Genomic DNA, 67,643 nt, shown 5'->3' on the forward strand with positions numbered 1-67,643 from the left:
AGTGAAAGTGTAGTAATTCTGGGTCCACAGAATTTTTCTGTATACCGGCTTGGTGGTTCTTGTTTACAAATAACAGGAAACCTTATTAAAACTAACTCAAGTCAAAATTTTAGAGTGTATAACTGAAAATTCCAGAGGGAGGGCTGGCATGACTTGATCAGGGAGCAGGCCGTATTTATCAGCATTCCTCTTGGTTTGTGGTCCTCCATGGTGTTAGCTTTGTCCTCAGGCAGGCTTTTCTGGTGGTGGCAAAATGACCTCACCTTCCAGGCCCCGAATGTGCTTTCTCCACTGTCCGAAGCAAAACCCAAATCTTTTCTTCCCTCAACTACTAAACCAAAATTCCTGTGTTTCACTTTGATTGGACCCCACTGAGCCAATCGCTGTGGCCCAGGGATTATCTTAAGCCTATCTGGTCCTAGCCTCAGGAGCTGTACATAGGAGAGATCCCTCCAACCCTCACAGCTGCTCATTGTAGGGAGAAGGATACAATGGGAGCCCACTCCAGTGGGCTCATATTCCCAAACCAGTATTTCTTGTTGCAACAATCTTCAAGGAATGTAAATGCCCTGGAAAACATCCCTTCTGAGACCTGAGACTTTTGTCTGAAACCCGCAGGGGTGGATGTGTTTTCCATGCCTGAGGGCCCCTCCTACAAGAGTTCCATTGTTGGCTGTTGGAAAACACACAGCTGTGCCCCTCCCACCCCACCCCCTTCCAGGAAGGGAACCGGCTTTCAGAATTAGTCATGCTGTCAGCATCCCACACAACAACCCCATTGAATCCAAAGGGCAGCCCTACAGGGTGAGTATTATTCTTATCCCCATTGTATAAATGGGGAAACTGAGGCCCAGGGAAGAAGACTTGGTAGCCCAAGGTCCCACAGTGAGAAAGAGGTGGAGCTAGGATTTGAACCTAGGTTTTCTGCCTCTGAGATCCTTCCCATTCCACTTGTGGGTTTGGGTGCCCCCAAAGTGTGACCCACTTAAGGAAAGGGGAGGGGGGTAACTGATTCTTCTGTTATGGGGCCTGGGACATAGTAACTCGCAAGAATGGTTTTCATTCATTCACACAACACATATTTCCTGAGCACCTACTATGTGCCAGACTTTGTGCTGGGGACACAGGGGACTGTGTTCCATTGGACAGCCAAGGAAGGTCCCTCCCTCCCAGAGCTGACATTACAGGACGTGGGAAGGAGAATAAATATAACCAGTAAGCATATAATCACACAGCATGTCAGGAGGTGATATATGCTAGCGCTACAGAAAAAAGTAGAGAACGGGGTGGGGCGAGGTGGTTCCAGACTGAAGATGTGGTTTTTTGTTTTTCTTAAATTTAATTTATTTTATTCTTAGCTGCATTGGGTCTTTGCTGCTGCACGCAGGCTTCCCTCTAGTTGCGGCGAACGGGGGCCACCCCCACCCCCCGTTGTGGTGTGTGGGCTTCTCACTGTGGTGGCCTCTCCTGTTGCAGAGCATGGGCTCTCGGCACACAGGCTCAGTAGTTGCAGCTCACGGGCTTAGTTGCTCTGCAGCACGTGGGATCCTCCCAGACCAGGACTTGAACCCGTGTCCCCTGCATTGGCAGGCAGATTCCCAACCACTGCGCCACCAGGGAAGCCCCTGAAGATGTGGTTTTAAATCAAGTAGCCAAGGAAAGCCTCATCAAGAAGGTGCTATTTGAGCAAAAGTCCTGAAAAAAAGAAGATGAGGGAGGGACCCATGTGACATCTGTGAGAAGGGTGATCTCGGTAGAGGGAACGGCAAGTGCAAAGGTCCTGGGGCTGGAAAGGCACCTAGTGGGTTGGAGGAACAGCAGGGGGGCCAGTGTGTCTACAGCTGAGTAAGTGAGTGAGTGAGGTGTTGATGGGGAGGAGAAGTGATGGGGGACCAGGTAGGGGAGTGATTTACAGGTTGCCGGTCATGGTGAGGACCTTGGCTTTTACCAGGAGTGAGATGCAGCCAGAGGAGGGCCCTGATCTGACTCAGGGGTTCACAGGCTCCCTCTGGCTGTGTGTGGGAAGCTGACTGTAAGGGGTGGGATGGGAGCAGAGAGACCAGGGAGGAGGCTGCGTGATGGTCCAGGAGGGAGAGGATGGAGGCTGGGCCAGGGTGGGGGCAGCGGCAGGGAAGGAGTGGTTGGTTCTGGCAATATTCTCTGGTGTCTCATTCCCTCTTCTGACCAGCTGTCTGTTCTTGGGACCCACAAAATTATGCGGGGCCCTTGATCCTACACACTCACGGGGTGTGGAGCCAGACAACCTGCCTTGGAATCCCAACTTTAACCCTTAAATAACTGTGTGTCTTGTGGGGAGGTGACTGAGCTCCTCTGTGCCACCGTTTCCTCCACTGGGAGAACAATGCCTGCCTAGCAAGTGGTAAGTCCCACAGCCCCACATGCTGCAGGATTGTTAGTTGACAATAGAGAGAGGCAGTTAGCAATAGCAGGTAATGACTCAGGGATGTACAGGGGTGTGCAGTTGGCTCTCAGCAATGCTTTCTTGGACGCCAAGGTGCAGGGGGAAGGGAGATGGGAGACTGAGATGTCAGGGGCCCTGGCTGCCTGAGGGCTGCCTGGTCAGTGCCTCTGCACGGCAGTGGTTGCCAACCGAGCTCTTAGAACTGCAGACTCATCTCCCTGCCTCTGCAGCCAAGCAGGAGCCTGCCAGCCCTAGCATCAGCCTCAGAGCCTCAGGGTGCCCCCACCAGGCCAGGGCTAGGCAGCCAGAAGTGGGTAAGGCACCCACGGCTAGCGGGAGGGGCAGAGTGGGTACCAAGGGGTCAGGGACTGATCCGAGAGAAGGAAAAGGAAGACTCTGTGTGTGTGTGGGAAGAACACAGGCTTTTATCTAAAAGGGAAAAAATGAATGTATATATTTATTTATAAATAATATTTAATTATTGTATAGTATATACATAAATACATGATATCCAAAGTTCAATTAAATTCTGTTTATTTAACATTTAGGTTACCCAATTCTGAATTTATTTTTCCTCTGTTGTTTTTGATCTTGTGTTTTATTATTTTTGTGTAAATGTTAATTTAAAAAATGTTATTGATTCGCCCCAACTTTTATTTTGATTTTTTTTAACTACAGAAAAGTTACATAAACAGTACGATGAACCCAAATACCCTTCACGGAGGTTCACCAATTCTTAATAGTTTGCCTCATTTGCTTTACCTCTCTATGTCTCTACCTATATTCATAATTTTTTCTGAGTCCTTGCATCTCAGAAGTGTTCTCCTGCCCCTTCTATGTGCAGGGATTTTACAAGGCTTGGTCTTTTCTGATGCTAGTTGCCAAAGACTTTCAGGAGGGAGTCTCAAAATATCACCAGGTTTTTCTGTAATCACGCCTTTTCCCCTGACCTCGGGCAGACTCGGGATGACAGTCCTGGGGATTTTTCCTGCCTGAACCGCTCCATGATACATCCCCCAGGGATGAGTCCCTCAGGATGTGTGTGTCCAGGGTCTGTGCTGTAATGGTGGCCACATAGGCAGAGGGTGGGTCTCGGATGGGAGGTGACAGGAGCAGGCCTGGGGCCAGAGCAACTGTGGGTCTCCCTCTGCCTCCCTCCCTCCCTTGAAACTTCCTATCAGGGGAAGATGGGGCCTGGGTCACCCCGGGGAGACAGACCTGCCCCTCCAACAACTAATGCCAAGGGGGAATGTGGCCCAGTTAGGCCAGATCTTCCACGAGAAGCTGAACATACAGCTTGTTATGTTGAAATATCCCGAGTTTAAATGTTGGCAACTGTGAATTTTTGCAACACTCTCTGAACTCAAGCAAACATGTACAATCGTTGGGTTGGCCTGGGGGCCGCCAGTTTGAGATCCTTGTCTCCGGGACTGAGACAGGCTGGGAGGAGGCTACAGGGCTCCCCATCATACCCCCAAATCCTCTCTCTTGCTTCCCTATAATTCCAACTCACACTCAGGACTCCTAGCCATCAGCCCAAGCCCCCATCCCCAGTGATGAGGAAACTGGTCCAGGACTGTCAGCAAATGTGGTCCCCCTTGCCCACCTGCCCCCATTAGCAGCTCTGCCCTCACCACCCCCACCTCACTCCTGCAAGGCCTCTGTGATGGTGAGTGGGGGCATAAGAGCTCCTTTCTCTTATTATTTAAGAAATACTTCAGGAGCACCATTACATTACTGCCAAGTGTTGTTCTATATATAATTCAGATGAAAATTTGGGGGAGGACCTGACATGATAATCAAAAAAGCAAAGAGGAGTTTCCTGGAATATGCTTTGAAGATAGATAAGTCAGAAGGGAACAGAAAGGGAGACGGTGGATGTGATTTTAAATAGGGTGATCAGGGAAGGCCACGTCTTCAGCCAGGACTTGAAGAAGGTAAGGGAATGAGCCCTTCCGTACTGACATGTGGGAGAAGAATCCCAGACAGAGGGAACAGCTGTTGCAAAGGCCCTGAGGCAGAAACATGCCTGGAGGGGAGGAGGGGTAGTGGGGGGCGGGGAACCTGAACCTCCCCCCTGCCCCACCCCTAGCTTTCCTAGTCCCTAAGATGGAGACTCACACAGGTGGCCATAGGGCCAGATCCAACCTTGGACACATCTCATCTGGTCCACAAAGTGTTAGGAAATTAAAAGTCAGTTACCAACATTTAAAAATCAGGAGATTTCATCATAAAAATCAACCTTTCCAGCTTCTCTTGGTGGGTGATGACATTGAGCGGTACAGCGTGTGGATCTCAAGGGGCCTGTCAACCTTAAGTCGCCTTGTGTGGCACCTCATGTGGCACCTGGAAGCCAGGCAGACAGCGACATGCCCACAGCCACACCCCCAAAGTGTCAAGACAGGACCTGCCAGCTCCCTCTTTTTTCCCACAGGTGCTGAATTCTGAGGCCACAGGGAGCGGCCCCACAGAGCCGCAGGCGGCCTCATTTGTCTGCCCATGGGCATCTCTGTCCCCGTCTTGCCCAGGAAGCAGGAGCTTGGAGCATCACTGTGATCACACCTTCCCAGCCCCCCAGCCCAGCCTCTCAGCCTCTACCTAGGAAGGTGAGGCCCCAGCCCCACCAGGACCCCTCTCATGGGTCGGGGTGCTTCCAGCTCCCACACCCCAGGCTGCCCCATTTAAGGCCTATGAATTTGCCAGGATCCTGAAGAAATACAGCCTTAAGAGAAGAGCAATAAAATGACTGAGCCCTGACTAGCAAAAGCAAATGGCAAAAGCCCAATTAATAAAACTTTGAACTGGTGACTACAAAACACCCCACAGCCTTGATTTTGTACTTGAATTCGGCATTCCTGAAAACTTGGTGATGTTCGGAAACTATCTGTAGGTTTGGTTTTTCTCATTTCGCAAGAATTCCCAGGATACTGAGAAATCACAGCTAATCTCCACGTCAGCAAATGATTTCGGGCTTCCCTGGTGGCGCAGTGATTAAGAATCCGCCTGCCAGTGCAGGGAACGCGGGTTCGAGCCCTGGTCCAGGAAGATCCCACATGCCGCGGAGCAGCTAAGGCCGTGCGCCACAACTACTGAGGCTGTGTTCTAGAGTCCGCAAGCCACAACTGCTGAGCCCGTGAGCCACAACTACTGAAGCCCGCACGCCTAGAGCCCATGCTCCGCAACAAGAGAAGACACCATAATGAGAAGCCCGTGCACCGCAACGAAAATTAGCCCCCGCTCGCCGCAACTAGAGAAAGCCTGCGTGCAGCAACAAAAACTCAACGCAGCCATAAATTAATTAATTAATTAAAAAAAAACCCAAAACAAAAAACAGATAAAAAACTCTAAATGATTTCAAAAGCAAAATGAAGGGGAAACATTCCAAAAGGCTTTATTATCTATATAACATGATAATATATAACACATATATTTGTATATAAACATAAACACACAACACATAGACATATATAAATAAGTGGACACATGTTGAATATGACTGAAGTCAAGCGGGCCTAGAAGACTCATCCCAAAAGAGATTCAACCCCCAATAGGATGCAAGCGGCTGCATGCACTCCACTCCCTGCAGACCTTCCCCAGGGTCTCAGGGTTCACACCTGTCCCCATCCACACGGGAGTCTCAAGTCCTGCCCTAAGCCCCAGCCCCTGCCCAACACCCACTTGGATGGGGCACATTCTGTTCCACCCTGGGTTAGGTATAGGCTTATAAACATCCAAACGCAAGACCATATGATTAAAACTTCAGGGAATGAAGTTTGCAAAAGGCTCTAATTGGTGGTGCCCCCAGGCTGAAACCAGCCCTTAGATTTGTTTCGTTTGACCTGCATAATTTTTTAAAAATCTGAGCCTTTTTTTGTGTTTTGGTCGCACCATGCGGCTTATGGGATCTTAATTCCCAGCCAGGTATTGAACCTCGGCCACAGCAGTAAAAGTGCCGAGTCCTAAACACTGGACCACCAGGGTATTATTCCCTGAGCCAACTTTTAATACTGGGAACTCTACATAAAGGTTCAGGTTCCTGACATCTTTTGAAAGTATAGAAGCAATTGGCTAGAACTGTGTAGAGGTTATCCTTGAAATTCTTTTAATTAAACTTTTTTTCAAAGTAGTACACTTGCAGGATTTAAAATTCAGAAGGTAGAAGAAGGTGCATGAGCTTAAGTGGGTCTCCCTTCCCAGCCATCTCCCAGCCTCTCGGTCTTCCTCTTCAGAAGCAGCCATGGATGCCAATCTCCAAAGATATTTCATTCATTTATAAGTATGTGAATATACGTTATTTTCCCCCTTACAAATGGTAGCATGTGTCTCTACATCTTGCTTTTTTTCCCATAGCAAGATGTCTGGGAGGTACTTCTGTATCTGTCCACATGAGCTTGAGCCAGTGATTTTTGTGGCTGCCCTTTATTCATTTAAATTTATTTTATTTTATTTTTATTTTTGGCTGCACTGGGTCTTCGTTGCTGTGTGCAGGCTTTCTCTAGTTGCAGAGAGCGGGGGCTACTCTTCGTTGCGGTGCGTGGGCTTCTTATTGTGGTGGCTTCTTTTGTTGCAGAGCACGGGCTCTAGGTGCACGGGCTTCAGTAGTTGTGGCATGCAGGCTCAGTAGTTGCAGCTCGCGGGCTCTAGAGCTGAGGCTCAGTAGTTGTGGCGTATGGGCTTAGTTGCTCGGCGGCATGTGAGATCTTGCTGGACCAGGGCTCGAACCCGAGTCCCCTGCATTGGCAGGCGGATTCTTAACCACTGCGCCACCAGGGAAGTCCTGGTGGCTGCCCTATAGACAGGACAATAGTTCTGTTTGCCCAGCTGCCACCGTACCTTATAGTCTCATGCCTGTCCTGCTTCACTCATTCATGATTCTTGCCTGGCCCCACTGGCACCTGAGTGTGCAGACTCCGGCACAGGTGAGGGGTGGAGCATCCCTCCTAGCCACCGAGCACTCACCCCTTCTCTGTCTCGGATGCATGCAGTTCCTGGACTTCCCAGCAGAGGGAGACACCACCCCACCCCCAAGACCACCAGAAGGGTCTTCAAAGGAACATTGCAATCTTGAAATGTCTGGGCAAGAGATGTTATCTGACCGGACACAAAGACCCCCTTAGCTGGACTGGGATCCGCCCCCACCATGCCTCCCCTTCTCTGTTTCTATCTCCCTCTGAACCTCCTGCTTCGACTGAACCCCACCCTGACTGAGCCCCACTCTTTGCAGGGACTGGCCCCTCCTTGGTGGGAGTTGTAGGGAGACCCTGTCCTAGTCTAGGGCCTGGGATTGAGAAATTGCCCAAGGGGCCCACATAAAGAAAGCGTGTAGCTGGGCGGGCGTTCCTTGCCCCACCCTTCCCCCTCCCTGCTGAGAAGTGGGGAGGGGTCCTTTCTCCCTGCCCCCAGCAGAGCCTTGACCTCAAAACCCCCTCTCCTTGTCCTGCACTCCACACTCCCCATGGTACCCTCTCCCTGGCCTGGCTCCTGCACCCTCCTCCCCACCCCCGCAGTGGTGTTGGGGGTCGCCTGGAGTCCAGCTGGTGGCCAGTGCAGAGCCACCCTAGGAAGGCCCTGCCCCTCCCCGTGACCCCAATCCTCCGCCAGCCACTCAAAGGCGCCTTGTTCTCCATCCAGCCCCCAGACAAAAGTCCCTCTGTCTAAAAAGGCGGAATTGGGGGGAGGGGGCACCCCAACGGGGAACAAGTGGGGACCTGCACAGACCCCAGCTGGAAGGAATGCCATGAGGAGGAGGGACAAGAGAGGGAGGAGGGAGGGGAAGGGAGCCCTGCACAGTGCAATGGCCTTATCCGGGGTGAGAGGCAGCCCCCGTCCCAACACCCACTGCGGAGACATCTGGCTCCCAGCACCGTTGGGAAGAACCCAGGCTGGGAAGGTCTGCCTGGTGCTGGGAACCAGGTCCCAGTCTCCCTAGGCCATGATGGGCACGACGGGGGAGAGGTCATGGTCTACGGCCCAACAGCTCACCGCCCCCTCACACACCCCCTCCCCCCACCCCGTGCATCCCGTCCCCACCTCATGACCTTGGTCCTATCAGCATCTTCTGCTGACCCTCAAACGGTGTCAACGGCAACAAGCAGCCCGGAGGAGGAGGACTTTAGATCTCCCGCAATGGCCACCCATCCCCCCTCCAAGGACAGCACACAATCTAAGTAAAAGAGATTAGGTTATTACAAACAAAGCACGGCCTTCCCCCCACCGCCCCGCCAGGCAGAAGCTCTGCCGTTAAAGACCTGAGCCCCTCCTCCTTCCAGGTCCTTTTCTGAGGGGCAGGTGACTGGAGAAAGCCACCTCCCTGGATGTGAGGGGCAGAGTTCCAGCCCTCATCGTATTCTCCTTCTGCCTCGCCTAAGGCTGCTGTGTGTGACCATAGAGACCCCAGGGAGCTCCCTGCCACTAGTGGTTGGGGGTTGGAACTGTCTCTTTAAGAGCAGGTGTGAGGTGAGAGAGCCCCTGAGCTTTAGGGAGTCAGACTAGTTCTCTACCTGCCCAGGTTTGCTTAGGGCGTGGAGGCTGCGGATAAAGGCAGGACCCAGGCTAAGCAGTCCCGCTCTCTCCCGGAACCTGAACCTCCGCGCAGCCTGTGGAGCACGCAGGTGAGGGGCTGGGGCCCCCTCCCTCCAACCTCTCCTTGGCTTTGCCCCTCCCTCCACTGCTCTCTGCTAAAGACCCCTAGAACCTTCCCTCTTCAAGGTCCTTTGCTGGGGGAGCAGATTAGAGAAAGCCCCCTCCCCATCATTCACCACACAGGAGGCCAGGTGAGCCAGCTGGGGCGAGGGTAAGGCCCACAGATGGGACTGGGGTGTCTGTTAGACTGGTGGGTCTGGGTAGATCGGGGGTTCTGAGTAGAGCAGAAGTATCTGGATCGGGAGGATCAGACTGGCTGGATGGGTGGATGACTAGGTGGGCTCAGGGTGTCCGCATACTGGGAATGTGTGGGTCCTGGAGACCTCTAGGGGAAGGGGCTGGCGGCTTCCCGGGGAAGCTGTAACATGGGGAGGTGGCGCGGAGACTTCAGGGACACGAGGGAGTCATTTTGCTCAGGCCTGAAGGGCCTGGCCACCATCATGGAGAAACAGAACAATAGTAGGGGGTGGACGGCGGAAAGTCCTCACACCAGCACTGGGATCTCTGGGGCCAGGAAAGAGCAGAGAGGGGTGGGCGCAGCCTCCGTCTGCAGGCTGCCTTTCTCTCCAAGGCTTCACGCCGACTGCAGTCAGTTCTGGAGCTGCCCTGGGGCCTCTTCCAATAACAGCCTGAACAGGGCAGGAGAGAGCAGATGCCCGGATGCCAGCTCCCAGCAGCCCACACCATGGGACAGTAGGGTGGAAATGTCGTGCAGGGGCTGGGGTACGGCTGAGATCACCCATCAGTGCCCCTTGTGCTGGGGATGCTGGGAGATGCCTGGGGAGGGGCTGTATGGGGGTGAATGGAGCCCTCACCGGCCAGGGAGGCTTGGAGGCTCCCATGGAAAGAGGCTTAAGCGCTGAGACTGAGTCGCAGGTGACAGTATAGAGCATTAAGCTGAATTCGCAGGGGTGACAGGGTTGCGACAGCAACGTGAGCTAATCATAGTGCCAACTTCATCAAGCTGTGAAGATTACACGTATGAACAAGCGCAAAGAGCTGAGAGCAGTGTCTGGTGTGGGGTAAACGTTCAATCAGCACCTGCTCTTATTACTAGTATTAGTGTGATCGTGGGGTGACAAAGCCTCACGTGTTCGCTTTAGACTACAGGTGGTCCTTCTACAGACCTGTGCTGGGAGCCACTAGGCTGTCCTGCTCACATACACATTCCAACTCTCCCCGCACCACCCCAAATTTGGGGGGGGGGCCGTCTTAAACGCCTTAGTAATGTTCCCCAAAGCTACAGGCCCTTTTCCTGCCTGAATGCTCAAAGAAATGAATGCTCAAATTAAAACTGTGAGTCTGGTATATGGGATGAACTGGGAAGCTAAGAAGGTTCCCAGGAAAGAAATTCAGGGAGGGGGTTACATAGAGGCCAGAGAGAGAGAGACACGGGACGGGACGTGCTCTCCAGCTGCGGACAAGGAGACAGAGCAGGCAATGTCAATGGGCTTTTTACCAGGCTTAGGGAGGGTATGTGTTTTGCCGTCTGTGAAATGGGGTGTATAACCAATGGCCTCCGGGATTCTTGGGGGATTACATGAGTGAAAACCCAGCAAGGTCATTTGGCGGTGCCCAGCACAGGGTGGATCTAAGTGTTAGCTCTTGCTATCAAGATTGGGACAATGTATGCTGTGGCAGTGGGGCAGGGGCGGGAGAGGGGACAGGGGGACGCACAGGGGGACTGATACTGGACCAAGAAGGGGGTGGCGGAGTGTTCTTTGTGCCACGCAGGCCTACCTGGGGAAAGAGGAGTTGTTTGCTGCCAGAGGAGCTTGGTAGGGGTAGAGGCAGGACCAAGGACTGGGTGGGATGGGCAGGGGTGGGGCAGAAGCAGGACGGTGGGGTGCGAGGAGGGAGGGGCGGAGGGTGGGGCAGAAGATGAGGCTGGGGCTGCCCTCCCCCTCCCCCTCCCCCCTCCCCCATCCTCTCTGAGTTCTCTCCTCCCCACATCCTGCCCAGAGCAACAAGAGGAGCCAGCTCAGTCCCCAGCCCTGGCCCAGCCCAAGTTCTGCGAAGTCTGGGCAGGGCGGGCAGGCTCCGAGCTGTCTATGGGAGACACTCCCAGGAACAAGGCCTCCTGCCCTCTGGCTCCCAACACCCCATTTCTCAAAACACCCCAAGGCCCTGAGAGAGTCCTGAGTTAGGAACAGCCTCCGCAGAGCCAGGTCTGGTTTAAATCCCGCTTCCTGGCAAGGTGACCTTGAGCACCCACTTTCACCTCTGGAGCCTCAGTTTCCACATCTGTAAGATGGGGATAACAGCTGGCGGCACCTTCCTCATTTGGTTGCCAGGGCAATTCACTTAAAGCCTCAAGTCCACGTCCAGTGAGTTATTATTGCTGCTCCCCCTGTAGGCCTTCGTTCTCACCCAGCCCCCACTGCACTTTCCGGCTCCTTCTTATCTCTCAGCCCAGCAGAGTTTCAAGGCCAGGCTTTCTGCCCTGGGGTGAGCTGTGTTCCCTGGATAAGGAGCACAGTAGCAGGGGATTGGGAACCAGAGGCATCCCGGTGGCCCTGCTAAAGCTGGACCTCCCCCCTAGATCCCTCCAGGCCAGCTCTCCGACATGCAAGAGGTGGCCCTGAGCCTGCTCGTCCTCCTGGCAGGTGAGTGCCCGTTCCTGGACTGCCTTTCCCCTGACCCCCTCAGCTGGGTGGTGACCACGCTTGTGTGTGGCTCTCTCGTGCTTTCTGCCTCCCCTGTGGGGTGGTGAGTCTCAGGACAGCATCTCCTGGAAGGTGGCAAGTGCCACACTGGTGATTTCAAGGAACACATAAAGGAGGACCTCTTACAGCAGAGGTTCACACAGCTCGTCATGCATGGTCTTGATGTCTCCTTGGTGATATCGAGAAGGCTCAGCTCTGGGCTACTGTGTCTTTAACACTTCTTAACACTTGATTACGAGAGGTAAGAGTTTCAAGGTTATGTGGCAAGTTACCAAAGCCCCTTGTGCCTCAGTTTCCCCATCTGGACAATAGTAGCACCTACTTATAGAGTCACTGTGAGGATTAAACGAGTTACTATTTGCAAAGCACTTAGAAGAGTGCCTGGGACAGAGTAAGCACCATGTGTTTGTGCTTTAAATATAATTTAAAAATATGAACCTCCCTTTAACAAAGAAAGAACAGAGCTTAGGCCCAGAGCTAAGGCAGCCCACTGCTTCTAGCCAGAATTCAAACCTAGTCCTTTGCTTTCATTGTACCTGTTGTTTTTTTTTTTTTTTTTTGCGGTACGCGGGCCTCTCACTGTTGTGGCCTCTCCCGTTGCGGAGCACAGGCTCCGGGCGCGGAGGCTCGGCGGCCATGGCTCACGGGCTCAGCCGCTCTGCGGCATGTGGGATCTTCCCGGACCGGGGCACGAACCCGTGTCCCCTGCATCGGCAGGCGGACTCTCAACCACTGCGCCACAGGGAAGCCCTCATTGTATCTGTTTTTATCAGTTACATTGGGCAAGACTGCCATTCCATTCAGGGTAGTGATGTAAAGTTGCATTTTTAAATAAAGCATATTAAGTTTATAATTAGTAAGTCACTTTAAGGGGAGTGGTGAGGGATGGGTGGGATGTGGACGTGGCAGAACCAGGAGATGAGGGCTGAGAACGCCTGGGAGCTGAAGCCACCTGTCATCTTGACAAGACCATCGCTCGTTTCTGCAGGGGGTGTGGATTAGCCAGGTGTCTGGAAACATCAGGCCAAAGGCTGGCTAGGTGGCCCAAAGCCACCCAGGTGAAAACCTGTTGCAGGTGTGGGGCTGAGTCGGGGGAAACCCTCATTTCCGAGGTGGAACGTGCAGAGGAGCTAGTTTGGGGTTGGACCCCTGTGCCCGTGGGAGGTGGGGAACTGTCCATCAGGGGACCCTACGCTGAGGCCTGGAGCTCCAACGGCCCTGGCCCCAGCTTTGCCGAGGCCAGCACCCCCATCTCTCTCCTACCCCGCTTCTCCCCTCCAGGCCTGCCTGCCTTGGATGCCAACGACCCGGAAGGTGAGTCAGACAGACTCTTCCACCAGTCCCGCACCCAAAGTCTCCCCCAGGACCCCTGCATCCCCACTCTTATCCTGGATTCATGTCCTATTTTTCTTTCCTTGCAGATAAAAACAGTCCTTTCTACTACGGTGAGAGCCTGTGCCCCTCCCTTTGCAGCCCCACTCACCCCTCAGACCGATTTCGTGCCAACGGTCCCACACAGGGTTGAGTGAGGGTCTGATGGGGGTGACCCAGGGGCGAGGATTGGGGCATTGAACAGTAAACACAGGGGATTAAGGCAACCAGGCATGCCAGCCTGGTCCTTAGAACCACCCCCACGTTTTCTTCCACGTTGCCCCATGCTCCCTCCCTCCCCTCCTCAGGCCTCTGCTCAAATGTGCCCCTTCAGCCGGGTCTCCCCTGGCCACTCTCCCTAAAAGAGCTGTCTTCTGACTCTCCGTCCCCTGGCCCTGCTTATATGTCTTCAAACCGCTTCTCTCTACCTAACTCCACGTTAGATCTCTGTCGCTTGCTGTGTAGAGACTGGAAAGTGAGTGCGGGGGCTGGAGGGCTGTCTGTTCTCTCCACTGCTGTATCCCACATCAGGGGTGCCTAATGCGTATCGTCAAGCGGTTGGGGGCTTGGATGAGGAGGGCACGGGCTGGCACCGAGGGCCCCCTCTGGGTTTCTCCTAGACTGGTTCAGGCTCCGTGTCGGTGGGCTCATCTTCGCAGCGGTCTTGTGCGCCGTTGGCATCATCGTCCTCATGAGTGAGTGGAGCAGCTGGCGGGGAAGCGGGCAGCGCAGGGCGGTGGGTGTCCTCCCCTGACATTCCCCTCTCTCCTAACAGGTGGGAAATGCAAATGCAAGTTCAGCCGGAAGCCCCGGTAAGATGGGTTCCAGGCAGTGTGCCTGCCTCATACTGGACAGACACCTTTCAGGGGGAAAGAGCTAAATTTCGCAAGAAAAAAAAAAAGGCCGGGTTTCTGGGTCTTGCCCTGGAGAATTCCTGTTACTGAGATCTTCCAGGTTTATTCTTCAGAGCCATGAATCCTCAGAGGGCCTCCAATCATGAAATGCTTTGGTCCCTGGGATGGTACAACTTTGTGGGAAAATAGCTAGGAAGATATGTCGGGGCAAGCTGAGAATCCTCTAGCCTTGAGGGAGAGGATGAACGGGGGTGAACAGAGATCTCATCACTTTTCTTTCCCTAGTCACTATCCAGGGGATGCCCCACCTCTCATCACTTCAGGTAAGACAGGGACAGAATGGAGCTGACTGGGACATAGGGTATGAGGTGTGTGTGTTTGTGTGTGTGTGTGTGTGCACACGTGTGCATGTGTGCGTGTGTGTGTATGCACCCTGGGGAGAAATAACCTGATCCACTCTCACAGGCTGACCCTGTCACCTCTCCCAGGCTCTGCCCATAACTGTTGAGGATGGATCAGCGGAAAGAGCACCGAGGGCCACTCTTTCCCCAAGTCCTGGCTCTGCACAGGATCCTAAACTCCAGGATGGAATTCTCAGACCACCTGGCCAGGGCTCCATCTCATCTCTCACTGGAGGGGGTCTTTGTTCAATTTTCACTCTTAAATGATCTTGCCTCATGCCCAAGCAGCCTCGAAACTCCCTATGTGCGCGTTGGGGTTTTGGGGGGCCGGGAGAAGGGGATGTGCATGGGGGCCAGCATGGAAGCTGGCAGCTGAATCTCTCCACTGGGACAAGCCCACAGGCCTGCTTCCTCATGACCTGGTGGGCGGCATAGGGCCTGACCTCTGCCTCCGTGGTCATGGGAGCCACATCTGCCATTTAAAATGCTCTAGTAGCCACATGGGGGCATTCTGAGAGTGAAAGGGAGCTCTAGCCAGACGGAATGCTGGGACCCTCAGGTGGACAGTGGGACCTTCCCAGGAAAACTAGGATGTGGGATCATCCTGTCACAACAGGAGTAGCCAGCTAGCTTATGACTATAATCGTGACCCTCTGACTCGCCTCAGACCCCATTTTATTATAAAAGACCCTTCCTAACACTCAAATGTTCCTGTAAGACCTTTAAATTATTCCCCATGATACTCCTAATAATATATAATGGCCACACGGTGTGAGAACTCCAACAAGCCCTAAACTCCCTCGAGACAGTCTCCAATAGCCAATAAGACTTCCAAAATGTCCCCAAGAGCCATAAAAATGCCTAAAATCCTTCAAAACACCCCGCAGTATCTCCTACAATACATAAGACACGAGACCAACAGTAAACCCGTGACCTGTCCCCTAATAATGCCCTCATATCCCTTGGACATCCCACTAGGCCCCCCATAATCATGAGCACACACTCCTTAGAAACCTCGCGAAAGCTCAACAAGGGCAGCCATAATGTACCCTGGGACACCCCCCCACCCCCGCTCCATAATACCGTTCCTGGAACACGAATCCTCCTCCCTCACCCCACCCCCATGCCACAGCAGACACCCTCTCCCAATGACCCCACAACAACCGGTGAGGCGGGTGCACAGCGCGTTTATTGAGCTCGTACACTTTCTGCCCTCGCCCCTTTCACCGACACAGGACGGGTACCTCGGACTCCCGGCAACAATTCTCAATTTCCCGCCTATTCCCTGCGCACGCGCAACAGGGAAGACACGCTGGGCTTCCGCCTCGGCAGCAGGCATGCGCACAAGCAGCAGAGGAAGTTAGCAAGCCCGGCAGGGAAAACCGCCCAGCTACTGATGACGTCATGGAGGCGGGCACTAAAAGCGATTGGCTGGATTGAGTTTAGAAGGAAAAGGAAAGCTATCCTTTCCGTAGTACTTTTACAGGGAATAGGAGGGTCGAGAGTGGGTTGAGCGGGGCGCTTCCAGACCTCATGGAGCTCTGCACATTACCCCCCGCCCCCCATGATTTCTGTACTGTCTCCGTGTGGCGATGCCCCAGCCTGAGCCCCCAAGTCATCCTTGGAGGGGGAGGGGTCATCTACCCCCAGCCAAGATGTTGCTTAAGACTGGACAAGCAGCTCTTGCCTTGAACTTGGCCTGTGGTCAGTATCTCACAGGACCAGCAGTCACCTCTGAGTAGGACCCGGAGTCTAGGCAATGGGGCATCCAGAGGCCCAGCACTCCCCATGCCAGCCCTCTGCCAGCCATGTCCAGGGGCCCTTCCAGTCTCAGGCACTGAGGTCTAACTCGTGATGCTGGTAGACCTGTGTGGGGCCCTTGAAGCAAGCAGCGAAGAGGAAGCGTCTGCCGGCCATGGTGATATGGGCAAAGGCCCGGGGGGCCACCAAGGCTGGGGGCCCCAGCTCCTGCAGTGGCTCCAGGAGCCCCCTGTCAGGCTCAAGGCGGAAGACCTGGCTGAAGGCGAAGTCGCTGCCCAGGATAGCCAGCTGATCCCTGGCGATGAGCAGTGGCTGGAAGACGTGGGCACCGCGAGAGGGAAGCTGCTGCAGCAGGCGAAACATGGAACCATCCCAGCGCATGACCTGTGGAGCGTGGCCGCTCATTAGGGCTGGGGTCCAAGAGGGCCAGGCCTGCCCTTCAGTGGTCCTCTAGGCTTTGGAGGACTTGGAACAGCTTGGGAACAGAGGCCTGTAGGTCCCCAGACTCCCACAGCTTTCTTATCTTCATAAATGTCACCACCCAGCTGCTCAGGCCACCGACTTGGCGTCATTCTGAGCCCTTCTCTCTCCCTCACACCCCACATAGAATCAGTCAGCCCCGGAATCTGTCAGTTTCATCTACCATCGTATTTATGTCTCTCATTTATTCTGGCTGCACTCCAGCCCAGCCACAGTCACCTCCCTCCTGGACCATCACACAGCCTCCTTCCTGGTCTTCCTGATCTCCCTGCTCCTGTCCCTGTGCCCACAGTCTGCTCCCCATGCAGACACCCTGTGAACACCTGCGTCAGATCAGTGCCTTTTAGGCCCAGAGCCCTCCCCCTGGCTGTACCCCACTCCAGAGAGAGAGTGCTGGAGGGGGTGGGCCGTCAGCCCTGGGGCTTCAGGGTGCGGTGGTTGTGATTAAATGTAGGTGCTGGGGTGTGTCGGAGTTTGGCGGTAGAATCTCGGGGCCGGTGTCAGTGTTGGGCGGTGGGGAGTGGTTTAGGGTCAGCCAGCCTCGAGGGGTCACAGTCTTGGAGTCAGTGTTGGGGTGGGGTCAGAGCTCAAAGATCAGCACGTTAGGAAGCTCAGTCCGTGAGGCGGGTCAGAGTTCAGAGGCCAGTGCGCAAGGTGGGGTCAGTGCTGAAAGGCCGGCCCTGAGTGGGAGTCTGCTGATGCAGGTCAGGCCCGGCCTGTGCCTGCCCCATGGGACTGGGCTCAGCCTCACCATGGAGTCCCCGATGTAGCGTGTCAGGTACAGGAACACATCTCCGCTGGCCTGGAAGTGGCGTGTGGCATAGACGTCCTCGGCCTCGGGGATGTCCGTGCGCCTCTCGAAGCGGCCCCCAAACCAGTGGAAGAGCACGGGCCGCTGCGAGGCGGAGGCTAGCAGCAGGTGGGGCCGGCCGTCCAGCTCGAGGGCCTCGGCATCCGTGTCCCGGTGCCAGGCGTGCAGGCTCTGGCGCGGGTAGAAGCCGGGCCCGTCGCGGCACAGCAGCGTGGTGCTGCCCGCCTTGGACACGTCGGCCACCACGAAGCAGGGCTGCCCGTCCAGCCACAGGAGCTCGGCATCATTGGGCCGCAGCAGCCGCCGTGGAGCTAGGGCCTGCAGCGGGGCCAGGCGCAGGTCGGGGCCGGGCCGGGCCCACAGCTGCGAGCCTCCCCACAGGCGGGCGGCCAGCACAAAGAGGCGCGGGCCCAGCACCAGCGGCTTGCAGGACACCACCGAGGGCGCTGTGGGGAGGCGGGGAGCAGGGCGCCTGTCAGACGAGCTGGGCAGGGTACCTGGCAGGCGGGAGGATGGGAGTGGGCTTACCAGACAGCTCTTCCTCCTGCCGGAAGCGCTGCAGGCTGTAGTCCCAGGTCAGGATCAGGCAGCGGCCGGCAAAGGGCTGTGCCAGGACGACGTGGGGCTCCCCTTGGTAGGAGAAAGCCTCTACGCCCAGCGCTGACTCGCCGACCGTCTGGAACCAGGACAGCTCTGGGAGGGGGTGCAGCGGGGAGGGGAGAGAGTCAGGCAGGCCAGGGGCACCCCACGGGTCCTCATCACTGGGTCCCGCTTTGCACACCTCTGAGGTGAGGACCACCACGGTGTTGACCTCGTAGGGACATACAGTGGGATCTTTTTACCTATGGACGTATTAACTCGCAACCACATGGCGGTACTCTGTTTTCTAAGCTGCGTGGCATCAGCAAATAGTTGCTTAGAAGTAGCCATTTATTCATTCATTTAATTTCACAAGATCCCTATGGGTTACGTTCTGTTATTATATCCACTTTATAGATGAGGAAACTGAGGCTAAGAGGCACAGGCAGCCAGCTATCCCGCCAAATCCATCCTTCCCATCTTCCATGAGATAGGATAGCAGCTGGGCACAAAGCTGCCCAGCCAGAGGCCACATTAGCCCAGCACTCCCCCTACGCTGCCCCCCAGCCTCTGAGGTCTGCTGTGGCCATGACCAGACCAAGTTCCCAGTGGAACAAAAGCAGAGTGATGGTCGTAGTGCTTGCCTTGCTTGTAGGAAGATGGCTCATCCTGGACTTGGCCCTTTCCCCTTCTGCTTGTGAACTGGCATATGGACGGGGCCACAGCTCGGTTTCAGCTGTGGAAAGCAGGATAACACCCAGGGGCTGCCCCACCCACCTGGACTGCTCACCTCAGACCCTTCTGTTTTCTTTAATTCTTGGTATTTACAGCCTCTTTGTTACAGCACCTTAGCATTTTTGGTAACGGTGCACCCAGATTGCCCAGTGTGGTGGCGGTGGAGCCGGGTGGTGGACTCCAGTTTACAATACTTCACTCTACATGCCAGGCCCTACTTCTAGGGACCAGGGTTGAAGCAATGAACCAAACCACTAAGCATACCCATCCAAAGGGGATCTTTTAAAAATGGCCTTCAAATCATGTCACTCCCTGCTCGAAACCCTCCATGGCTTCCCACAGCCCTCTGGATAAAGTCCACCTTGTTCTCTATGGCTTTCGAAGTCCTGCAGGGTGAGGCCCCTGCACCTTCCAGCTCATCTGTGTCCTTCCCTCCTCACTCCCGTAAACCAGACGTGCCTCCCTTTGATCCCCATTCAGGACAAGCTCTGTGCTGCTTTGGGGGTCCCTGCGCATGCGGGCTCCTTCCTCTGTACTCCACTTAGCTACATCCACATCTAGTGCTACCTCTTCAGAGAAGCCTTCTCCGATGCCCCAGGTAAGGCAGGACCACCGCCTAAAACTCTCCCATCACCCCCTGTGTTTATCACAATGTGTACCATACACTTATTGGCGCAACGTTTTATTGGATGTCTGTCTGTCCACCCCCAGGACTGTGACCCCATGAGGCCAAGGCCAGGGCCCAGGGTTATCTTGGTCACCACAGCGTGCCCATCGCCCCTCACAGGGATGGGCACCGAGTGGGCCTCAGGGACTGTGTGTTGACTAATGGAACGCAGAGTGACTAAGTTAAACTCCTTGTTCTATGAACCCAAAGACCAAAGACATGTCTTACGCTTTGATGGTGATGACGTTAGTAACGGTCTCAGGTTTGATCTCAAACGTCCACTCCTTCCTGACCCTCCAGCTGTGCCTGGCCCCCGCTCTGGCTCTGGGCTCCCGTAGCTCCACGGTTTCCCTCCATCCCGGCCCTGACCCCTCTGTGCTTCCCCCCATCCCAGGCCTGATCATTCTGGGCCATCCCTCTCTGCTTGCCTCTGGCTGTGGGCTCTGTGAGGGCAAGACCCAGGACTGGCTTCATCACTGCTGTGCTCTCTGCTTTGCCCAGTACCCATAAAGGTACCAAAATATATTTGTGGAAAAGCAAAATGATCATAGGAAGTACTTTTTAAATGGTCGATTTTATATCAATAACAACAACGACGAGGATGAACATTTATGGGGGCCTCCCCTCCCAGGCCCTGAGCCAAGTACATCACTGAAGTCTCACAGCAGCCCTATGTCACTGTTTATTACCCCTATTTACAGACAGGAAAACTGAGGTTCAGGGAGGTGATGCTGCTTGCTCAGGAGACTCACAGCCAGGAAATGGCAGAGCAGGGAAGGAGGTGAGCCCCTCAGCCCTGGCAGCCGTTCCCCAATCTCCCACCTTCTTCCGGGAACACCTGCTGTCCCTCCTACCCCACCGGGAAAGCCCCCACCTATGGCTCTGCACTTGAACGTCTTGGGGTCGAGGTGGTGGAGCTGCATGTGGGCCAGGGCGGCGGGGCCGGCACAGGCCCCGGTCCCCACGCTGGCGTTCACGGTGGGTATCCACTGCAGCAGCCAGAGGACACGGCAGTCACACTGGAACGGGTTCCCGCGGAGGTCCCTGGGGCAAGAGGCCGGGGAGGGGCTGCGACCCGGATTCCACTCCCTGCGGGCCACGCTCCCCACCCCTCCCCAGGCAAGGTTTCAGGATAGGGCCCCCGAGTGGTGTGGAAAATATGTAGGAACCATCGCAGTCATACTCATTTGTGCCAACCAAGAGTGGGCACAGATGTCCCCTTCCCCCACCCAAACATTCCCAAATCCCCCCAGCCTCCCAGCCCCCTTGAGCCTCACACGTGAGTCAGGGTCTCCAGGCCTCGGAACAGGAATCTGGGGAGGGTCTCGAGATGGTTATTGGCCAGGCTTCTGGTGGAGGGAGAGAAGGAGAAACCATCAGCAGCTCCCAGGATACGCTGTGTGCCTGGGTGATGGGTGCGGGGTGCCTGTCAGGGAGGGCTGGGGCGATGGAGGCACGCACAGGTGTGTGAGTGAGCGGAGTCCTCTGAGAGCGTTCTTAGAGATGGAGCCAATCTCATTGTCTTCGATAAAGCTGTGGAGGGAAGATGGGGTCAGGGGGCGGCCCTTGGTTCCCTGCTGTGGCCCTACAGTGCTTGGGGAACTCACCCCATGGAAGCCATAGGCCACTGGAATGTGCCGAATTCTCCCCCAACAGCTTGCATAATCCCAGGGAAAACCTCCCAGGAACCTCTCCTCAGCAAGGTCCCAGCCTACAGTTTCAGGACCCAAGAACCCGACCCTATGGTCATTGCCAGCCTCACCGTGAACACTGCCACCACCATCACCACCACTGCTGCCCTGATCACCAACACCAACACTAGCACCAATATTACCACCCATACCTCCACCATCATCCGTTATGCCCAGGGCCTCTACCATCGTCATCAACCCCAGTACCAATAACTGCCGTCATCACCAACAATATACCATGTCACCACTGTCACCGATGCCATCACCACCCGCTCCCATCATCAACACCAACACCAACACCATCATTACCAAACCCACACCGGCAACACTGATAAGCGTCACCAAGAACACAGCCTTTGTGATCGATACCAAAACCAGTGCCACCATTACCGCAAGCTTCAGCGCTGGTACCAGCACTGCCAACACCAGAAACATCACCTTTACCCCCAGCACTCACATCATCACCCGTCAGCGCCACTACTGCCGCAATTCCCACACGTACGAACGTCTCCGCCATCCCCACCAAACCCCATACCAACAACACTGCCATTACACCAACACCGACATCCTACCCCAAACCATCACCAATACCAATACGATAATTACCAATGCCCAGAATACTGATAATTGTCACTAACACCAACCCTTCAAACTTCATCATCCATACCACCAGTAGCGCCATCACCGCTGGGTCCACCATTTTTATCAAAATCATCCCCACTCCACCATCCTCAGTAATGCCACCACTTCCCTGTGAGCAGCTGCACAGCACCACCATTGTCATCACCACCATTACCGTCAGTACCACCATCACCAACTAACTCAGAATAGTTTCCTCTTAATTTGAAACATTTATCTCTGGCCTCTCTGTAACCTCCCTGGGCTCCCAAAAGTCAGGTAGGACCAGAAACAGTCATGGGTCATCCAGGCCTTTTGTGAATCTTGAAACAGAGAGGGCAGCTGAGCAGAAGCCCCAACCCCACTCAAGAGGCCAGGACCCTTGCCCCCTCCAGACGGTCCCTTGTGCAGACACTTCCTCCCCAGGGCAACAAGCCCCTATCTCCCCCACTCTAGGAGACACAGAGGGGCTCCGCCTTCCTCTCCCAGGCCCCCATTCCTGCCCCCATCTTCTGGCTTCACTCACAGGTACTGCAGGTGGGACAGGCCCGCAAACGCATCGTCCTCGATCACGGAGAAGGAGTTGGATGTGAAGAGGCTGGCAAGGAAGTTAGAAAGACATTTTTCCAGGGTTGCTGCTCCCTACCTGACACGTTAACCTTGTCCCCTCCCAACCCCAGCCCACGTGGGCACGGTCACACACACATACGCATGCCAAGTGAGTATGTGTGTGACACGGATGCTTTCATGGACACGCACATACGTGTATGTGTGCACACTCCCCCATGCGCATGTGCATGGACACCCCCTCCCTCAGGTGGCCGTCGCTAAGCCGGGCCCCACTCACAGCAGGTGCAGTGACGGTACCCTCAGGAAGCTGCCGGCCTTCAGCTGGGTGACTCCAGTCCTAACGAGTGAGCTGGGGATGTAGGCAATGGTGGGCGAGGAGAAGACTGCTCCAGTGTGCCAGTCCCATCCCAGAGCTGTCTCCTGTGTCCGGGGGTGGGGCGGAGGGGACCCTGGCATGCCACCTGACCCTGGGTGTGTGTATTTCCCCTACATCCCAGGGGAGACAGGCATTTGCCCTCCTCGCTTGGCAAGGATCCTGGCAGCGCTCAGCCCACCCCACGGCTCTCCTTCCCAGGCCCCGATGCTGACCCTGCCCTTTGGAATTTCCCTCCGGCTCCTTTCCAAATCCCAGCAGGCCCCCTTTCAGGCCTCCCGACATCCTTTGCTGCCCCCCTCCCAAGATCCTGATGGGTCCCTGTTTCCTTGGGGAGCCAGCACCCTGACCCCCAGCCCCTGGGGTCCCAGGACTCCCATCCGCAGCCTCAGGCCTCCAGAGGGCCGGACACTCACAGCGACAGCAGGGTCGGGGAGAAGCTCTCGGGCAGGTCCGGGGAGCCCTCACACAGGGCACTGTCTTTAGAGCAGGAGCAACTCAGAGGACACTTTCCCTTTGGGGGTCTCCAGGCCCCCCCCACGCCCACCCCAGCCAGCAGCAGCAGCAGAAATCCTGCCCCTCCCATGCCCCCTGACCTCCACCGAGGCACCGGCTTCTCTCTGCCCACCCAGCTTGGCCCAGGTCGCGGCCACTACATCTCCCATGTCAGGTGGCCCTCCATGCCGCCTGCTGGCACGCTCTGCCCTGGCTTCTCTCTCCTCTTTCTTGGTCTCTCCTCAGTCTGCTTTGCTTCCTGTATCTCTTTGGTGTCTAATTTTCTGTTTATTTCTCTTTCCCTGTCTTTCTGTCTCTCTCCCTTTTTATACTTCTGACTCCGTGAGTTAGTCTGCTTCCCACTCTCTATCTCTGTCTCTCTATTTCTATCTGAATTGTCTCTCTGTCTCTGTTTCTCTTTTTCTCTGTCTGTCTCCTTCTGTCTGTTGGCCTCTCTTTCTGTGTGTGTCTGAGTGTGTGTGTGTGTGTGTGTGTGTGTGTGTGTGTGTGTCTCCCTCTGTCTGGTGTCTTTATTTCTGTCTCCCTACCCCCCCTTTCCAGCTCCTTGGAAGTTTCTTCCCCTCCTCCCACGTCCCTTCTCCCAGGAGGTTTGGGAAAGGGACTTGCTGGGCACCGGGTGCTCCAGGCAAAGCAGGGCAAGAAGGAGGAGGGCGTCAGAAGCCATAGGAAGAGCAGCCCTTGGGAAGGGGCCAGAGGGCCCCATGGGAGGGGAGGGGCCGCGGAGCGTTGGAGCTGCCCTGGCCCCTCCTGGCCAGCCCCCTCCCCAGATTCCCCACTCCACCCCACTCACGGAGTGTGAGGAGGCTGTCACCTGGGTGGGGACAGGATGGCTCTGCAGGCAGGAGGGGGGTGGGAGGAGAGACCACCAAGGGCTGGAGCCTCGGTGGCCACTCCCAGCCAGCCCCCTCCCCTGGCTCCAGTAGGGCTGGGTGGGCACTGGCACCCAGGCTTGGAGGGACCAGCTCAAGTCCAGCTGCTCCCTCTGGTGGCGACACTCAGCAGGGCAGCGGCCCTGCCCCAAACCCACAACCTCTTTTGCCCGAAATTAACTCCTTGAGTACCCACCACTCACTTAGGGGTAGGGAGCCAACCCAAGGGAAAAAGGATGATAAAGATGCCATCCCCTTCCTTCAGCACTGACTCTGTACCACGCCGCGTCCTACAAGTTCATCTACTAGCTCGTGCTGACCTCACTACAGCCCTCCGAGGCTAATATATCATACGGCTATTTTACAAATGGAAATACTGAAGCGAGGGGTCAGGTCATTTGAGATCTAGGTTATCGAGCTGGGGCAGAGCCAGGACTCAAGCCCAGGCAGCTGGCTGCACAGTCTCCCAGTATGATTTTGCACTCCTGCTTTGGAGATCAGAACCCATGGATACTGGCTGTTTTCGTTTGGACTAAGCTTTTAGCAGTTTGGATAGATTCTGTTCATTAAATAAGAAAAATAAATAAGTGATATTACCCAATCTGAAGTAGTAGTAATAATACTCACTGAGCCCTTACTATGCATCAATCTTGACATGAATTTACTCAGTCCTCACAACAACCCCTTGAGGTGGGTAGTATTATTAACCCCCACTTTACAGATGGGAAAACTAAGGCATGAGGAGAACACACAGCCTCTCTTGGCACTGCTGCACACACCCAGAACACTTGGAGGACAAGGGACCTAACAGCACCAGCTAGGGGTCACCGGTCACGAAGCAGGGCACGGGGTGGGCCTGGCACGCGGGCTAGTCGGGGCTTTGGAGGGCACCGGGCAAAGCTGCGGGCAGATGAGGCCCAGGCCACGTTGGGTCAGCTTCGGGTCGGCATACTCAGGACTGTTCCACTAACACCTTTTACAGAAAAGTAGAAATGTGTGTCTTACTGGTAAAGCGTAAATTATTAAACTTGAATATTTTTTAAAAAGTATTAAAAGTGACCACCCCTGACACCAGGTGGGGTCACTCAGATCAGGGTCATCCCTGATCCTCAGTTTGCCCATCTGTCAGATGGGGCAGTCGTGTCACCCACTTCTCAGATGTGTAGAGAATTCCTCCTCTCTATCCGAGAGGATAGAGAGTGTTCAGAGCAGGGTGGGCACCCCACAGCTTGGGGTGGATTCTGGATCCAAGGGCTTGTCCTGCACCTGAACATCTCTGTGATTTGAGCAAGGCCCTTCAGGTCTCTGTTACCTCAGCCATAAAGCAGGGATGATAAACTTCTTTACAGGGTCTTTGAGAAAGATAGATAAAGAGCTTTGGGCCAGGGACACCGAGGGGAGACAGATGGGCCTAAATCCATACTCACAGAGTGTTCAGCCCAGCAGGGTTCTCCCTCCTGTTTATGATGAGAAGAATGACAAGGATGATAATGGTGACAGCTTACTTTTTTGTGTTTGTGTGTGATCACCTACTGTGTGCCAGGCTTTGTTCTCAATATTTTCCATGGATCATTTCAGATAATCATCCTGACCTCCCTCTGAGTTGAATAGTATTATCATTTCCATTCTACAGAAGGAGAAACTGAGCCACAGAGAGGTTAAGTCATTGGCCCATCACCCAGCCCGAAAATGTCTGGGCCTCTCCACTCTGGAGCAGCTGGCCCTGTGAGGGGAGGGACCCCAGCACTGGCTAGAGCTAGCCAGGTGCCCCCCTCCCTGCTGGCCCCCCTTGCTCCTCTGTCATCCCTCCCCAGGGCTACATAAATATTAGGGTTATCATTAACCAGGGACTGCTGGTGACTGGGGTATAGGGCCACAAGGGGCAGAGGCTCATGAGGGAGACTTTTGAAGCTGCCGGGGTCCTCTGAAACCACGTGCACACGCGCACGCGCGCGTGTGTGTGCGTGTGTGTGTGTGTGTCAGGGCCACCTGTGCCTGGGTGTGAGCCGTCTACCTGCTCCTGATCTGTGTCCTGCAGAGTGTGGTATCTGGGCCCAGGTCTCTTTCAGGTGGGGGCAGTTTCTGTCCTTAACCACCAGAGGGACCTTGGGAGAATTATCACGTGTGAGCGTGTGTGTGTGTGTTTGTGCGCCTGTAATACAGTCCTCCCTGCCGGCACCTCTTCTCCCCAGCTTTCCCCAGGGCTGGCTGCCTACGATTCCTCCCTCTGAGCTGAGAGAGTTAACCTAGCGGGCCAGGGCGGTCTGGGCTGGGGGCCGCCCCCTGGCCCCCCTCCAGCCCGGCTCCAGTTACAGCTGCCGGTTGGGGAGGGTAGGGGTGGGGTGGGGCGGGGAGGGGAGACGGCTGAGGGCAGCGCGGCCAGCTCTGGGCCAGGGGGTCCAAAGTGCTCGGCCCCAGGGCACAGCCGGACGTTTGGGGGCCTTCTTTCGGCAGGGGACAGCCTGACTGGGGTGAGCGTCCCCTGCCCCTCCCCTCCAGGCCTCACCCCTGGCCTGGCTGGGCCGCCTATTTTGGGAACAGGAGTGGCTTCCCAGGCAGGCCAGACCCAAGAGGAAGGGAGTGTGGTTGGGACACTGGGGTTCTCCCAGGGGTGGAAGTGTGGGTGCAGCTCCTCCCTGCTCCTGCTGTGGCACGTGCACCCTGGCTGGGTGTGGGTTTTGGACACTCACGTGTGTAGGGTGTAGGTCGGGCTGCGTCATTGTTTGGGGGTGCAGAAGGCCCAGATAAGGAGTAACGTGTGCCTGGGTCTCCACCCCATGTCCTGCTCCAACCAGAAGTTTAGGGAGTGGGCGTCGTCTCCATTCCAGCCCCACTGTGTGTGTGTGCGCGCGCGTGTGTGCATGTGTGCGTGCGTTCCTGCCCCTGGCATCTGTCTTCTGTCTCTCAGCCCCACTGGCCTGGGCCTCAGGTCACTCGCCTGGCGTTGTCCGTTCATGAAAGATGTCACCCAGAGGCAGGCAAAGGGGACGTTTTCCCTGTTCTCATCTCTTCCAGGAGAGGAGAAGGGGTGGCCTTTCCCACGGGGGCAGCCCATGGCAATGTGGCAGCCCAGCCTCACCCGGGCAGGGTTGTGCGTGACCCCCAAGGGGGGGGAGGAAGGCTGTTGCCATGGCGGCCTGTGCGAGGCAAATTCCTCCAGGGTGAAATGGGAGATATTTATACCCAGGGTCAGGCAAAGAGCGGGCCAGCGGCTGAGGGCAGGAGAGCTGGGATATTACGGACAGGGTGAGGCTGTGGTGTACGGGCAGGTGGGCCCTTGGGCATGTCCTGGCTGCCTCTTCCCTGGCAGTGTGTCTGTCTCTCCATCTGGGTGGGGCAAGTCATCCAGGGTAGGCATGGGGAATCTGGGGCCTGCTGTGGGGACGGCCCTGGCCCGCGGGAGGTCCCTGTGGACTGTGTGTGTGTCTCACCCCTGTCCTTGCTGCTCTGTGACCCCCATGGTGTGGGTTGTTTTCGTGATGCTGTGTCCTAGTGAAGCAGGAGGGTGCCTCTGTTTCTCAGGGTGACCAACCTGGATGATGGACACTTTTGATATTAAGTCCCTGGACTGTCTCTGACTTAACAGAGACAGTCCCCTGAAGAGAGTTCAGGCCCCAAAGGTGGGGGAATGAGGGTACAGGTTTCCTGACCCTTGTTGTCCCCCAGGACAATGGCATCTCTCAGCCACATCTTGGTTCTTTGTGTGGGTCTCCTCGCCATGGTCAACGCAGGTGAGTCCGGGGAAGGCAGCCCACTACCCACTTCAGCCCCAAGGGTGGCAAGGGTAGGGGAAACCCCGCAAGAGAAACAAGTTGGAGACTCCAATCTGAACTGAGTCAGTTGAGGCACCAGGAAATTGGAGTCTCACGTGGGGTTCAGTTACAGGCTGGTATCTGGGGGAGGGGAGAGGATGCCCCAGGTGTGGCAAAGGTGGAGGGCGGGATGGAGGTCTGTGAATGACGGGATCAGAGACAACCTGTAATGAGACGGAGAGCTGAGGCAGTTAGGTGCCTGCTGCTCCGCCCAGGACAGTGCAGCGGGGCAGCTAAGACCCAGAGAGGGTAGGCAGCCTGCTCAGGGTCCAGCAGTCCCCAGACTCTCGGCGCAGGAATGTAAAACCCCCAAAAGCTCTCGTTATGCCCCTCCTTGTCCAGGATCCCAGGAAGCATCCGACCCTGATTTCTTTCTCTCTTTCCAGAAGCTCCACAGGAACACGACCCATTCACCTATGGTGAGGGAGGGAGGGGCACCTTTCTTTGGGAGTTAGGGGGTGCTGGGCTGGGTTCGCCTGTCCTCTCCTCATTCCTCCCCTCCCCCCACCTCTCTCTGTTTCTGTCTCCATCTCTCTCTAGACTCTCAGTGTTTATGTCTCTGTCATTCTCATTCTCTCTCTTTCTCTTGATCTGGCTCTCCGACTCGTTCTGTCTTGATCTCCCTCTGTCTCTGTCTCTCTGTTGGTCTCTGTCTATTTCATCCCTCTCTGTATCTCTGAATCTTTCTCCTTTTACCTCTTAGCATCTTATGGCTCATCCTCTGCTACCACCTGCCTTTCTCCTCTCCCTGATCCTCACCATCATCCTTCCCTACTCCCTTGTCTCCTCCCTCCTCCTTGTCTTGCCCACCTCCTCCCCTCCCTTTTCTTTACATCCTCTCTTCTCCCTGATCCCCCTTCTCCCACATCTCTCCCTCCTCCTCTCATTGATTTCCTTTCCTCTTCCCCATCCTTCCTCCTTGCCCCTTCCTCCCCATTCTGTCCCTCTACTATTCTTCCTCCTCCCCTCCCTGCATTCACGCTCCTCCTTGCTGCCCACAGACTACCAATCCCTGCGGATCGGAGGCCTCATCATCGCCGGGATCCTCTTCATCCTGGGCATACTCATCATCTTGAGTGAGTACCCCTACCGAGACCCCTGCGGCGAATCTGCGGGTGTCTGTCCCAACCCCGTCCAGTCCCCGCTCCGCCTCCAACCCCGCCCCTATCAGAGCCCTTGGCCCCCGCCCTTATTTCTGCCCCCCCCGGCCTCACGCCCTCGGCTCCGCCCCTGTTTATGCCCCTCCCCTATCGCAGCTCTAGGCCCCGCCCCTTCTACTCCGCCCTCGGCCCCGCCCCCGCTTCTATCACCGCCCCCGGGCCCGCCCCGTTTACGGCCCCGCCCCTGTTTCTGCCCCTCCCCTTTCCCTGCCCTAGGCTCCGCCCTGCCCCTTCTACTCCTCCCTCGGGCCAGCCGCGTCTCTATTGCAGGCCCAGCACCCCCCTGTCCCTGCCCCACCCTTATCCCCCGCGCCGCTCCAGCCCTGGCGAGCGCGAGCTCTGGCTCGCTGTGCCGCGTAGAGCGTAATCTCAGCTCACTCCTCCCCACGCCCCCACCCACAGGCAGAAGATGCCGGTGCAAATTTAACCAGCAGCAGAGGTAAGAAGCCTCTCTGGGCTCTCACTCATCTACTCCCGCTCTGAAGGAGCACTGGGGGTGAGGCCGGAAGTCCACTCAATCCAGAGCCAGAGAGACCCCTCGGCAAATATGTATCAAGCACCTACTACGTGCCCAGCCCCAAGCCAGGCCTTGGGACCAAGCCACGAATTAACTGCCCTCCCTGCCTGGCTGAGCGTCCGGCCCAGTGGGGGCGGTGGCGATGGGCTCCAACAGACCCACAAATATAAAATCACGAAGTGCCGTAAGTGCTGTGAAAGAAAGAGCCGCGGCGAAATGAGATCACCTCACTTGGCGGCCCAGTTTAGCTCGGAGTCCTGTTTCTAGCTCTCTGATTCATCCTTAAATAAAAATGTAAAGCCCAGGCAATGTATGAATACCTTGTCGGTATTAAGATACTTGTAGATGTTATTATAAATAAAGGTAGTATTTATTGGGTGTGTCCCACGTGCAGGATGCTGTTTCATGATGTGTTATTTACCCCTCACACCATATCTATAAGGCAGGTGCTTTTATTAACCTCATTTTACAGATGAGGAAACCAAGGCACAGGAAGGTGGTCACACGCCCCAAATCGCTCAACTGCAAGATGAAGGCTCTAGGTTTCTAACCTAGGCCGTCTCCAGGCAATCTGCCCTCAAGTCGCTTTGGCTATACCTCCTTTCCAAATTCTAGTTCCTTCTCCAGCACTCGGGGAGGTACTCTCTGTTACCGGCTTGGAGAGCGCCTCCTGCCAAACACTTAAACTGCTCCTGGGTGCACTGGATTTTCTGGCGGCCTGGAACCTGCGCCTCGCCCATCTCTGGGTCTCAGTACACAAGTCTGTGAAATGGGGGCCGCACTGGGGTTTCCCGGGTGAGAGCTGCCTCTCTCCTTTTCCATCCCCAATTCCTTCTGCATCTCCTTTCTCAGGACTGGGGAACCTGATGAAGAGGAGGGAACTTTCCGCAGCTCAATCCGCCGTGAGTTTGGGGAGACTTCGTGTGTTTGGGGATGCAAGCTGGTTCCAAGAACCCCTTTCCTGGTCCTCCGTGGGCGCGTGGAGCGGGGGGCTTGATTTGAAACCCGAGGTCGGGGAGTTGCCCTGCTGTGCTCCCACCTTCCAGAGGAGCTGGGGAGCCCCTCCTGCTATCCGAACTCTATGTGTTCCCCCTTAGGTCTGTCCACCCGCAGGCGGTAGAGACACCTGGTGCGATGGAAGCCAGCCAGGTCCTGCAGCTCTGACTAGGCTGGAGGGGGGAGGGGGGGAGGAGGAGGGGGCGAAGGGCTGGGATAGGGGGCTTGGAGGGCTCTCCTGCCTCTTACCCTTTTCACCCGCATAGAATTCCCCTGGCACCTGACGCCTCCCACCCACCTTCCGCGCGCCCACCTCCATCTGGACTGTCCTCTTTCCCAGCCCTGCCCCCACAGACTCCCGTCTGCCGCTCAGATTTCCAATAAAACGTGCTTTTCTGTCTTGACAGAGCGGTGTGGATCTGTCAGTCCCTTCGCGCGGAAAGCCTGGGCGCCCCCTTGGCCCCGGCAGAGGGCGCCCCCACCCTTGGGGAAAGGGCGGGGACGTCGGCAGTGGGCGGGGGCGGGGGCGGGGGTGGCCGGGACGGGGGCGGGCTCTCCGGGCCCCCATTGGCTACGGCCCCCTCCACACCAGGGCTCCCCCCATCTCCCCCCGACAACAGTCCGTCCCGGTTCCAGCTGCTGCAGCCGCGCCTTCACCGCCTCGGCATCCAGCCGACCCCTGCTCCGGCTTGGCATGGCGACCCCGACCCAGGTCACCACAAAGGGTGAGCGTCGCCTGTGGAGAGGGCGCAGGGGGGCTCCGGGATCTTAGAGCTTAGGAGAGAGGATCTGGGGAGATTCCAGTACTGGAAGGGGAGGGGAATGGGGAAGGGGATGTCCCTTCCTACCATGGGCGGAGGCCCCTGCAGTGCACCCCTTGGCACCCCTCCAGGCCTCTTGGACACCTTCTCCCGGTGGTGTCGTTCCTGTGCGGGACCCGTGGTTGGAGAGCGGCAGTCCCGGGAGAAAGGATGCTCGGACCGGTAGCTATAGCAACCGGGTGGCTGGTCCAGCACAGCGGTGGTAGTGGACTCGAAGAGATGGGCTTCGAAGGTGGGAGCGGGTGGATCTGCAGCCACAGAGGTTCTCGCAGATTTCAGGAGGGTAAGGGGAGGGGGTCCATATGCCTCTCTTTTTTCTAGTGCTGGCACCTACGGTGGGTGTTTCCTGAAATCTCTGACAGGCAGGTTCAGTGGGAAGCAGGGAGAAAGAGGGAAAGATAGGAGCTGGAGGAAGTGAGAGAGAGATGGAGAGAGACAGAGAGAGCAAGAGAGAGGGAGACCGAAAGGAATACAGAAAGAGACTGACAGAGAGCCTGAAAGAGATAGAGACTGAGAGATAGAGGGACTGAGGCAACTATGGAGAGGGAGGCATAAAGACACAGAGGGGGAGAGAGAGAGAGATGGCCCCACAGCGTGAGAGGGAAATGGAAAAGAGAAGGGGGGGGTGGCACAGGGTGGGGCCCGTACCACTGCAGTGAGCCCCCATGGGCAGGGATGGGTGTCAGGACCCTCCTTCCCAGCCCACGTTCGGGGTGTTGTCTGGTCCGAAAGGTGCACTTGGGTGTGCACACAGATGCCCCTCCCTACCTCCATCGCCCACACAGAGATTTACATTTCACACCATTAGCCCAATTATGCACCCCCGAAATACTGACCCCCCCAACAGCCCCCTTTCTTGAGCCTGCTTCTGCAGAGGGGCAAGGGGAAGGATGCTTCCATGGTGGGGGAGAGGTGGGCAAGGGAGGGTCTCTTGCGCTGAGAGCAGGGCCAGGGGAGAGGCCAGCGGTGCTGAGGAACCTCTGGCAAGTGAAGGGAGCCCCAATTCCACTCTGATCTCTCCTCCCCTGCCCGCTTTCCTGGGAGGTGGGGGCTGCTGCACTGAGCCATATCTGCAGAATTTGAAGCAGGGCGGGGGGGTGGGGGTGGGGGGGCGGCTGCAGAGGCTGGAAGCCACCCTAGGGAGAGGGGGCAGGGCTGAGGCAGCAAGCCTGGCGGGAGCCTAGTGCTTCCTTTCGCGGAGGTGGTGGTTAGCAAGATCGATGGCAGCAGACGGGCAGAGGTGGGAGGACAGATGCCTCCACCTCCCCACACCCTTTCTCCAGTCACAGCAGGAGAGGGGACCACAGGTCTTGGGAAACCCCGGGGGAGGAAATGCATGTTGCCTGTTGCAAACCACTTAATGAAATTAATGAATGAATGAATGGATTGTTTTGGGGTGGGGGATGGCTCCCGCATCCCCCCATCCCCCACCCCATCAGAGAGCAGGAGGGTGTGTTGGGGACAAACAGAAAGAAGATGCAGGAGCACAGCTGGGCCTGGGTCCCTATCCCTAAGAAGGACCCTCCGCTTGGCCAGAAGCCAGTCCTGCAGAGGCAACAACAGGAGGTACAAAGGGAGCAGAGGCAGTCAAGTTTGGCCCCAGAGTTAGAAACCCAACCCCCAAGTCCCACACAGGACCCTATCCAGCCTGGGGTACCCAGACCCATCAACTCTCTTCACCTCTCAAGATGCCCCAGTTGCCATAGTAACCACCTCCTTCCTGATGTCTCCTTGGCAACTGGCCAGGAGTGGTGCACATTCCTTCTCCTGCCTCCTGGCTCCACCCTTAGCTCAGCCTCGTCCTGAGGACCCAGATTGCTGGGGCAGTAGAGACCAGAAGAGGAACTTCTGCATGGAGCAAGGAGCGCCCAGGGAGGAACCAAAGAGGACTCTGGGGCGGGCGCTCACCCACTGGGCTTCTGTGATGGTTTGGGGAGGCAGGATGTGTGGAAGCACAGGAGACAAAAGCAGGATAATTCAACTGCTCCACCTCTGATGCAGTCTCCCAGCAGCCTACTAGGAGCTCATTCATTCATTCATCCATCCATTCATTCATTCTAGAAAACTTCTTTGAAAAACTTTATAAATGCCAGGATTAACTGTAGAGATGAATCCAATAAATTTACTCTCCATCTGGTGGGGGAGCTGAGACAGAGCACAGATGACTCTAAAATAATGTTTTCCCCATCTGATGCTTATGAGTACCACCTTCATGATTTTTGCCCTGTCCAAATGTTCCCCACACTGATATTTATTTAACATTTTTCCTTCAAAGAATTAACTTTTAAAAAACTTTGTTAGCTTTATTTTACACTGCCACCACAAATGGAAAATCAGGAATTTTTGTTTTTTTGGTCTTACATTGAAGGCAAGTATTAAAATGATCTTAAACAGGTGACTTCACTTTTCTGAGCCTCAGTGTTCCTCTTTTGTGGAATGAGAATGAAGATAGCGCCTATATCAGAGAGCTGCTGTGAAGATAACTGTGTTAATATCTGTAAAGTGCTTAGAGGAGAGCCTGGCATGGACTCAGTGCTATCAAATGCTGCTTAGATAAATAAATAAAGGAGAAAAGCAAATAACGTCATAACAGTCTATTTAGGTATTGTTGCCTGCTGAAGGCCCTGAACCCAAGGCCTGTTTTATCTTGGGAGATTAACAAGGGTTGGAAAGTGTAGAGTCACATCAGCTCCTATTTAAGACTTGCTCTTTGAAGATTGGACAGGGAACTGAGAAGGGTGAACTTACACACTGTGAGTCAGTGCTAATCAGGGTCTTGCCTGGGTGCCACCTGCATGAGTCAGTTTAAACTAGAGTATGCTGTGGTAACAAAAAAATCTCAGTGGCTTCTCACAATGAAGGTAGATTTCTCATTTAGACTATATGGCCACCACAGGTCAACTGGGGGGTCTCTACTCACCAAAGAAAACTGGAGAAGCCACGATCTTGAGCATTCATATCACCAGGCCAAAGGCAAAAGAGAGCTCTTGCGTGGGCACTTAAATGCTGCAGAGTTCATTGGCCTGAATTAGTCATATGTCCCCCTTCCCAACCTCAAGGTAGCCAACCTTCCTGAGCCTGGATAGGGGAAGAACATTAATGACAACATCTGGCATCTCCCTGGCACTCCTGATACCCCACCCCCACCCCCACTCCCCTAGTGGTGCTTGTTTTGCAGAATTGTGCTCTAATCAAGACAGAGTGTACTAAAAGCTGTCAGAGGAATTAGGGAAGCATCAGGATGGGTTTCTTGAATGGGAAGGATGTTCTGAGCTCTCCTGAAGGGGAATATAGTTTGAGACAGGGAGGTGGGAGTTGGGGAAAAGTAAATCCACAGACACACAGACACACACACGTTTTATCCACATGTTAACATTTATGAAATCAGAGTGAGTCTTCCAATGGATGAGTATGTTTTATGTGGTACAGCTACATACATATGCATGCATATACACACACACTGGGAAAGTTATTACAAAGTCAATTTTGAATCTTTAAATTGATGTCTGAGAAATAAGTAATATAGGATATATATATATTATAGTATGATATAATATAAAATTTTGGACATCTCTGCTCTGCTGGATTTGGTGTCAGGAGCAAGTGGATGAGAGCAGTAGCCACAGTGCCTGCCTTTTGGAGCTCTCAGATGGCTGAGAAGTTTCAGGGAGTGTTCAGGGGAAGCCGATACACTCAGCCGTCCACTCAGCAGTGGGATAGGAGTCTCAGCATCGTATGCAAACGGGAGTATATATGTGTATTTCAGGAAATGAGTCCATGCTTGCATTAGACCTCCATGGGGGGCTAGGACCAGGACCGCCACGTATGGTTAGGTAGGTTGTACACTGTACAAGGGAAGGTATCGACCAATGGAATGAGTGGGGGCTGGAATCCAGCCTATGCTCCTCTCTTTAAGCTTTGTGTCTGGCCATGAGGCTACATCATCCAGAGCAAGAGGTCTCATTATCTGATTTCTACACAGAAACCACTGGACCAGTGGCCCCATCAGGATCCTCAAAAATGTTAAGAAGCTCATTGTTGAAATCTTTTTCCCCCTCTCTTTCTTTCTCTGCCTTCTTGCCACAGTTCCTCAGGAACCTGACCCATTTTACTACGGTGAGTGGCAGATCCTGTGATGAGGGTACCCTGGGGCTGGATGGAGGGGTGGCTGTAGATCCCCATGGGTCACTGCTGAAGTGGCTTCAGCTATGGCTACACGCTACGTGCTGGCCCACTGGCCATGTGACCATGTGGATATAATTCACATCAGCTGGGCTCATGGAGGGCCGAGTCAGACTTGGGGAGGGGGTACCCTCTATGGACCCTCTTTAGGCTTCACCAGCACTCTGGGCTGGTGCACTGGGATCATCAGAGAAGCAAACAACTCTGACACCAGGCTGTCGGGATTTGAATCCTGGATTATCCACTCACTAGCTGTGTGGCCTTGAGCAAGAAACTTTGCCTCTCTGGGCCCTTCTGTAAATAAAGAATAGTAATGGTTCCTACCTATAAGGACTGTGGGAAAGAGTTACTCGGATGATATCATTAAATCTTCCCCACAGCACTGAAGCTCAAGAAATGACTCCAGGTCTAGCAGAACTGACCCCAGTTCCCTCTCTATATACCCTCCTGCCCTCTCCCATTGCTCACTCATACCACTTCTCCATACGCCAAGTTCTTTCCTGCCTCAGGGCCTTTGCACTTACTGTTCCCTCTGCCAGAATACTCTTCCTCTAGCTCTCCACACAGCTCCTGTTTCTTCTTCAGGCCTCAGATCAAATAATGACTGTCTACTAGCAGAAGCCCTCCTGACTCCCCAGCAAGAGGGGCTACACCCACATCTAGCCATGGTCACATGACTGAGGTTTTTGGTTTTCTTTTGTTTATCACAATATGAACGACAACTCCCTGAGGGCAGGGGCCTGGGCTGCTGCTGGTACGGAGTGGATGCTTTATAAATGTTTACTACAGCATACTAAAGAATAATTCTTATGAAGGAAAATAAAAGAAAGAATGAGGGGCTTCCCTGGTGGCGCAGTGGTTGAGAGTCCGCCTGCCGATGCGGGGGACACGGGTTCGTGCCCCAGTCCGGGAAGATCCCACTTGCCGCGGAGCGGCTGGGCCCGTGAGCCATGGCCGCTGAGCATGCGCTTCCGGAGTCTGTGCTCCGTAAAGGAAGAGGCCACAACAGTGAGAGGCCCGCGTACCGCTAAAAAAAAAAAAAAAAAAAAAAGAAAGAATGAGATTAGGAAATGTTGAGGAGAGCATGGAAAATTCTAAATGAGACAGCCAGAGAATGTGTCACTAACATTTGTATAAAGCCCAGAAGTTGGTAAGGGAGGGATATTTGGGGGAGGAGCTTTCAGGCCGAGGGCCCAGAAAGTGCAAAAGCCCTGAGGCAGGACCATGCCTGATAGGCTCCAGGAACTGCAGGGAGACTGGTGTGCTTGGAATAGGGGATGAGCTCTGAGAAGGCATAGGAAGGCATAGGAACTAGATGGTACAGGGCCTCATGGGCTGTGGGGAGGACTTTGGCTTTTCCTTGCAATGCAGTGGAAGTTGGAGGGGGTGGAGTGGTGCGCTCTGAACTCAGGAAGACCCTGATCAGACTCAGGTGTTAACAGGATCCCTATGGCTGGAGGGTTGAGTAGGGGGATGGGTGACAGAGAGACCACAGAGAAGGTTGTTTGCTGAAAAATATACATATATATATATATATATATATATATGCAATAGAGGAAGGTCATATCTTTATCTATATCTGTGGCCAAACAATCCAGAGAAGGGTAAGAGAAGGGTATAGAGGAGAGGTTAAGGGGAGCGCCCAACGCCCAAGGCCATGCACTTGATCCTCACGTTGACCCACTGGAGGAGCCTGCAGCCTTGAACCCAGGCCAAGGCTCCAGGGGAGCTGAGGTGCTGCCCCCACTTTGATGTCCTCCGATATCTTCCCCAGACTATGATACCGTCCAGACCGTGGGCATGACTCTGGCTACCATATTGTTCCTGCTGGGCATCCTCATCATCGTCAGTAAGTGTGGCCCCTTCTCGGGCTCCAAAGCCCTGGGCACCTGCAGCTCCCCTGCTGGCTTTTGTCCAGACCCTTATGTCCTGTCTCCTTGTTCTGTTCTGTCTCTGTCCTAACAGGCAAGAAGATGAAGTGCAGGAAGGCGGACTCCAGGTCTGAGAGGTCCGGCAGCAGCGGGGAGAGACGGGGAGGGGTGGGAGCGGCCTGGGGCGCAGGGGGGCTGCCAAACAAAAGGGCCCCCGGGGCCTGCCAGGTGTTTCCCAGAAAGCCTGTGCAAATGAGCCTGTTTATGCTTTTCTCTCTCATCTTTGCTTCCACAGCCCAACATGCAAATCCTGTAAGTCGGAGCTTCCCTCCTCAGGTGAGGGTGGGAAAGGGTGTGGTTCTGGGAAGATGGGTGGGAGCAGGGAGGGGAGTCAGAGGGGAAACTGCACTGGATGTCCCTAAGAATGGGGCCACCAACGATGGAGCTGAGACCCTGCCGATCAAACATGTTAAAACATGAAGTTAGCGGGATGTGAAATGTCCTAAAGCGTCCTTGAAACTGCCCAGAAACAAGTGCCTAAGCTCATAAAAGCAAGGATGAACTAATTCCCCAGATGAGAAAGCCACAGCCTGTGGAGAGAGGGGTCCACATGGGAAAAGGATGTTGGCAGTCAGAATGAAGGCAGAGTTGAGCACTAGAGAAGGCAGGAAGATAGAATGTTTTCCAGACTTTAGTGTTCAGTTGGGAAGATCTAGGATGAAATGGCTGAGAAAAAGGGAGGAAGGAAGGAAGGAAGGCTTGTGAATAATTGTATCAAAAGACAAAAAGAGAGACATACAGAATACAGGTTTTAAAAACTGATATTGGAGGGCTTCCCTGGTGGTGCAGTGGTTGAGAGTCCGCCTGCCGGTGCAGGGGACCCGGGTTTGTGCCCCGGTCCGGGAGGATCCCAACATGCCGCGGAGCGGCTGGGCCCGTGAGCCATGGCCGCTGAGCCTGCGCGTCAGGAGCCTGTGCTCCGCAGCGGGAGAGGCCGCGACAGTGAGAGGGCCGCGTACCGCAAAAAAAAAAACAACAAAAAAACTGATATTGGAAAAGAGACAATAGAGGAGAGAATATGAGTGTGAGGCTGGAAAGATGGAAAGTATAGGATAAAGAGTGAAGAGAATGGGGGTGTAAGAGGAGGTGAAGGGTGCAGGAGGGGATAGAGGAAGAGGGGGAAGGAGTCCCTAGAAGGGGTGGAGAATGGAGGAGGAGGGTGGAATGTGGGAGGGGGTGGGGTGAAGGGGGGTGGAGGGTGGAGGGTGGAGGGGGAGGGGGAGGGGGAGGGGGGGGGGGGGGGGAGGGGGAGAGTGAGTGCAGGTGGATAGATGTAGGATGTAGGAGGGGGGATAAGCATGTAGATGAAAGATTGTGACTCCTTGGGGGTGTTAATTTTAATTATGTAAAAATATCTCGACCTGTTTTTAGTGGAACTGTGTCCTTTCCAGGGACTTTTAAAAAATCAGAGATGGGAAACTCTGCCTCTTATAAAGTTTTTAGAACTAAAAAAATGGGCTTGGGGTACTCCATATTTGGAGGATTTGATGTGGAATTTCATGTGTTTAGTTTCATGTTTATTTAATGAGATTTAAGAACATTAATGGATCACTTTGTGGATGATGGGGGGGTACGGTTGGCCTGGGTACCTGGCCACAGTCTAAGAATATGTACAGAATTCTCACCCATTCCACTTGAATGATGGGCCCAAGTGGGTGGGAGACATAGGAATTCCTGTTGTATCCAAATGTTCCAGAGATGGTGTGCTGGAAAGGAAGGAATGGGGGTATAGGAGGACGTTGGGAGCATGGGAGAGGGATGGAGACTCCTTTTCTGGTGGGGGGACACCACAGAAAAGCCCAGGCTGGGCCAGGGGTCTTCGGCCTCATCACAGATGTGTTCCTCTCATGACAGTGTCCTGTGGGACAGGACAAAAGCCCCAAAGGTGTCCCTCTATGGACCAGATATTAGGATGCAGGGAGGCAAGACAACTTCCCAGGGCTAGCTCTAGGGTGACCGTCTGGAGATCTGACTTCCATGAAGGAGCCCTGGCAGTGTGTGGCAGGGGGCTGCCTCCACCCCTCTTGCTGCCCACTGAAGCTCCATGGCTCTCTCTCTCTCTCTCACTCCCTCTCACCCCAGCCCCTGGAGGTGGCGGCGTGTAGACCAGCCCTGGTCACCTCCACTACTGTCCCTGCCTGATTGCGGGAGCCTGAGGACCGGGTGGAGGCGGTGGGGACCCCAGCCTTGCCCAGGGAGCGCTCCTCTGAATGAGCCGTCCCACCTACTCCAAGGCTGGAGCCGCTGCACCTCCCCAGGCCTTGGCAATTACGACCCCCCAAAGAGCCCGTCTGCATCCCAGACCCAGGGACTCAGGCCTCCAGCTCCTGGGGTCCCGGGAGTCCACCCTCAGCCCCCCACAATCCCTGTGTGCTACTCCCCGGCACCTCCCTGCTCCCCGCACCTCAGCGTCTATGTCTTGAGCTTAATAAATGTGCATTTGGTTTTCCCCCTGTTCTGTCTGTGCGTCCTCATCTGTGGGGACCAAACTGGGGAAGGGACAAAGCTGAAGCTGGGGAGCTGTCTCCCCCGTCCCCAGATTTTCCCCCTTCCTCTCCTTCCCCTCCCGCAGTGCCACAGTGGCCGCCTTCTCTCTCAGAGCCCCTCAAGCTTCCCTTCCTTCCCTCAGCGCCACCGCCCCAGCTGCCCCTTCCCTTCTCATACCCAGACCCCAGAGTAGACCCCTCCCCCGCTCTCCCTCCCTCCCCACAGGAGCCCCACCCCGCCCAGACCTGCCCGCCCTGCTGTTCCCCACCCCCACCCTCCCCTAGGCCGGGGGGTGGAGGCCTCCGCCCAGCCTCTCACCCCAGCCCCCCCACAGCCCTCAATGTCTCCCCCTCCTGCTCCCACCCCGGGCTCTGAAGCCAGGAAACCCAAGAGGAAATGACTGAGCCCGTCTCGGTCCCCGCCCGCCAGCGCTCCCCTGGCCACACCCTCCGCCTGGACTCAGCCACTGCAGCTGCCCTCTCCGCACGAGGCTGCCGGCGGCTCGGGACCACCAGCTCTGACGTGAGTCTCTCCTCCGATCTTCCTCCGTCCGCTCCCCTCTGCCCAGGGGCCGGGCTCAGGTGGGTAGAGAGCGATCTTCTTGGCGCCTCTCCGCCCCCCACCCCCCATTCATGCTCCCTGTCCCTCCGGCTCCCCAGTACCTCCGTGTGCGGCATTGCTTCTCTCCTCCTGCCTCAGTCTCCCCAGTTCCCCTCCATCCCTCTCACCCTCCCAGATCTGCCCAGCATCCTGCTCTATTGTCCCTGCAGGGAGGCCCCTAACACCAACTCACTTTTTCCTCTGAGATCAGGAGCGCATTACTCACTCTTCCTCTTTCCCCCTCCTAGCTGACTTCTCTGCTCTGAGGACTGCCCCAGAGGGAGGGACCGAGGTCCTCAGATCTCCTCCGGTGCCCCAGATCCCTCCCCTTGCCCTACACGGTCAGTCCTGTCTAGCCTTTGAGTGCTTCTCAGCCCTGTGCAGTGGCTGCTACTTGAAGCCTGGTTTAGTCTGATGCTTCTTGTTTTCTTTGGGGACCTGCAGAGGGAAAGAGGGAGTGACTGCTGGCGATCCCCACTTCTGAGACCTTCCCCCTGGCCCTCCTTCCCGCAGCCAAAGACCCTGGCAGGGGTCTCTGAAGCCAGAGGTGCCTGCTCAGGGTAAGGAAGGGGGCTGCAGGGTCCCCAGGGGTTGCCCTGGGCCTGCCTCACTGACATCATGGCTGACCCCAGCTCTGGCTTGCTCTGTAGATGTCGCCCTTTGGTCGCCTGTGTCTCCTGGTCTTCGTTGGCCTGATTCTCCCCACCAGAGGTAAGGCCCAGCCCTGACTCCACCCTGCTGCAGGGCCCTCAGCCCCGCTTCCGGTGCATGCGTTGCTGCGTGGAAGGCTGGTGAATTTGGATGCTCTGTCCTATGTCCTCAGTCCCCTCCTGAGCTGGCACCAGGAAGTGGGGGCCCCAATAAGGGGGCCAAGGTTACACCCTGTTTAGATACCTCAGACCTGGGTGGCTGCTTCCAACGAGTCTGGCCAGGGCCTGTCCTGCTGAGCATCCTCCATTTCACCTCCAAGAAGGACTCAACGGAGTTTGATTTGGCGGGGAGATGGGTGTCGGTTTCCTACTTGGCAGCCAGGAACACCGGACTCACAGCAGAGCAGCTCCCTTGGATCCCCAGGTGATATATGATTAGGGAAAAGGGTGAGCTGGGGCCAGTCCAGGAGTTGGAGATGTCTCACCCTTACCTGAGAAGTGTTTTCTGAAGGTAGTACCTGTGGTGGGCCTTTGCAGGTGCTTTCTACATGACAGGTGCTTGTTTCAGCTTCAGCTCTACTCTATGATGCTGTTGTCATGACCATTTTACAGATGAGGAAACTGAGGCTCAGTGAAGGAAAGTGCCCTGTGCCAGAGGCTAGTGAGTGGAGGGGCTGGGCTACAACCCTGGAACCCAGAGCAAACTCTGCACTGAAGCTGCCCCATTTCTCTTTGATAAAATGGGTTTCCTGTGTTCATTCAGTCATTCAACAAGCGTTCACTGAGCAGATCCTATTCTAGGCACTGGGGAAACAGCAATTGCATAAAACAGGAGCTCACATGCTAGTTGGAAAGACACACAGTAACTGACATATCAGTAAATTATATAGTATGCTAGAAGGTGAAAAGTGCTATAGAGAAAAACAGAGGAGAGAAATGAGGATTGTTTAAATAGGGTGATCAGGTAAGACCTCACCAGAAGGTGACATTTGGGCAGACACTTGAAGGAGAGGAGGGAACAAGCCAAGCAGGTATGTAAGGAACGAGTGCTGTCTGGAGAATGTGAGTGACAGCAGGCAGGCCAGTGTTCGGGTTCGGGTTTGGGCTAGGGTTAGGGTGGGAAGGGGCAGGGTGGTAAGAGGAGAGGTCAGAGAGGTGACAGGGGACCGGGTGGAGGGGGTACTTATGGGCCAGATGAGGACTTTGGCTCTTACTAGGAGTGAGATGCAGCCAGAGGAGGGCCCTGATCTGACTCAGGGGTTCACAGGCTCCCTCTGGCTGTGTGTGGGGAGCAGACTGTAGGGGCGGGATGGGAGCAGGGAGACCAGGGAGGAGGTTGTGTGATGGTCCAGGAGGGAGAGCATGGAGGCTGGGCCAGGGTAGGGGACAGTGGCTCTGTCCAGCTCTGACTGCATGTTAAGCAGTGCGGGAGACCTCCATCTCATTTCACCCTCTCTACAGTCCTGAGTAGTAGATTCAAGTATTATCCCCACTTTGCAGATGAGGCAGTCGAGGCTCAGAGAGGGGCTTCACTTGCTCCAGGACACACAGCAAGGAAGTTATTGGGAACAGATTTTGAGATCAGGGCCCTGGCTGAGTCTAGCACCTGGGCTCCTAGGCTAAACTGCCTCTCTCACCCCACAAGGATGGGTAGGGAGAAGCAGCTGCAGGTAGGGTGCTGGGGTATTAACATTTCTTAAAACACTTCCACAAAAGCTGATCAATCACACATCTGTCTGCTGCTCCGCCAGCAGACAGGACTTCCTGGTTATCCCCCAAAGTTTCAGGAGGGAGGGCAGGGTAGAGGTTTCGGTGAGAGAAGGGGGACCAGAGGCTCCTCCCTGACTTCTCATCCTTGATTTCCCAGGACAGACATTGGAGGAGGCCACATCCATTACTCTAGCAGACCCAGTCACTGAGAACGTTCATGCCCTGACTCCAGCCCCAGGTGAGGAAGGAGGGACAGGTCTGTCAAGATCCTGTCATTGCAAATAACAATGGCAACAAAAATCTCAAACTTGGACCAAAAGGGATTGTTTGGATTTGTGTAACTGAAAAGTCCAGGGGTAAACCTTCAGGCATGGCTCCATCTAGGCTCAAATTATGCTATCAGGAACGTGTCTTCATCTCCTGGTTCTGTTTTCTCTGTGATGGCTTCATTTTAAGGCAGATTCTCCTTTTATGGAGCAAAGATGGCCCATAGAGACCTGGAGCTTCTATCCTACCTGCTAAGAATCCAGAGGAAAGAGAATTTCCCCTTCCCCAATCCAGCAGATGCCCCAGAACTGAGTGTCATTGACCAGGCTCAGGTCACACACCCACCTGTGAGCTGATCATTGTGGCCACAGGCATAGAAAACTCATTGGCCAGACCTGGGTCTCGTGTTTAACTTCCAACAGGGCTGGTGCCAGGCCCATTGAACCAAGCGGACTGACAGTCAGGGAAGGATGGTTCCCCAAAGGATGTTCAGGGGGCTCTTACCAGACGCGGGTGGGTGCTGAGTAGGGGAAAAGACATCTGTGGGAGGGGAGGGCCTGAGGCCAGGGAGATACTGGCATCCCATTTGGGCAGTTAGCAAATGGCTGGATTAATTCGTTTCCATGACATCAAATTTGAGTTGCTATGGAAATCCCCCTGTACCTCCATCCATGCACCTTCTCTGCATCTTCTCTCTTTTCTCTTCCTGTTTCCGGACTCCAGACACCGTCCAACCAGAACTCCAGCCCACTCCTCAGACTTCAACCCTGCAGGCTGGTAATGAGTTGGGCAGGGGCAGAGGGTAGGGAGGTGGGCCTGGGACAGACATTGTTGCCCCTCTTCCTCTGACACTCTGGGTCCTTGATTACCCATTTCAGTCCCCCAGTGCTGAATCCCCAGGTTTACTTTGTCGTGGGGCGGCCAGCTAACTCCATTCACTTCTTGTAAAAATTGTTTGAAATCATGAAAAATAACATGCCTATAGAAAAATATAAAAACCATAAGTGTACAACTTAAATTACTCTAAGTTGAACCCATGTAACCATCACCCAGGTCAAGGAATAGAGCTTTGCAGACACCCCAGAAACTCCCTGTATGCCAACCCCTTCATTTTCTTCCTTTTATCTCTTTATCTTTTTTGAATTTTCAAATCATTTCTTTCACTCTTTCTTGGAATATAACATCATTCAAAAAGTGTTCACCAGTTTTGTCCATTAATGTTTAGTGGTACATAGACACGTTCTCCTTGGAAATAAAAAGAATATTGCAGGTAAGATGAAATCCCTTCATCCACTCCCCATTCTCATTCTCTACTCCCTCTCTGAGAGGTCCCCACTGTTAGTGTTACATTGGGAGTAGTTCCCCAGTGATACTGCATCACATGTGTATTAACTGGGGAAAATATACTAATTGGGAGGTGTCGTTGTGGGAGCTTAAGGATACTGTATGACTTGTTCAGCAACTCACTTTTTTTCCCCCATGCAATAATGTGTTTGGAAGCTCTTCCCACAGTCCTATAGAAGCATCCATGTTGGTCTTTTTCACTGCGTGGCATTCTGCAGGGTGCCGGTGCACAGCTGATGAAGCCATGCCCATCTTGATGAACATATTGGTTGCTTCCAGTTCTTCTTGTTGCTCGCAGTGCCGCAATGAGCAAGCCTGTCCCCTCCTCCTTGAGCACTTATAGCACAAATTAAGTGCCGGTCATGGTTCTAAATATTTCACCCTCATTCACTCATTCAATCCTCACACAAACCCTCTGAGGTAGAAATGAGCATTATCTTCGCTTTACAGGAGGCTCAGAGTAACTCACCCAAGGTGTCACCAAAAGTCAGTGACACGGCTAGGATGAGGGTCCAGGAACCTGGCTCTAAAGTTTACCCACGACACGGTGGGGCAAAGGCACACGATTTGCCCTGCCACCAGCAGCGAGTGAGAGAGTCCCCCCTCTCTCATCCCCACAGCAGCACTTGTACATGGATGTCTTTGATTTTTGCCAACTTGAGGAGGGGAGAGGGCCCCTTGCTGCTTTCTGCAGGTCCCTGATTCGCTTCTTTCTCACCCTCCCCTCCTTTCTCTTCTGACCTGAGTAGAAGCAACCCTGAACCAGATGGAGATCCACACCCAGCAACCGACGGAAATGGATGTGCTTCTAACAACAGGTCCAGGGACAGACAAGAGCAGGACGCAAGGTAGAGCCTGGGACTAGAACAGCAACATATGAGTTGTGTTTAATTCTCCATCTAGGTCGGCATTTCCCTGAGTACATTTCTCAGAGCACCCGTTTGGGGAATTAATACATTTTTCAAAAAAATTTTCTCAGTTTGCAGTCAAAGGTATTTGGGAAACTCTGAGTTAAAGTTAAACATGTTTCTATCTGGCAGGACTTCTCGGAGTCGTAATAAAGCTTGTTTGTAGCAGACATCCCAAGAGGGAGCGTCTAGTTTGCAGCGTTTTCCAAACTTGGTAGACTCAGGAACCCTCTTTATTCAGATCCCTTCGAAGGGCTGGTGCGGGAAATGTACCTGTAGGTGTTTCCTTGGTGTAGATCTTCTTAATGTTAGAGCAGGAGCTGTTCAGTTGCAAAACTCGGAAAACCCAACTGGAAAAAAAAAAAAAAGATGTATTAGCGATATACGCTCTGTAAAGTACAGAAGCACCAATTTCAGGCACAGCTGGGCTCAAGCACTGTCATCACGACTGACTTGCTTCCTCTCTCAGCTCTGTTTTCTTCATTCTCAAGCGGCTTTTCCCCTCTTAGTGACAAAGGTGGTCCCGTAGCTCTAAGTTTAGGCTACAAACTCAGCAGCTAGAGTGCATCTCTAGCTGAAAGGCCTAGAGTTGACTCTCATTGGCCCAGCTGGGGTTATGTGCCTATGTCTGACCAATGGGAGCCTGGGAAATGAACAGCTCTGACTGGTCAGGCCCTGAGTCTGTGCCCCATGTCTGATCTGCATAGACCAAGAGTCAGGGAAGAGGTGGCTCCCCTCAGGACAAGGGAGTTAATGTTACCAGAGGCGTGGGAAAGGGGGATGAGCAAAAATAAAGGTAATAGGGGGTCTCTAATGCCTGTGTGATGATCCATATTTGAGAGGCAGCCCCCACTGGAAAGTACTATAGATTAGGCCACTCCCAGGCTGAGTTGCATGCACGGTTGCTCAGACTGGGCACTGCACAAGAGCACTACCTAGAAGGTCACACCATTCTCCTTGTAGATTTTTTATCATTGTTACAACTTCCCAGTGATGGCAGTAAAGCATCTTATTCTGAAAGAATCTGTCTATTAAAACAATTTTACAACAGATGGAAATACGGTGTCTTGGGGAAGGGAGCTTATTTTATTTTGTACAACAGTGGGGTTTGGGGGTGTAGCAGCTGTTTCCACATTTTCCAAACGAGAAAACATCTTCACATCTCCGGATTCACTTACCCTGAGTCCTTGCTGACCTGGGTTACCCTATGTGGTATTCCCTGTTCCTGGTTGTACGTGATGCAAATTCAACTGGGTCGAGGGGGGGGTCAAGGAGCCAAGTGGTAAAAGGCACTGCTGAGCCCTGCGCCCCCAGAGCCTCTCTCCCTTCTTCATCTTTGTCTCTCTTGCACTGGAGCTTGTTTTCCACCTGGCAAGGAGATGGCCAGCTCAGAACTTCCGTCACCTAGCGTCCACTCAAAAGCCCTACTTGGAATTTGAAAGGTAGGGAAAGGTGAGACTGGGTCACATGCTCCCCCTTGTGGCTGGGTTACAGCAGGAGACCCAGATGGTCTGGGGAAGCAGGAACATTTCCCCCCAAAGAAAGGGGACTGTTGCCAGAAGAAGGGAGGAGTGAGAGCCAGGTAGACAATAGCAGCAACGTGCTAAGGGTTTGCTCCATGCGGGACACACTGTGCTAAGCTTTCACGTGGTCACTCGTTCACTGCTGACAGCTACCCTATGTGGGAGGAGCTGTCAGTACTCCATTTTACAGGGAAGGGAACTGAGGCCCAGAGAGGTTACTTGGCTGGCCCTAGGCCACACAGTGCAAAGTGGCAGAACCAGAATTTGAGCCCAGGTTCCCACACACCGGGGTGGCCGGGGTGAGGGCTGGGGGGCGGGGCATGAGCACCACATACCACTGAGGCTGTGCTTTTATTACATTTCCTGTGATCCCTCCATCTTTACCCTTGATCTGGCTTATCCCTTTTCTTGGAAAAACTTTTCCTGAACATCTTGTAATCGGTTCGTATTTAGGAAACGAGGTGCTGAGGCTGGCCTGGGGAGCCAGTTCATGAGGCAGCTTCTCTGCTTGCTGGCTTCACACCGGGGCATCAGTCAGGGATGGCCACCTCACTGAGGACATTTCTCAGTGCCAGAGGGGCAGGTCTTCCCTTGGGTATTGATTTTTTTTTTTTTTTTTTAAAGAGAGGAACCCGCTGGTGTTTCTGGTCTGGGAGCAGAGGCGAAATTCAACATGTTTTCTAACAAGTATCACCAGGCTCTGTAACTGGGTCAGGGTTCTGGAGGCCCCTGCCTGGCTCTGACAGATGTGACCCTTTATTCCTGATCACGGGGTGGTCTGGGAGGTCCTAGGAGAGGAGCCAGGGGTTCCTCGGGAGTCGGAGCTGTTGGTCCTAATCAGGGGGTGCAGGCTTATTGCAGTATTTCCATACCTGCCACTCCTGGCTGCCTCTGTGGGTGGGAGGCGGGGATACCTGGCCTGCGCCCTGAAGGTAGGCGTGGGAGAGGGGCTTCTCCCAGACGCAGACGTTCAGTTGTCTTTTGTTTCCCTCCACGGCTCACTCCTGCCCTCCACCATCTTCTGGCCACTCTCTCTGCTGATCCCACTCAAGGCCCCACGCCCCCCAAGACCCAACTCCCACGCAAAAACGTCAGGACGGACCCCGCCCTCAGGCAGACTGGTCAGTAACTCCCTTCCCAGACTGGACACAGGCTATTTCCTACTCACTGTGTGTTTTTAGCGCCTCAGTACTGCCCAGCACAGAATAGTGCTCAGTAAACAGGTGTCGGGCAAACACCTGACTTCAGGGCTGGTGTTCTTGTGGGTGGGCACAGGGTAAACACACAATAAATGTCTGAATAGATGAATGAATGCATAAGTGAGTGCTGCATGCCGACGACCCCCAAACCCAATGGCTTATAATGACAATCATTTAGGGACTTGCCTGGTGGGCCAGGGGTTAACACTTCGCGCTCCCAACGCAGGGGGCGAAGTTTAATCCCTGGTCAGGGAACTAGTTCCCGCATGCCACAACTGAAAGAGCCCACGTGTCGCAGCTAAAAGAGCCTGCATGCCACAATGAAGATCCCACATGCCGCAACTAAGACCGGACGCAGCCCCCCCCCCAAAAAAAGACAACCATTTATGTAGCTCTCAAGTTTGCAGTTTAGAAGTTTAGTCTGGGCTTGGCTGGGTGCTTCTCTGGTCTCAGCTGGACTTACTTGTGCATTGGAGATCAGGTTGGGGTCAGCAGGAGCTCGGTTTGCAGGGGCACCTTGATTCTTCCCCTCCCGGTCTTATCTTCCACTTCCTGTCCAGCCAACCCCAGTGAACAGATGGAAATGATACACCCACGGGTCATATAGAGAGTTCATTCATTCATTCAAGCAATATTCATTGAGCATTTATTGTGTGCTGGGCACTGCTCTAGGTGCCAGGGGCACAGCAGTGAATGAGACAGACAAAAATCTCTTCCCTAATGAAGGAAACGTTTTCATGGGGAGAGAGAGACAATAAATAAGAATCATAATAACTATATATGAGGTGGTTTTAAGCTGCTATCAAGAAAAACGAAGAAAAAAAGGAATAAAAAAGAAAAACGAAGCAGGGTTAGGGTGAGAGAATGGCTGGAGAGTATTTTCTGTAAAGGGCCAGGGAGACCTCACTGAGAAGGAGCTGAGGGGGAGCCATGTGGACATCTGGGGAAGGGAGCTTCAGGCAGCAGGAGCAGCCAGTGCAAAGGCCCTGGGGTGAGAAAGGGTCTGCATGGTCACCAGCGGGGGTGGGGGTGTGGGGGTGGAGCACAGTAAGTGAGGGGGGCAAGTGAGGAGAAAAGGTTAGAGGTGAAGGGAACCAGACTGTGTGCTGAGTAAGGACTTCAGTTTTGCTCTAAGTGCACCAAGGCTGAAACCCAGGTGTCTCCGCTCTGACTCTGACTCTCACTCACCCATTCACTCCACAAACCTTTGCTCCCTTCTGTCCCCTCCAGGTTCAAGCGAGGAAAACCCCTTCTCCTATGGTAAGTTACCCATGGGAGGCTGTGGGGAGAGGAGGGCGCAGGCCCCTCTCGCCACACGCTTCCATTTCTGTCTCTGCAGATGTGGGCACCCTCCGGAAACGGGGCCTGTTGGTGGCAGCCGTGCTGTTCATCACCGGCATCGTCATCCTCACCAGTGAGAACGGGGGTTGGGGGGGAGGGGCATCAGGACTGGGAGGGAGGAGGCCTTGGCTTGGACTCTGACGGAGGGTAGGTTCTTGAAGGCCCCTGAGCAAGGTTGTTTTAAAGGAGGCGTATCCATATAAGCCTCCCCAGAGTTCAGTGGCTTAAGATGACAACCATTTACTGAGTTCTCAATTCCGCAATTTGGAAACTTAGGCTGGGCTCAGCTGGATGGTTCTTCTGGTTGCAGCTGGATTTATTCACGTGTCTGAGGTCAGCCGCGGGTCAGCAGGGAGCTCTGCTTCTATGGGCACCTCAGTTCTTCACCTGGTGGTCTTCTCCAGCAGGCTAGCCTGCGCTTGTTCACACAGCGGTGGCAGGGGAATGCGATGGTGCAGCTCCCCAGGATTAGCAATAGCGGGAAGCTTTGATGGCCCTGGGCTGCATGAGCGAGGAGAGGTAATGGCTGCGCCAGGGCCTGATGAGAGATGGAAGTGGAGGAGGGGGCCCCAGGCAGGAACTGTGGCTTCAGAGAGAGGTTTCCAGCCGTGCCTCCTGGTAAGCCCACCGGGAGGGAGCGGGGCAGGGGTCGAGGGGATCGGATACCTCAGCCTCTCTCTCCTCCTGCCCTCCTCTCTCCCTCCAGGGCCTGTGGGCTGTGGCCTCTCAAGTCAGCCTCCCAGGGCCCAGTGTCGAGCAGGGAAGGGGGGCAAAGGGAGATTAACAAGTGGAGAAACTAATTTTTTAAGAAGTTTAAAAAATGTTACAGATTAAGGGGCTTTCCTGGTGGCGCAGTGGTTGAGAGTCCGCCTGCCAATGCAGGGGACACGGGTTCGTGCCCCGGTCCGGGAAGATCCCACATGCCGCGGAGCGGCTGGGCCCGTGAGCCATGGCCGCTGAGCCTGCGTGTCCGGAGCCTGTGCTCCGCAACGGGAGAGGCCACAACAGTGAGAAGCTCGCGTACCGCAAAAAAAAAAAAGTTACAGATTAAGTAAAACACGAGGGCAACCAGTTTGCAAGCTCTCAGTTAAGCTGTACAACCCACGCCAAGTTTTATGAGTGACCTCTCTTGTCCAACTTCCTTATCAGGAAAATGGGCACAGCCTCAGCTTTTTGCTTTAAGGTGGGAGACGGAACACTGATAGAATTAAAAAGAGATCGCTGATGCGTGTCTGTTCCTGTTGAATCAGGGAGTCAAGTCAAGCACTGTTGCCTCAGTTGTTCAACTTGTGCTTATAGATCCTGACTTAGTGCCAGACCCTGTTCTCTCCCCTGTGGAAAAAGTGAGGCTCAGAGAGTTGAGAAGTTTGTCCAAGGTCACACAGCACAGAAAAATCAGGGAATGACTGGACACAGGTCTGTGTGAGGGCAGAGCCTATATGTTAGCTCTGGGGCCATAAACTGTTCCAGTGACATTTGTGAGCACCTACTCTGTGCCCAGCCTGTGCTGTGATGCTGGGGGCCCCGGTCCCCACCCTCGGAGAACTCACAGCTGGTGGGGGGATGACAATAAACAGCTCAACACATTAATGAACGGAGTGGAGCAGAGATACAGAAAAAGAGAATTACCAGGAGGAAAATAAAGATGGATTGAGAAGGATGGGGAGAGGTGCTCCCTCTAAAGAGGCAAAATCAGAATGCATTCTGATAAGGAAGATGATTTTAAAAAACAGGTAGAGGGAGCAGCAAGTGCAAAGTCCCAGACGCAGGAATGAGCTTAGCGTGTTGCAATAACCACAGGAAGAGGCTAGGGTGGCTGGGGCAGTGTGAGCGGGAGAGGGGTAGGAGGTGAGTCTAGAGGGACAGGGAGGTGTAGGTAAGGGTGACAGCCAGGAGATGGGAGAGGGCTGTTTTCTGAAGTCCCCTTTGTTTTCTAAGATCCCCCTCATTTGCTTTGGCCCAGCCCCCTGGCCTTCCTGCTCTCCCTTAACCCCACCTGTCTACTTCTGCCTCAGGGCCTTTGCACTGACTGTTCCTTATGCCTGGAACACCCTTCCTCCATATGTCCATGTGGCTCCCCCCTCACCTCCTCAATGAGGCCCCTCTAGTCCCTGCCATGAGGATGCCCTCAGCTCCTGGGTCTCCCTGCATCCTTCCTTGTTTTATTTTTCTTCACAGCATGCATCACTGTCGGACACGTCACTGTATGTGCACTTGACTTAGTTCTTTTTCTCATTGTCGGTCTCCCCCACTAGAAAGCTCTACTAGGGCAGGGATTTTATCCATTCTTGCTCCCAACTGTGTTCCCAGTGCCTAGGTCACTGCCTGGCACAGAGTAGGCGCACAATAAATGTTTGCTGAACACATGAATGACACACAAGCTAGGGCTCCTCTGCGTAGGGGTGGGGGGAGGTCCCCCCTGCGGACCTTTGCACCAGCTCTTCCCCCGTCAGCTTCTTGTCACTTGCTCAGAGTTGCCTTGGAGCCTCCCGAGGGGAGGCTCGTCCTCCGGCACCCAGATCACCGCAATAATCAATATTGTTCCAATTCATGACTGAACCATTTCCTTCACCTACAGGCGGCAAGTGTAGGCAGTTGCCCCGGTTATGCCGGAGTCATGACAGATGAGTCCGTTGGAAGTGGGGGCTGATGACCCGATGGGCACCCTGAGACTGAGCCCCCGCCGGCTCACCGTGCCTGGCCTCCTCCCTCCCCTCGAAGGACCTACAGACTAGTCAACAAAGCCCAGCCTGAGAGGTAGGACGTGGATGGAGCCAGAGCCGGAACTGGTGGCCTGAGCCCCCTACTCTCCCAGCCCTGCCCTCCCTGAAGGCTGACTGGCTCCCCATTTATCCATTCTGTTCCGACAAGAAGTAAAGCACTGTGGTCTTTGCGCCATGGTCTCTGATCATTCCTGACCGGGGAGTGGAAGAAAGCAGCAGGGGCTGGGGCAGGGACCCCAGGAGTAAAGTGAGGGAGTCACAGACTCCAAAGCCAAGCTGGGGGCCACAGTGAACGAAGCCAGCCTGGGTGAGGTGGGAAGGATGGGGGCGGGGGCGGGCCACAGGGGAATCTGGCCAATGGGAGGGTCAGTGTTGGATTCCACCCATGGCAGATCGAGACCCCAGGCCTGGTCCTTGTGCAGAGCCTGGTGTCCAAAGCCAGCTCACCCCTGACACTGAGAGGCAACACTGCTAACCGGGCAAACACAGAGGGAGGGCCCAGGCCCACGGTGACCCTCTTTTTTCCCACTCTGGGTCCCTCAGCATGTGAGTGTGGACACCCCACCCTGCACATCCAAGGTCCATCCACACCCCTGGTTGCCTCTTGGTCTTAGGGATGTGCCCACAAAGAAAGCCACGCAGGCCCTGGAGTGGGCTCAGAGTAGCCTGGGTGGGGAATTCCAGGGTCCTGGGGACCCAGAGCATGGCTGAGAAGGGGCACAGGCTCCTGTGGGCACTTCCTGAAAGCCCTTAGGTTCTGCAGCCCGTGGGGAAGGACTCAACCAGATGAGGTGGGAGCAGGCCCTCTTAAGTGCAGGGCCTGGGGTGGGGACCTCTGCTCAGGGTCAAGGGTCATCATGCCTAAGCCAAGAGACAAGGTCCTATTCAAGGCGGTTGCATAACAATGTTTCACAAACTTCAGGTCATAGCCTGTTCCTGGGGTTACAAAATCAATTTAGTGGGCTGTGAGTAGCATTAAAAAAAAAAAAAAAGAAAAAGAAGTAATAAAACAGAAAATAAAATATCAGAATATATCACAAATAATATGACATTGTAGATAGATTCTTTTCTCAATTTTTGCCCCATTTTTATCCCACCTGTATTATTATTCATTTTTTAAGAGAAGAACACCCTTTTTAACTTAAATAAATATATTTAAAAAGGCACAGTGAGGGGGCCTTCCCTGGTGGCCCAGTGGTTAAAACTCCACACATCCACTGCAGGGGGCACAGGTTATATCCCCGGCCTAGGGAACTAAGATCCTGCATGCTGCATGGCGTGGCCAAAATAAACCCCCCCAAAAAAGGCACAATGATATATGGAAAACCAATACTGCTTCATAAAAATAGAAGATAGCCAAAAAGATAAATTCAATGAAACAAATACATATATTTTATGCAATATATTGTATATGTGACATATATTATGTATAATATATGTATACTATCTATGTGATATACATCGTACATGATATATATATAATATACATATGGGGGATACTAAAAATATTTTTTGATTGGCACTCCCCACCTACCAATCAGAACAGATACTTAACCAATCAGGAGGGAATATCATTCATATATATATATATATATATCATATATTACACATATATGTATATATTCATGTGTAATGTGTTATATCTATTAAATTTTTTTGACCTATAAAAACAATTTCATGTGGTTCAACCTAATGATGACGGTGTAAAACAGATTTCATACTGCAGGTCACTTTTTAAAAATATTGAAAAGCACTGGGGAGAGGGAGATATGCTTGTCACATATACGCTTGTCACATATGGTTGTCACAGTGAAGGAACTAAGATTCTTTCTCAGAACAGGAAGTGCTGGCAGCCACATTTGCCCCCTGGCTGGATGGCCACAGGAGTATGTGGAAGATGTCTCTAGTATTTCCCAAACTTCAGTCATCACGCATGCTCTTCACAATTTTTGCTGTATTTTCATCCTGCCCGTACTATCATTATTCACTTTTTAAAAAATCAGCTCCCTTTTTAACTTAAATACATTTATTTTAAAAGGCGCAATCATATGTGGAGACCTAGTACTGCTTGATATAGATAGAAGATAGCCATAAAGATAAATCCAATGAAGACAAGCAAGGAGAAAGATAGACTGCATTCGAGCTGGATACTGAGTTGCTGGCTGAGGGCTGTGAACTGGAGGCCAGAGTCTGCTCTGTTGGAGGAGAGCATCAGGTGTCAGGGCTGTGATTGTTTCCTTACTGCCCAAAGACACTGCAGAGCTTGGGAGGCCCAAAAGCACCCTCACTTCTGAGGCCAACTATAAGACTGAGTGTGCCCAAGACCACCCTTGGGTTTGATAATTCACTAAAAGGACTCACAGAACTCACTGAAAGTCATTATTCTCACAGTTATGGTTTATTACAGTGAAATACAGTGTTTTACAGTTCCCTACAGTGAAGGGAACCAGATTAGAATTAGCCAAGAAAAGAGACACATAGGGCAGAGTCTAGGAGTGTTCCAGACATGAAACCCCCAGTTGTCCTCTCCTAGTGGAGCTGTGGACAGTGCTATCTTCTGGCAACAATGTGTGACAGTGCACATGGAGTACTGCCAACCAGGGCAGCTCCCACAAGCTTTGGTGTCCAAAGTTTTTATTGGAGCTCAGTCACAAAGACATGACTGACCACCCACGTGGTCACCTTACTTTCCAGCCCCTCTGGGGCTGATACCTGTGACCCAAAGGCCCTACCATAAATCCCATTGTTAAAAACTATCTAGGCTGGCCCAAGTCCCCCAGGTAAAGAAAGACACTCTTTTCAGGCAGGACATTCCAGGGGCTTAGAGATTACCTTCCAGGAGCTGAGCACAAAAGCCAGCCATCTCTTTACTAAACAGAGTCTTCCTCCCTCATATCATTTGATGGATTAAATGATATTCAAAAAGCAATTTACTCTCGTGATGCAATTCAATGTGAGTTAACATCGTTTGGGGCCTAAAACCATTTCGCATGCCACCGCTGGAGCAAAGCCTGAACTTGAGGAATCACCAGCACACGAGCATGCCTGACAGCCTCCAGGGCAGAACTAGGGCAGTGCTGACCCACTTCATCATAACTGGGGAACTGGTGCTGGGCGTCCACTCCCCCCTCATTCCATCTTCCCATGGGGTAGAGATGAAAAAGCTGTTACTGTTTTTCAAAGATGCCCTTGATATGGAGTTCTGGATGCAGATTCAACTCTGCTAATTAGAGGCCCTCGTATGAAACTGGGAAGCCAGAGAGATCATCCTCTGCTCTACTGGCTGCTTTCTGCTGACAAGTAGGGTTGCCAAGGTGATGAGTTTGGGACCGCACCGTTCCAGTGTCCAGTCGCTAGCTTCGTGGGCGTTAAGAGGCAGTTATGCACACACACACACACACAAAGGATATCTAAATGGCCAATAAACACATGAAAAGATGCTCAACATCACTAGCTATGAGCAAAAAGTAAATGAAAACGAGAACGAGACACCACCCCACGCAGAATGGCTAAAATTAGAAAGACTACCAATACCAAATGCTGCAGAGGGTGTGGAGCAAGTGGAACCTTCTTACGTTGCTGTGAATTGGAGTGTAAATCAGTACAGTCACTTTAGAAAGCTATCACTTCTTTAAAAGGGTAAATGTACACTTAACATATGATCCAGCAGTTCAATTCTTAAATATCTATCCAAGAGAAAGGAAACCAGATGTCCAGAAAAGACTTGTACTACACAAGTGTTTATAGCAGCAGTATTTGTAATAGCGAAGAACAGGAAACGATCTAAATATCCATCAGCATAGGTGAGTGGGTACAAACTGTGGCATGCTTGTGCGATGGAATACTACTCAGCGATAGAAAGAAGAATTACTGGTACGCACGACAGCGTGAATGAATCTCAAAAGCATTATCCTGAGTGAAAGGAGCCAGGTACAAGAGAGCACACACTGTATAATTCCACTTATATGAAATTCTGGAATAAGCAAAGCTAATTGATGGTGATAGAAGTCAGGATAATAGTTGCCTCTACTACTATTATGTTGCCTTTACTATGAGAACAAGAGGTTGATGGAGAAGGGACATGAGGGAACTTTCTTGAAGGATTGAAATGTTCTGTACCCTGACAGTGATGCAGATTAATTGAATGTATATGTTGGCCAGAGCTGGCTGAACTGTACACTTAAGATTTGTGTACTTTAGTACATGTGAATTATACCTCAACACAAAACACAACAAACTGGAAACCAAAAGGGCAGTTATGTCCTGGGCTGCGATGACTTCCGGGTCCTGGATCAGAGGTAGAGCTACAAGATTCTGAAGATGCCATGTACAAGGGATCCTCTTGATTGGGGTGGAGGGAGAAGCTCCCCAGGTGGGTCAGTTTGGTCATTGTGAAATGAGAAAAAAATATATATATATTTATATTTGGTTTTGCTCCCAGTTCCTGGCACACACTTCCTAAAACGCCTGTAATTTCCTAAACGATAGGAAATTACATTAGGAGCATCTTTCATTCTAATATTTGGTCTCTGATCCCAGTTCGTGACGTGGAGCTCTGAAATCCCTTGGAATTTCCTGGCTGATAGGAGTGTCTTTTGTTCTAATGAAGCAATGCCTGGTGGGCTCCTGGATGGGGGCTGGTCACCAGAAAGACCAAGGCACGGTTAGAAGCTTGGAACTTTCAGCCCCACTCCTTACCTTCCGGGAAGGAGAGAGGGCCTGGAAATTGAATTAATGGTTGACCATGCCTACACGATGAAGTAACCTCTATAAAAATCCCAAAATTATGGGGTTCAGAGAACTTCCACGTTGGTGAGCACATCTACATACCAGGAGGGTGATGCACCCCAACTCCAGGGGGACAGAGGCTCCTGTGCTCAGGACCCTTCCAGATCTTGCCTTATGAACTTCTTCATCTGGCTGTTTACATGTATCCTTTATCACATCCTTTATTATATGATAAACTGGTCAATGTAAGTGTTTCCCTGAGTTCTGTGAGCTATTCTGGGAAACAATCGAATCCAAGCTTTGGGGGGAGTCATGGGAACCTCCAACGGTAACCAAGTTGGACACAAGTTGTGGATGACCTGGGGCCCTGCTAGTGATTGGCATCTGAAGTGGGGGGCAGTCTTGTGGGACTGAGCCCTTAACCTGTGGTGTCTGCACTAATTCTGGTTAGTGTCAGAATTGAATTGAACTGTAGGACATCCAGCTGGTGTCACAGAGAACTGCTTGGTGTGGGAAACCCCCCCCCCACATCTGGTATCAGAAGTGTTGTGAGTGTGGCAGTAGTGAGAGGGTAAAGGAGAAATGCACAGGAGGAGGGATGAGTTTCTCTTTACAGTCATGTTCTGGGAATCATCTACAAAGTCTTAACCTAGAGCCCATTCCACTAGCCTTTTCTTTTCTTTTCTTTTCTTTCTTTGCCACTAGCCTTAGTCAAAGAGCTTGTCAGTCCCTAATTCCCTGTATCAAGCCAGCCCATTTTTGCTTAAATATGACAGTAATAAACAATAAAATCTAAGTGGCTTACAACAACAAATATTGGTTTCTCACTCACACTGCATGTCCATCATGGGTCAGCCAAGAGCTATGATGTAACCTAAGATGATGGAAAAGCTATTACGGAAATATTCCTGCTTATCATTGACAGAAAGAAAAGAGAATAAGATGAAACACATATTGACTCTTGTAGCCTCTGCCAGGAAGGGACACTTATTATTTCTGCTCAGATTTCATTGGCCAAAGGAAATCACATGGCTACAGTTGAGTTCAAGAGAGCAGGAAACTACAACCTTCTTATAGGGAGGGAACTGTGATACAGTTCGTGAACAGTAATATAGCTTGCCGCAAAGGAAGTTTATTATCTCACATAGCAAGAATTCTGGAAGCAGAAACCGTATTCAACTGCAAGAGACATAAGCCAGAAACAACAGTGATGTGAGCAAGGTGATTTATTTCTCTCTCACATAACAGAACTCTGAAGCATGTAGTCCAAGGCTGGGGAAGGGGTCCCTTGATGTCATGAGAGACCAGGCTCCTACTGACTTACTGCTCTGCCATCCTTAGAATGTGGCTCTAATCCTCAAGGTCACAAAATGGCTGCAGGAGCCTCAGCCATCATGCCACATTCCAGGGGAAAAAGCAAGAGCAAAAGAAAAAGGCAGGGTTAACCACTTGGCAAGGTTAACCTACATTTCCCAGAGTCCTCCCCTTCCCTGTGTGCTTCTGGTTAGGGTGGGCCACGAAAGACATTCTAGTGGGAAGGTTGCTGGATGGATATTAGAGCAGCAGCCATTTTCTGGCTCACATTGGTTGTCACTTATTTGCCCACTCACCACTGATGAGTCAGCTCCTTTTAAAGAGACTTTTCAGGATCCCTTCCCAAAGACTTCTGCTTACTTCTGATTGGCCACTGCTATCTGCAAAAAGAAACTGGGAAATGTAGTCTTTTGGCTGAGTCTGCAACACTCTGAATACCGCCAGGGAAAATGATAGCCTGGAGGAATTTGTGGATATGGTGAGGAGGATGCTGAGCTTCTCCCAAGTCAAGGGATGGGAGCTCAAGCAATTTTAATTCAAATACAAGAAGAGAAGGTAATTCTTAAGACTGGAGTCTGCTGAGACCTCCAGGGGATAGCAACACTGGATCTCAGACTTGGAAAAGACACTCAGAAACGTCTCCACTAGTGCCCCAGGGCTCCCCAAAGGCTGTTATCTGCTGCCCAAACCCCTTCTAGCACGACACCTTTTTCTGCTGCTCAGTGTCTGAACTGAAGCCTCTTCCTCCACTCTTACATCAGGGGCGAGATTTCTTGCCAATAGCTAATGCAGTGGTTCTTCCCATGCAGCCAGGCTCCTGAGTACAATACTGACAAGGTTCTTGTTCTGGAAGAATTAAGGCCAAATCACAGTAACCAGAAGAAATCTGCTTTGCTCACATGAGACTAGATTGTGCTTTTCTCGGGGCATCGGGAGCGTCCTCCAAATGCTTGCTTCAGGCAGGGGTGCTGCTTCTGAAGAGGCTGGTGAGTGAATGAACTCCGGCTCCTGCTGGTGGGAGATTAAACAGGATTTGAAACGCCCTCTGAGTGGCTTTGTGATGTATCCACTTGGTGAGGTTAACCTACATTTCCCAGAGTCCTCCCCTTCCCCGTGTGCTTCTGGGTAGGGTGGGCCACGAGAGATGTTCTAGTGGGAGGGTTGCTGGGTGGAGATTAGAGCAACAGCCGTTTTGTGGCTCACACCAGTTGTCACTTATCTGCCCACTCGTCTCATTGGCGTCAGGCAACAACCGGGCCTGCAAATGTTCCAGCTTCCCCTGGATCCATCTTCAGCTTCTCCAACTCCTGGGCCAGGTGCGTGCTTAGCCCTGTGATCGGGACCCTCACTCCACTGGACACCCGCACCATCAAGGTCAAAGGTGACAAGAATGACGGGGTTCACTTCCTACACTGTTGGTGGGAATGTAAATTGGTGCAGCCTCTATGGAAAACAGTATGGAGATTCCTCAAAAAACTAAAAATAGAGCTGCCATATGATCCAGCAATCCCACTCCTGGGCATACACCTGAACAATACTATAATTTGAAAAGATACATGCACCCCAATGTTCATAGCAGCACTATTTACAATAGCCAAGACATGGAAGCAGCCTAAATGCCCATCGACAGATGAATGGATAAACAAGATGTGGTATATATACAATGGAGTATTACTCAACCATAAAGAAAAGTGAAATAATGCCATTTGCAGCAACATGGATGGACCTAGAGATTATCATACTAAGTGAAATAAGTCAGAAAGAGAAAGACACCATATGATATCACTTATATGTGGAATCTAAAATATGACTCAAATGAACTCATCTACAAAACAGAAATAGACTCACAGACATAGAGAACAGACTTGTGGTTGCCAAAGGGGAGGGGTTGGGGGAGGGAAGGTTGGGAGTTTGGGATTAGCAGATGCAAACTATTATATATAGACTGAATAAACAACAAAGTCCTACTGTATAGCACAGGGGACTATATTCAATACCCTGTGATACACCATAATGGAAAAGAATATGAAAAAGAATATATATATGTATAACTGAGTCACTTTGCTGTACAGCAGAAATTAACACAACTTTGTAAATCAACTATACTTTAATAAAATAAATTAAAAAAAAAAAGAATGATGGGGTTCAGTCCACCCTCGTGGCTTCCAGATTGTTTTTGCTCTCCCTGGCTTTACATCTGTCTGCCCTTCCTGACTTCTGGCCTGTGGATTTCAAGTTCCAGCATCAAGTACAGAGACAACAGCCTTACAGAGACAGCTGGAAAGGTCAAATCCCTGTAACAAATCGTGCGTGCGTGTGTGTGTGTGTGTGTGTGTGTGTGTGTGTGTGTGTATCAGTGGTTCTGCTTCGCTGATATAGAATTGGGTCTAAGAGTGGGCAGACTCTTAGAAGAACAGACTCTTAAGGATGAGTTTTGGTTTTTTCTGGAATTGGTTCTCTGATCTAATCAGATTTGAAGTCATTAATGACCCTGTTTCCAGAGGTAAAGGGGGCACTGATAATCCATAGCATGAAGTGGCAGAACAGTTATTCAGATCATTACCTGTAGCTTACTGAATCCGTTCTATAGGAGGGAAGCTTCTGGGTGACGCAGCATTTACTTCCATGAAACATTTCAGTAAAACGAAGGAGTGTGCTGGGTTGGTTGATTGTTTCTAACTGTGCTGGAAAACATGGGGGAAAGAAAATGATGAGCTCAGAGCTTCAAATTCCCAGTCAAGACCTGTATAAGAGACTCGAAAGCTTCTGTGACTACACTGAAAGAAACTTATTTCTCATGGTCACCGGGCCAAGAGTTCTGAAGACCAAGCTCAAAGTCCGATCCTGTGAGTGGCTGAATTACAACACAAACTGAATTTTCAGCCTCATGGGATCTTTTTTGTTAAAGTTTAGGGCATCGATTGGGAAGGACTAGGATCCTGAAAACTGGGATTAGGATGTATGATGAGATTCTAATAAGGCTGGGGACCTCAAACCCCTAAATTCTGCCATCTTCTTTGCCCAAAGCAGCAGCCTGCACCCCTGCTATAGTGGCCTCAGTTTCCCTGCAAGGCACTGCTGTTCCTCGTCAGAACCTACTCCCTTTTCTCGCTTCCAACACCTCTAACTAGACTCAAGTCTCAACAGAAACCAAAGGCTGAGGTACAAAACATGACCCATGGGCTTCCCTGGTGGCGCAGGGGTTGAGAGTCCGCCTGCCGATGCAGGGGACACGGGTTCATGCCCCGGTCCGGGAAGATCCCACATGCCGCGGAGCGGCTGGGCCCATGAGCCATGGCCGCTGAGCCTGCGCGTCCGGAGCCTGTGCTCCGCAGCGGGAGAGGCCACAACAGTGAGAGGCCCGCGTACTGCAAAAAAAAAAAAAAAAAAAAAAAAAAAATGACCCATGAGGAGGTGTGATGTAATACCAAAACAATTGCCAATTTCTGTTTGCCAATTTATATCAAGAGAAAACTGGGGCATATGTATGGAAATGGGTCTTAAGAGTGATGAATCAAGGTGGAAGAATACAAAGTGGGTCAGGTCAAATTTATTGACATTGGTCCACTAAACAGAGATTCTGGATTCAGTGGTTGAGGTAGAGGGGCTAAGGAATGGCTCTGACACTTTACTTGGTTATTTGACTGCTGTATGTTCCCAAAGGTGGCCTATCCTGGGTGGAAATGTCAGAACTTCCTTGGTAACCTGCGGAGCATGAGTCAGCAAACATTTTCTGTAAAAAGTCCAGATAGTACATTTTAGGTTTCACAGGCCAGTGTCCGTTGTGACTATTCAATTCTCCCGTCATAGCCGGAAGGCAGCCAAAGACCATCTGTAAATGGATGAGCGTGGCTGTGTTCCAATACAAGTTTATTTACGAACGCTGAAATTTGCAGTTCATATCATTTTTTTAAGTGGCACAGGATATTCTTCTTTTGATTTCAATTTCCATTAAAAATGTACAAACCCTTTTTAGCCTGTGGGTCATACCAAAACAGCCCTGAGGGCTAGATTTGGCTGCTGGGCTGCAGTTTGCTGACCCCTCCTTCACCAGGAGGGTCAGGGGGATGCAATTTTCACTGTAGCTATCAGAAATAAATTGACGAGGGAGAGTCTGAGCATCCTGCAAGAGCTCTGTGATGGTGCTTCTTTGTAGGTCAGAAATTGTAGTGGAAATAGCTACGATTAGTTGGAATCTCTAAATGCAATAGGCATGCAGGAACCCAGAGGTGGCAGGGATCCTGGTGGCACTCATATGCCAAAGATAAGATGGGCGTGGTTACCATAGTGAATAGTGAAGCCAAAACAGTAACGAGCATAGCGTGACTCACAGATCTTTAGCATTCACTAGTTTATCATGGCAGTAGATGGGAAGCCTATTGAAGTCTTGCTTGAACTGAATAAGTGAATGAGCTCTGGGTCTGGCGAATGCAAGCCTGACCAGAATGCTCAAAACAGAGAGTCATGGACCCTCAATCACTTCCCATGCTTGAGCCCTTGATTAAAGGAGAGGCCAGGTTCCTTGAGGAAGGACCCTGTTACACTGCCAAAAAAGTATGCTGTTAATCTTCCTCCCAGACTTCTCCAAAGAGACTTGTGGCCATTCACCCCGTGATTGTGCAAAAGGGAAAGGGAAATAGTCAGACTTTCCAACGATTACTGGACACAGCATCTGAACTGACTCTAATTCCTGGAATTCCAAAACATCACTGAGGTTCACTAGTCAGAGTAGGGCTATGGAGGTCAGGTGATCAATGGAGTTTTGGGGAAGTTCTGTCTCACAAAAGGCCTAATCGGCCCCTGAATACACCTCCTGGATATTTCTTTTCTTTTCTTTTCTTTTTTGTGGTACGCGGGCCTCTCACTGCTGCGGCCTCTCCCGTTGCGGAGCACAGGCTCCGGACGCGCAGGCTCAGCGGCCATGGCTCACGGGCCCAGCCGCTCCGCGGCATGTGGGATCCTCCCGGACCGGGGCAAGAACCCGTGTCCCCTGCATCGGCAGGCGGACTCTCAACCACTGCACCACCAGGGAAGCCCCTGGATATTTCTTCAATGCTGAAATGCATCATTGAAATAGACATCTTGAGCAACTAGAAGAATCCCAACATTGGTTCCCTGACCCATGGATGAGGGATTTTATCATAGGAAAAGCCAAGTAGGAGCCACTAGAACTCTCAATGCCACATTGTTGGAGGGATTGCAGAGATTGGTGTCACCATTAAGGACCTGAAAGATGCAGGGGTAGTGATTCCTACTGCAACCCCGTTCAAATTGCCTATTTGGCCAGTGAAGAAGATAAATGGGTCGTTGAAGAATGACAGTGACTCATCATAAACTTAATCAGGTGGTGACTCCAATTGCAGCTGCTGTTCCAAAAGGGGTTTTGTTGCTGGAGCCATCAACACATCTCCTGGGACCTGGAATGTAGTTATCGATCTGGAAAATGCTTTTAAATCTATATCTGTTAGTAAAGGACATCAGAAGAAGTTTCTTTTCAGCTGGCAAAGCCAGCAATACACCTTCCCTGTCCCCCCTCAGAGGTATATCAGTGCTTCAGCCCTGTGTCACAATATGGTCTGGATTAACCTTACCTTCCTTTTCCACAGGACCTCATGCTGCTCCCTTACGTTGATGATATTATGATGATTGGATCTGATGAGCGAGAAGTAGCAACCCCTTTAGACACATTTGTAAGACACTCGCATGCCAGAGGATGGGAAGCCAATCCCACCCACAAAAATTCAGGGGCCTGTCACCTCACTGAAAGTTCTTGGGGTCCAGTGATTTGAGGCATGTTGATGGGGAAGGAAGAGTTGCTGCACCCAACCCCTCCTAACATTCAGAGAGAGGCACAGACCTGGGGAGCCCCTTTGGATTTTGGAAACAACACATACCTCGTGTGCTGTGATTCATTTACTGAGCGACCTGAAAAGCTGCCAGTTTTGAGTGGGATCCAGAACAAGAGAAAGTTCTGCCACAGATTCAGGCTGATATGATGGTGCTTGATGTGTCAGTGGTAGATAGGGATGCTGTTGGAGACTATGGCAGCTCCCAGCTGGGGAATCACTGTGTAGACCTCTAGGATTTGGAAGAAAGTTATGTCATTCTTTGAAAATAATTACTCTACTTTTGAGAAATAGTTTTTGGCTTTCTACTGGGCTTTAGTAGAGACTGAACACTTGACCACGGGCACCAAGATACCATGCAATCTGAGCTACCCATCATTAACTGTGTGTTGTCTGACCCAACAAGCCATAACATTGGGCACGCACAGCAGAACTCCTTGGAAGTGGTTTATGCAAGACTGGGCTCTAGCAGGTCCTGAAGCACACGTAGTTTGCATGAGGAAGTTGCTCGGATGTCCAGATCCCTTATTCGTGATTCATTGTCTTCTGTCTCTCAGACAAGACCGATGGCTCATGGGGAGTTCCCTCTGACCAGCTGATTGAGGAAGAAAAAGCTCAGACCTGGTTTACATATAGTTCTGCAGGACACGCAGGCACCACCCACAACTGGACAGCCATATCACTATAGCCCCATTCTGGGACATCCCCGAAGGACTGGGGTAAAGGGAGATTTTCCCAGTGGACAGAAATTTGAGCAGTGCATCTGGTTGTCCACTTTGATTGGAAGGAGAGATGTCCAGAAACATGGCTCTGCATCAATTCACATGTTGGGACTAATGGTTCTCGGCTAGATGGTCAGAGACTGCTACAGAGTCTGGGGAAGAGGTATGTGGATAGATCTCTACAGAGTGGGAAGATGTGTCCCGTGTGAATGCTCAACAAAGAGTGACCTCAGAAAATAAAATTTTAGGAATAACCCACCCTGTGGGTTACTTTAGGGTAAGCCACTCTGTGGACACCAGTCAGCCACTTTCTCCAGTGACCCCTGTATTTGCCCAATAAGTTCATAAACAGTGTGGCCAAGGTGGCAGCGATGGAGGTTGTACACAGGCTCAGCAACAAGAGCTTCCACTCGCCGAGGCTGATCTGGCTCCTGCCACTGATACGTGCCCCATGTGCCAGCAGTGGAGACCAACACTGGATCCGTGCTATGGCACCATTCATTCCTCAAGAGGATCAACCAGGTGGACCATGGCTGATTGATTACATTGAACTCCTTCCTTCATGGAAAGAGCAACACTTTGTCCGTTGTTTTTTTTTTTTTTTTTTTTTGGTAACAGGTTTATTGTAATATAATTCACTTGTCATACAATTCACATCTTTAAAGTATACAAGTCAAGAATTTTTAGTATAACACTACTATATATAAAATAGATAACCAACAAGGACCTACTGGATAGCACAGGGAACTATACTCAATATTTAATAATAACCTATAAGGGAAAAGAATCTGAAAAAGAATATGTATATATATATATATATGTGTGTGTGTGTATATATATATGTACATAAATAAATAAATACATAAATACATATATATATATATCTGAATCACTGTGTTGTACACCTGAAACTAACACGACATTGGAAATCAACTATACTTCAATAAACTTTTTAAAAAAACAACAAAATAATAATTTTTAGTGTATTCACAGGTATGTACAACCACCACCACACTCAATTTTAGAACACTTTCATCACCCCCAAAAGAAACTTCAGGAGCATTCTTGGAAGATGATGGAGTACGAAACAGCAGGAATGTCTGTCTCCCCGTCTAGACAACATTGTACTGGCAGGATCTGTCTGATGGAACTAATTTGGAACTCTGGCTCACAACTACCAGGGGAAGTCTGGGATGGTAAATTGCAGTTAATTTTAGGTAAAAGCATGACTTTGTTGCTCTATTTGGAGATTAAGTATGGTTTAAGGAGATGTGTATGTGCAAGTTGACAAGGGGAGTACTGCGGTGGCTTTGTAATGGTGGCTTTATACCCACTTAGATTGAACTACATTTCCCCGAATTCCCTTTTCGGGATGCTTCCAATTATGCTGAGCTACAGGAGAGATTCTTCTTTTTCTTTTTAAAATTAATTTATTTTCGGCTGTGTTGGGTCTTCGTTGCTGCATGCGGGCTTTCTCTAGTTGTGGCGAGCGGGGGCTACTCTTGGTTGTGGTGCGCGGGCTTCTCATTGCGGTGGCTTCTCTTGTTGCGGAGCACGGGCTTCAGTAGTTGTGGCGCATGGGCTTAGTTGCTCCGCGGCATGTGGGATCTTCCCAGACCAGGCCTCCAACCCGTGTGCCCTGCATTGGCAGGCGGATTCTTAACCAGGAGAGATTCAGGGATGGGGGAAGTAGCAGCCATTTAGGAGCTCATAATGCTTTCTCTTTTCTGCTGGCTCACTTCACTAGTCCTGCCATTGCTCCACGTCCCCCCACCCACCACACACCAATCCTTCTTCAGCTTCTCCACTTCCTGGGCCAGGTGTGTTTAGCCCCATGGTGAAGAGCCCTGGCTCCTGCAGGACACCCACGCCACCAAGGTCATCAGAGGCAACAAGAACTGACAAGGGGTTCAGTCCAGCCTCATGGAGTCCAGCTTGGGCTCTGTGTTCCAGTTTACCCTTAACTCTCAACGATCTTACATCCATCTTCCCTTCCTGACTGCCTGCCCTGTGGACTTCAAGTTAGAGCATCAGACTCAGAGACAGCACCCTGACAGAGACTGTTTCACCAGCTCCCCAGATTACATAAGATCAAATCCAGGTACAAGTCCCTTCATAGCTATTTACCTATCTATAGATATATCCTAGTGGTTCTGCTTCTCTGATAAAATCCTGATATACTCACCAAATTCTTATTATTTCAGAACCAGAACCTGGAACGTGGGCATGACCCATTGGGAGTAGGAGAGCTGGCCAGAGGAGAGCTTCTATTAGCATCTGACGGAAGCCTTGATCCAAAAGGAAAAAAAAAAAAAAAAAAAAGGAGGTTCACAGGGAAGAGAGGAGGAATACCAGATTCAAAGTCTGGAAAGAGGGGACTGTAGGAGGAAGATTGAGAGATGAGGGAGTAAGAAAGAGAATCTTTCACTCCCGACACCTTCCTTTCCAAGAGGCAAGCCTGGGTGGCTCACTTTCCTTATATGGTTCAAGGAAGCAAGAAAGGTGGATAAATTGACACCCTTGAGCCCTCCAAGCAGATATCTATTTGACTGTAGGGGATATCTTTTGCTTCCCCCTGCCCAGTAACCATTCTCTCCTCTTTGGGTAAGAGAACCCATATTTTCCTTTGGGGAACACTTGCCCACATGTTCAGCTCCTAGAGTTTGGGGTGTGACCCCCTTTCCTAGATCCAGGAATGGGCATATGCACCGTGCCTAATAAATTGTACTCCTGGCCACTGTCATTGTTTCTGCGATGGGTGCATTGTTAAGCTGGGCCAATGAGACAATTCTGGAACCTTTGCTGTTATTTTGTCTTGGTTCCTCAGCTGATAGGA

The 67,643-nt window shown here is 52.5% G+C and overlaps 5 protein-coding genes and 1 pseudogene across 15 annotated transcripts; 4 read left to right on the forward strand and 2 right to left on the reverse strand.

Moving 5' to 3' along the window:
- The first annotated feature begins 11,484 nt into the window (after window positions 1–11,484).
- FXYD3 (FXYD domain containing ion transport regulator 3) lies at window positions 11,485–14,622 on the forward strand. 2 transcript variants are annotated; one of them, XM_029201577.1, is made up of 7 exons: window positions 11,485–11,670; window positions 13,012–13,044; window positions 13,152–13,175; window positions 13,722–13,796; window positions 13,877–13,913; window positions 14,241–14,278; window positions 14,444–14,622. In XM_029201577.1, exons 1-7 carry the CDS (start codon window positions 11,631–11,633, stop codon window positions 14,461–14,463), a joined length of 267 nt encoding a protein of 88 aa, XP_029057410.1. In that variant the 5' UTR covers window positions 11,485–11,630; the 3' UTR covers window positions 14,464–14,622. The 2 variants fall into 2 exon arrangements, with proteins under 2 accessions (XP_029057410.1, XP_029057400.1); XM_029201567.1 differs by lacking the exon at window positions 14,444–14,622 and having other exon boundaries at window positions 14,241–14,304.
- Window positions 14,623–15,527: 905 nt separating this feature from the next.
- LGI4 (leucine rich repeat LGI family member 4) lies at window positions 15,528–23,635 on the reverse strand. Its single transcript, XM_029201286.1, has 9 exons — window positions 23,058–23,635; window positions 22,546–22,617; window positions 22,225–22,296; window positions 20,851–20,922; window positions 20,667–20,738; window positions 20,264–20,433; window positions 17,937–18,101; window positions 17,349–17,854; window positions 15,528–16,501 (listed from the first exon to the last, which is right to left on the reverse strand). Exons 1-9 carry the CDS (start codon window positions 23,225–23,227, stop codon window positions 16,187–16,189), a joined length of 1,614 nt encoding a protein of 537 aa, XP_029057119.1. The 5' UTR covers window positions 23,228–23,635; the 3' UTR covers window positions 15,528–16,186.
- Window positions 23,636–26,238: 2,603 nt separating this feature from the next.
- On the reverse strand, window positions 26,239–27,081 carry LOC114903049 (annotated as a pseudogene).
- FXYD1 (FXYD domain containing ion transport regulator 1) lies at window positions 26,383–31,001 on the forward strand. Of its 2 annotated transcripts, XM_029201538.1 has the most exons (8): window positions 27,205–27,272; window positions 27,693–27,757; window positions 28,225–28,257; window positions 28,840–28,914; window positions 29,401–29,437; window positions 30,368–30,417; window positions 30,613–30,664; window positions 30,919–31,001. In XM_029201538.1, the coding sequence occupies exons 2-7, from the start codon at window positions 27,697–27,699 to the stop codon at window positions 30,633–30,635; spliced, it is 279 nt and encodes a 92-aa protein (XP_029057371.1). In that variant the 5' UTR covers window positions 27,205–27,272; window positions 27,693–27,696; the 3' UTR covers window positions 30,636–30,664; window positions 30,919–31,001. The 2 variants fall into 2 exon arrangements, with proteins under 2 accessions (XP_029057378.1, XP_029057371.1); XM_029201545.1 differs by lacking the exons at window positions 27,205–27,272; window positions 30,919–31,001 and adding an exon at window positions 26,383–26,497 and having other exon boundaries at window positions 30,613–30,915.
- A 72-nt stretch (window positions 31,002–31,073) lies between these two features.
- Window positions 31,074–39,893, forward strand: FXYD7 (FXYD domain containing ion transport regulator 7). Its single transcript, XM_029201614.1, has 6 exons — window positions 31,074–31,236; window positions 35,419–35,448; window positions 37,289–37,363; window positions 37,480–37,522; window positions 37,681–37,721; window positions 39,528–39,893. The coding sequence occupies exons 1-6, from the start codon at window positions 31,206–31,208 to the stop codon at window positions 39,548–39,550; spliced, it is 243 nt and encodes an 80-aa protein (XP_029057447.1). The 5' UTR covers window positions 31,074–31,205; the 3' UTR covers window positions 39,551–39,893.
- Window positions 39,894–40,286: 393 nt separating this feature from the next.
- Window positions 40,287–52,370, forward strand: FXYD5 (FXYD domain containing ion transport regulator 5). 9 transcript variants are annotated; one of them, XM_029201518.1, is made up of 11 exons: window positions 40,297–40,454; window positions 40,781–40,873; window positions 40,977–41,092; window positions 41,183–41,243; window positions 43,050–43,130; window positions 43,883–43,936; window positions 45,253–45,351; window positions 47,987–48,055; window positions 49,364–49,393; window positions 49,473–49,547; window positions 52,053–52,370. In XM_029201518.1, the coding sequence occupies exons 4-11, from the start codon at window positions 41,183–41,185 to the stop codon at window positions 52,100–52,102; spliced, it is 519 nt and encodes a 172-aa protein (XP_029057351.1). In that variant the 5' UTR covers window positions 40,297–40,454; window positions 40,781–40,873; window positions 40,977–41,092; the 3' UTR covers window positions 52,103–52,370. The 9 variants fall into 9 exon arrangements, with proteins under 9 accessions (XP_029057319.1, XP_029057303.1, XP_029057311.1 ...); XM_029201507.1 differs by having other exon boundaries at window positions 40,310–40,513; XM_029201493.1 differs by lacking the exon at window positions 40,781–40,873 and having other exon boundaries at window positions 40,310–40,513.
- Window positions 52,371–67,643: the final 15,273 nt, after the last annotated feature.

This window comes from Monodon monoceros, unplaced genomic scaffold (genome assembly GCF_005190385.1).
Source record: "Monodon monoceros isolate NGI ecotype Baffin Bay Population unplaced genomic scaffold, NGI_Narwhal_1 Super_Scaffold_10, whole genome shotgun sequence".
NCBI lineage: Eukaryota > Metazoa > Chordata > Mammalia > Artiodactyla > Monodontidae > Monodon > Monodon monoceros.

Coding starts and splice junctions, on each gene's coding strand:
- FXYD7 (XM_029201614.1), top strand. CDS start 31,206: ATGGCGACCCCGACCCAGGTCACCACAAAGG. Junction 31,237..35,418: donor GACCCAGGTCACCACAAAGG/GTGAGCGTCGCC, acceptor TTCTTGCCACAG/TTCCTCAGGAACCTGACCCA. Junction 35,449..37,288: donor ACCTGACCCATTTTACTACG/GTGAGTGGCAGA, acceptor TATCTTCCCCAG/ACTATGATACCGTCCAGACC.
- LGI4 (XM_029201286.1), bottom strand. CDS start 23,227: ATGGGAGGGGCAGGATTTCTGCTGCTGCTGCTGGCTGGGGTGGGCGTG. Junction 20,923..22,224: donor CTGTCCCACCTGCAGTACCT/GTGAGTGAAGCC, acceptor TTCCCTCCACAG/CTTTATCGAAGACAATGAGA. Junction 20,739..20,850: donor CTCCGCTCACTCACACACCT/GTGCGTGCCTCC, acceptor TCCCTCCACCAG/AAGCCTGGCCAATAACCATC.
- FXYD3 (XM_029201567.1), top strand. CDS start 11,631: ATGCAAGAGGTGGCCCTGAGCCTGCTCGTCCTCCTGGCAG. Junction 11,671..13,011: donor CCTGCTCGTCCTCCTGGCAG/GTGAGTGCCCGT, acceptor TCTCCCCTCCAG/GCCTGCCTGCCTTGGATGCC. Junction 13,797..13,876: donor TGGCATCATCGTCCTCATGA/GTGAGTGGAGCA, acceptor CTCTCCTAACAG/GTGGGAAATGCAAATGCAAG.
- FXYD5 (XM_029201463.1), top strand. CDS start 40,329: ATGACTGAGCCCGTCTCGGTCCCCGCCCGCCAGCGCTCCCCTGGCCAC. Junction 40,455..41,182: donor TCGGGACCACCAGCTCTGAC/GTGAGTCTCTCC, acceptor CTTGCTCTGTAG/ATGTCGCCCTTTGGTCGCCT. Junction 49,548..52,052: donor CGGCATCGTCATCCTCACCA/GTGAGAACGGGG, acceptor CTTCACCTACAG/GCGGCAAGTGTAGGCAGTTG.
- FXYD1 (XM_029201545.1), top strand. CDS start 27,697: ATGGCATCTCTCAGCCACATCTTGGTTCTTTGTGTGGGTCTCCTCGCC. Junction 28,258..28,839: donor ACACGACCCATTCACCTATG/GTGAGGGAGGGA, acceptor TGCTGCCCACAG/ACTACCAATCCCTGCGGATC. Junction 28,915..29,400: donor GGGCATACTCATCATCTTGA/GTGAGTACCCCT, acceptor CCCCACCCACAG/GCAGAAGATGCCGGTGCAAA.